This window comes from Marmota flaviventris, chromosome 3 (assembly GCF_047511675.1).
Source record: "Marmota flaviventris isolate mMarFla1 chromosome 3, mMarFla1.hap1, whole genome shotgun sequence".
NCBI lineage: Eukaryota > Metazoa > Chordata > Mammalia > Rodentia > Sciuridae > Marmota > Marmota flaviventris.
The window spans coordinates 101,189,940-101,250,887 of NC_092500.1; the positions used below are offsets into that span (position 1 = coordinate 101,189,940).

General features: G+C 40.4%; 1 protein-coding gene across 2 annotated transcripts; it reads left to right on the plus strand.

Annotated features, from left to right (window-relative positions):
• The first annotated feature begins 33,181 nt into the window (after window positions 1-33,181).
• Plat (plasminogen activator, tissue type) lies at window positions 33,182-60,250 on the plus strand. Of its 2 annotated transcripts, none has more exons than XM_071609216.1 (14): window positions 33,182-33,328; window positions 46,854-46,951; window positions 47,849-47,927; window positions 49,993-50,130; window positions 50,502-50,612; window positions 50,979-51,153; window positions 51,785-51,876; window positions 53,399-53,573; window positions 54,114-54,199; window positions 55,513-55,708; window positions 55,816-55,952; window positions 56,152-56,292; window positions 57,663-57,829; window positions 59,372-60,250. In XM_071609216.1, the coding sequence occupies exons 2-14, from the start codon at window positions 46,859-46,861 to the stop codon at window positions 59,528-59,530; spliced, it is 1,749 nt and encodes a 582-aa protein (XP_071465317.1). In that variant the 5' UTR covers window positions 33,182-33,328; window positions 46,854-46,858; the 3' UTR covers window positions 59,531-60,250. The 2 variants fall into 2 exon arrangements, with proteins under 2 accessions (XP_071465317.1, XP_027795122.2); XM_027939321.2 differs by having other exon boundaries at window positions 47,849-47,891.
• The last annotated feature ends 698 nt before the right edge of the window (window positions 60,251-60,948 follow it).

Genomic DNA, 60,948 nt, shown 5'->3' on the forward strand with positions numbered 1-60,948 from the left:
TTTTATAGTATCTTTTTCAGGTGTAATGAATGGTCCATTTGGGATTTTTTCTTTTCTTTTCTTTTGCATAAGGAATGAAGAGGGAATGTAGCACCGTTGCCTTGCCCCTCAAGAGAATAGTTTATTGTCCCAACCATTTATTTTAAAATCCATCTTGAAATGCTACCTTTATCATAAACTTCATTCTCATTTGTTTCAAATCTATTTTTAAAAATTTATCTCTTCATATTTCTTCTCCAGGAAAAAAAAAACATTTTAAATGATTGTAGTTTCACAATGTTTCCCATATGGAAGGTGATACATGATCTCATTTAATCCTCAAAGTAATTCAGGGGAAAAAAATTCTTTCTCCCATGATTGCAAATGAGGAAATGGAAGACAGGTAAAGCAACTTGTCCCTGGCTTCAGTGAAGTTAGCAGATATGCCGGGATCTGTACCAGTCTCTCCATTTTTCTCCAGGACTTTTTGAATGTATGGTCTTCTAGCAGTGTTTTGCAGGTTCTTGTACATTACCAAGATCCAGAAAGGTCATCAGGTTTCCCCTGGCACAATAGAAGACCTTGCAGTTCATTAATCTTGTTGGTTTTGGACCCAACTTTTTTCTCTATGTAATAGATATTTCTAAAAAGCTGTATTATCCAATTTTTATAACATGAATGCATTTTCAAATGAACAAGAGTCTCAGTTGAAAAGAACTCTCAGAGAAGTTCTAGTAAACAGAATTCTTTTGCAGTGATAAAATTTGCTTATTTGCCCATCTATTTGTGATTCAGATTTTGAGGATATATTTGGGTCATTTTAAAAAAAGAGGCAAGCCCAATTGATTAGAGCCAACTGTATAATGAGAAGTACATATTAAAATCATAGATATTGTGAAAAGAACAATAAGATTGGCCATCATGGGAAAGATCAGTGCCTCTAGGAGAACCTGTGTCTCCCTACTTCACTAGCATTTCATACACACTGACAGCTGCCTGGCAAAGATGACCGGCATGATAAATGATGGTCCCAATCTAAGAAACCAGTTTATCTTGCTTAGACAGCAAACTTGAAATTGCCATGTAGAGACATCCAAAGGGCAAAAAAGATTCTAAGAATCTGTTTTATACTAGTCTCCACACTGAGATTCTGTGGTTTTCTGCAGCAAGTTCAAGAAATTATGTCTTATACTTAGATGTCTACTGAGATTGCTGAGGTAAGATTTACTGAGCAACACTTCATGCCTAAACTGCTCGAGGGGCCTTATGCATCTCTTTGGATCCTTATATGTAAATCTTAGTAGACAAGTCTTTCCCATTTGTATTTGTAAGCCTTTCATAGCTATGACCAAAATGCCCAATAAGAACAACTTACAGGAGGAAAAGTTAATTTTATTTCATGGTTTTCAGAGATTCAGTCCACAGTTGGCCAAGTTTCTCGATTTGAGCCCAGTGTGAGGCAGAATACCGAGGCAGAAGGGCATCATGGAGGGAAGTTGTTCACTTCATGGTAGCTGGGAAAGAAAGTGGGGGTGGAGAGAAACAGAGAGAGGGAGGGAAGAAGAAAGGAGTGGCAGGAAAGATGAACCCTTCCAGCACATACCCCCAGTGATTCACCTCCAGCTACATCACACCTGCCAACAGTTACCATCGAGTAAATCCATTTTAAACTAGGATGGACTGATTAGGTTACAACTCTCAAAATCCAATCCTTTTACCTCTGAATATTTCTGCATTAAACAGGAGTCCCTGGGGAAACCTCATATCTGCTCCTGAACCCCAAAAGCTCATGTCCATGTCACCAAATACATTTAGTCCATTCCAAGAGTCCCCATAGTCTTAACAGTTTCAACACTGCCCAAAAGTCAATTCCAAAGTCTCATCTGAGATTCAAGACAAACCCTTGGCTATAAAGCAAGATCAAAAGCAAGTTACATATACCCAATATACAATGGCACAGAGTAAATATTACATCATTTTAATGCTTTTTTAAAAAATAAAAAACAATATATCTTGGTGGTAAATAGACCAATATGAAAAATATAATAAAGTGAAAACCTCCATAAGGCCGCTCACAGAGATTAACTCTTATGTAATTTTTTCCGCTATGTATTATGTCTTGAAAACATATCTATGTCAGTTCTTATTTTTTTGAACAGCAGGATCATATTCCATTGCGTGGATGTTTCACTTCTTAATTAACAACTTCCTTTTTGATAGTTGTTTCCAATTTTGGCTATTATAATAGTTTTGCAATCAACATCCTTGAACGTTTTATCTTTGCACACATGCCAAGAATTTCCTAGAAATTCCTGGAGGTGGAATTGCTGACTCAAAAAGTATGCAAATGTAAATATTTTAATAGTCATTGCCAAATTGCTCTTGAAATTGTTTATGTTTTATGTACCTTTTCCAGTTTAGGGCAACTGGATCTGATAAATTAAGAACCGTCTTTCCTCTTTGAGCCTGAGAGTACTTGATTTTACTATGAGCAAAGTAAGATGAAACTATGAGTTCTGTATTAGTCAGCTTTCCATTATTGTAAAAAAAAAATACCTGAGATAATCCTATTATAAACAGAAAAGTTTCGTTTTGGCTCACAGATTTGGAGAGTTCACAAATTAGCGCCATTTTGGGGGGCCCGTGGCAAGGCAGCACATCATGGAAGTGACCCATGGTGAAGCAAAACTGCTCACCTTATGATTGAGGAGAGAGAGAGAGAGAGAGGAAGATTGGGGTTCCTCAATCCTCTTTGAGGGCACAACCCCAATGATTTGGAGACCTCCCACTAGATCCTACCTCTTAAAGTTTCTATTCTGTCCCAATAGTATTAAAATGGGCACTAAGCCTCTAACACGTGGGCATTCCAGACCCAAACTATAGCAAGCTCCTAAAGACAAGAGTTTCCCTCTTTCTTTATTTGTTGTCAAATACATGCCAAAGTTACCCATATAAAATCCACGCTGCTCTCTGCTTGCTTGTGATTCTCAATTACCAAGAGGCTTCTCCAGGCCAGAGTTGTGTGGCTCAGGGCACTGCTGACAGATAGCCTGGGACCTGTCAGTGAGTCTGATGGGATGAGGTGTCCCAATACATTTTGTTGCTTTATCAGATGGAAAATTGTAAACTAAGGATGCCATCCAATCACAGCCCTCTTCTTTGTTGTATTGAGGAGAAAGCAGAGGTGTTCCTAACATGTAAGCAGGGACACAGAGCTGAGCTGAAATTCAGGGACAGAGTTGAGGTTCATGGCCTGTTTATTTTATTTTATTTATTTGTTTATTTATTTACTTATTTATTTTGCCTGTTGATTTTATGACATGTTCACTAGATAGTCTGATGATGTGTGCTGTCACAAGCAAAAACTTTCCATGCATCCCACAACTAGTCTTGGGGCACTCCTCCTTTTATATTTGGTGGTTTGATGTAAACTCATGGGCCTGGCTTTTCTGATATGTGATTTATATGCCATGTATCCATGTGCTACTGATTTAATCCAATAAGTTCACAGGTGGTCATTATTTATCAGCATGATGATTTTTTTATATCAGTTTATGCCTTATGGTGTGCTAGGGAGTTGGTGGTGGTATACTTGTATAAACAATGTGCAGAATCATTCTCTCTCAGCTTTTATTCTCAAAATGTAGTAACTCATGGCAAAATACTGCTTTGTAGAATGGAGTATCTCAGGGTTAGGCACAGTCTGAAAACTATTGTTCTATTCAGCATGGAGTAACTGAGAGCAGGGAACAGCCTGCTCTCCACTTGATACTTCTTTAACATTTACTAATAAGTTAAGGGGGAAATAAGTTGAGACGATGGCTGACATCTCATGAAATTTTCATGAGTAATCAAAGCGTATTTTTTCTTTAAAAAATGAATTAAAAAGCTGTAAGTTGGATCACAGTTCATAAGTGAACTTTTCAATAATGATTATGGTTTATTATATGTCTACTTAAAAATAGTTTCCCAAATCTCTAGTAACTCACACTCTTAGACATTGGCTGAATTAAATGATGAAAATTAATTGAATATCTAGATGTTTTCTAAATAAGATAAAATACTGCAATAGTAATTTTTGCTCCTAAGTCTGATTCAAGTTTTAATTATAATTAAAATTTTTTTTATAGCTGGGCATTGTGGTGCATGAATGTAATTGCAATTACTTGGAAAGTTGGGGCAGAAGTATCCCAGTTTGAAGCCAGTCTGGGAAACTGGGTAGCAAGACCTTGTTTCAACATAAAATTTTACAAAGGGCTGGGGATATTCCTTAATGGAAGAATGCTTGCCTAGCATGTGAAAGGACCTGAGTTCAATCTCTAGTTATGAAAAAAATTTTTTTAACCTTTTTGTTGATACTGGGGATTGAACACAGTGTCTAACATGAGAAGTATGCACTCTATCATTGAGATACATTCCCAAACTAATTTTTTTTTGTACTCAGAATTAAATCCAAAGCTGTACACATACTAAGCAATTGTTCTACCATGAACTACATCCCCAGTTCTTTTTTAAAATTTTATTTTGAGATAACATCTCATTAATTTGCCCAGGCAGGCCTTAAACATGTAGTCCCCCTTCCTCAGCCTCCCACATTGCTGGAATTACAGGCATATGCCACCATACCAGGCCCCATCCTAAAATTTTTAATGTAAAAATTTTAAATTTTAATTTTAATTAAAATTTTTAATTTAAAATTTTCACTTCAGCTGGGCACAGTGGTACACATCTATAATCCAAGCAACTTAGGAGGCTGAGCAGAAGAATCATGAATTCAAAGCCAGCCTTAACAATGGCAAGGCACTAAGCAACTCAGTGAGACCCTGTCTCTAAATAAAATAAAAATTGGGATGTGGATGTGGTTGAGTGCCCCTGGATTCAATTCCTGGTACCAAAAAAAAATTTTTTTTTCACTTTAAATTTATCTACTTAAGCTTCTTATTACAGAGGAACTAAAGATAGTTTAAATTGTTAACAAATGTACTATGTCCACACTGCAGCATTGTAATATAAAATACATACTTCTAGAAAATGTGAAAATTACATATTCATAAATTTGCCAATCTATAGAATGCTTGTGTGACAGCTCATAATTGACTGCTTCCTCATTTTTTGGTAAAAATAAAAATTACTAAGAGTTAAAAATTCTAATTCATGTACGTAATGAAGACTACTAGCAATGATAAGGGAAATAATTGTATATAAAGTATTCAAGGCAAGTAAGACATGTTTTGGGTAAGGAAGATTATGCCATATAAGAATGTGCTTTGCTGTTAAGGAAAAGAGTAACTTTTTTCTATTATGATTTAAATATAGTTCCAGAATAAAAAGGGAAAAGGAAGGACAAGAAACTAAGTTGATACAAAGATTGAAAGAGACAGGGGAAGAAAAAGGGAATCTCATGTAGTCAAACTGAATAAAATTAAATCAACTTATTATGAGACTCTAAAAAGTGATCCTCACTATGAAATGTATATTTGGTCTTCTCTGTTAAAATGACATTTTAAAAAATTATTCATCTGCTCTTGATAGAATATTGTTAAGGATGCTTCTTTACCTTCTAAGTAATCTCTTAGGAAACCTAGAATCTGCTTAGAGGAAGAGGGGGAAGAAATTTGTGTCTTTATCAGATCTTTGAATGGTTAAGAAAAGTGAATCTTCTCTATTATAGAAGCTAGGATTCTTTCCTTTGTTTTCACAATTATGTAATTTTCTGTATTTGTATTTGAGTCTTGTCTCTTTGGTTAAATAAATACGTATTGTTTCACAGTGACCTGTGATCCCATTTAACCAAGAGTTTTAAACTACTTAAAAGTTTTGAGAAACTTCTCGAAATCATAATGTAAGTGAAGTCTTTTGATCCCAAACTAACTTCGGGGATTTCCAGACAGATGTTAAAATAATTAGGCTCATTTGATATTATGGGAAGCATCGTCAATTAAGAAGTGATGCTTAATCTTTTTAAAGTTATATTTATGTGGAGATTAAACATAAATGTTCCAGAAATTTATGGTATTCCTAGAGATCAGATATGTCTTGGTTATAATTGTTAGTTATATTTCAGTTATTGTCAGTTATAATTCTTATTGTCTTAAAATATTGTGACAAAAATGTCAAAATTTTCTTGTCAATTGCATTTTAATAAACTCTCATCAAATCTTTAAACATGGCCATTTTAAACCTTTTGACATGTATAGACAAGTAGTTGTTTTACCTTGGTGCTTTTCTAAATTTTTTTCAAGTAACTATAATCTGAGAGTTCTTTGTCTTCAAGGAGATTCATGGAAAGAACTCTGACAAGAATAGGTTTGTGGTAATTTTAAGACCATTCTTTTGGGTTGGGTAAGAAATTCCAGAACTAATAAAGAAACTGATTTTTTTTTTTTTTTTTTTTTGGTACTGGGAATTGAACTCAGGGGCACTTAACCACTGAGCCACATCCCCATCCCAAACTGACAGGTTCTTAAAATTGCTAACCAACATCAAGCAAATAAGAATTGACTACATGGGACTAGAGGAGCTGATGAAGATGATTATAATTTTTATTACTTCTTGTTTGAAACATTGGGTTTTTTTAATATTTTATTTTTCCAGACTTAAGCAAACTTTTTCTTCTTAAGCTAACTATAACTCACAATTTAGTAAATTATACCTTTGTAAATGGAATTGAAATATTTATCTTTTTTTCCCTACCAAACCCTGTAGAATTCTCAAACTCTTTCTTATTAAGTCTTCTTATTTTCATGACAATATATTATTTACATAGTTTCAATGAGAATTGTCCCTTGTAAGAGGATACAATTGGAAACACTGCTTATATTACCAAGACTTTGATGGCTATCAGTTATGTTTGAAAATGATGGACATAAACTCAGATTTGATTAGATAGTTTTAAGGAACTAATTTTGACTTTATGGAGCCAATAAAAACTCTTGGAATAAGAGTTGATCTGACTTGAAAACATGCCTGGCCTTATAGATAAGTTAGGTAGGAATGTCATTTCCTGGCAGGCCTAGGATCCTAGGATTTCATGGGAAACTCAAGAAGAGAGGAATTAGGGGATGGGGGTGTTGCTCAGTGGTACAGCGCATATTTAGCATGCATGAAACCCTGACCAAGAGAAAGAAGAAGAGGAAATCACCAATCCAAATCTATAGGTATTATAATGTGAAGTAGTTATAACATAAAGCAATACTTAATTTGGCTTCCTAGCCTGGAAAAGATTTTAAATGTCTAATAAAAGATTCCTTATTAAAGCGCTAGGGGCATAGCTCAGTGATATAGCACTTGCCCAGCATGCATGAGGCCCTGGATTTGGTCACCAGGACCAAAAAAAAAAAATCTTTAATATTCTAGAAATGCAGACTTTAAAAGAACTTATATGATTAGTCATTATTCTTGCCTGCACTCATGCAAGCCATATTTAATATGACTAGATTAATATTGAAAACAAATCAGTCTAACTTTGACTATCTTTTGTAGAAATGGCATGGATGACTCTAGAAAGAAAATATGTTTCAGTAGAAAATTATAGTGCACTTATTGTCAGATTCTAGTCCTGTTCATTTTCTTTGAAGATTTGTTATTTATTTTGTTATTCAGTCCTACAAATTGGACTGAAACTGAATTCTTTTAGTTTTCTCCCATATTTGTAGATATCTCCCATATTTACAAACTAAATTTTCAAATTTTCATCTTGAAATCACTAAGAACAAAAACTGCCCTTATTCTGAAATCTTGTAAGCTAATGCTCAACAACTTGATGTTCCCTCTGAAGAAATTAGCACAGGAACTCATTGTGTGTGGATGACCTTCACACCTGTCACTCTGTGGACCACTCAGAACAGCCAATGACATCACCAAAGACACTCAAACTGCAAATGACATTTCAAGCCCAATATCTAGAAATCTCTCCTGGTTGCTCTCTGGATTCAGGAACTGGGTTTATAGTCTTCTCCAACTGTTATTATTCTCTGTTTTTCTTTTCTTTCCATAGAAAGAACTTTTATTAAACAACTTATTGCTGCCTATTGAGGTTATATACCTCAATATAGAGAAACATTCATATTGGTGGAAGCCCACCAACTTATAGCTGTTTAACTGGACTGGTCATATTTTGAGGTATCATTATCTAGTCTCCTGTACCAAAATATGTAGGAGACAGGAATATGCTATTTCTCTCTCTCTCTCTCTCTCTCTCTCTCTCTCTCTCTCTCTCTCTCTCTCTCTTCCTTCCTTCCTTCCTGGTACCAGGGATTTTCTTTCTTTTTGGTACCAGAGATGCTTAACCACTTTGCCACATCCCTAGCCCTTCCTTTTATTTTGAGACAGGATATTGCTAAGCTGCTTAAGGTGTCACAAAGTTGCTGAGGCTGGCTTTGAACCTGTGATCCTCTTGCCTCAGCCTCCTGAGCCACTAGGATTATAGGTATACGCCACCACACCCAATGTATATGCCATTTCTAATATGCTTCTATAGAATAAGGATTATTGAGAGACTGTAGTAATAAAGAAGCTCTGAAAACAGAGTAGAAATTATCTCTTTGTAAAGGAAATTTACATCTATAAAGGAATTCTCCATTTGTAAGGATGTCTGACTGCTATGGTTTATCATCTGTCCCCTACAAAGCTCATGTTGAAATGTGTGTGTGTGTGTGTGTGTGTGTGTGTGTGTTTCTGGAGATTGAACTCAGGGCCTCATGCATTCTAGGCAAGAACTCTACCACTAACATATATCCTCAACCCAGCATGTGGAAATTTAATTGCCATTGTGATGCTATTGGGAAGAGGGAACTTTAAGACTTGATGACAACAAAAGCGCTTAGTCCATCCACTTTCATGAATGGATTAATGTCATTATTCAAGAGTGGGTTAGCTAGATTAGAAGTGCCATTGTTATAAAAGCTAGCCCTGTACTACCTTTTACAATGGAACCCTTCCACCTTTAACAGTCTAATTTCATTCTAGGACTAGTAAGAATAAGGTCTGTTTATACTATTCTGAATCCACTACCTCCTAAAGACAAACAGAATAAAACAAAATAAACTCTAACCATATGCTTATGAGCCCAGATCTTACTATTTATAGCAATCTAAGTTCTATGGGAAAAAAAAAACTATATTTTGAAAATTGTCACCTTTTTCAGTGTTCAGTTTACTAGGAGTAATAATAGAACCAGTTGAAGTTAATCAGACTTACTTGAAAAGAAGATATATAGATGGCAAATAAGCAAATAAAAATAAGTTCCACATCATCTGTCAATATGCAAATGAAAATTAAAATAACAGTGAGATACCATTACATGCCTAATTGAATGGCTAAAATATAAAACACTGATAATGCCCAAAGGCTGGCAAATATGGAGAACAACAGGAACTCTCATTCATTGTTGGTGGGCATGCAAAATAGTACAATTTCTTTGGAAGACAATTTGGAAGTTTCCTATACAGCTAAACAAATAGTTACCATATGATTTAGTGATCATGCTCTATGGTATTTACTTAAAGCAACCAAGATACCCTTCAGTAGGTAATGAATAAATTAATTGTAGTGCACCCAGGTGATAGAAATTTATTCAAGAATAAAAAGAAATGAGCTCCATGAAAAGATGTGGAGCAAACTTAGGTGCATATTACTAAGTGAAAGAAACCAATCTGAAAAGGTTAAACATTATATGCTTCTAACTATATGACATTCTGGAAAAGGCAAAACTGTAGAGAGAATGAAAAAGACTGGTGGTTAACTGGGGTTAGAAGGGTGGAGAGATGAATAACTGAAGCACAGAGAATTTTTAGGGTGGTGAAATTATTCTATATGTTACTGTTATGTTGGGTACATTTGTCCAAGCCCATAGGAAGTACACCACCAAGAGTGAACCCTAATATACACGATAGACTTTGTGTGAAATGATGTTCAATATAGGTTTACTGACTATAACAAATGTACTGTGCTGGTGTAGGATGTTGAAAAGGGAGAAGGCTGTCCATGTGTGGGGGAGGAGGAATTTTCAGTACTTTCCTTTCAACTTTGCTTTGAACCTAAAACTGGTCTAAAAATTAAAGTCTATTTAAAAAAAATTTTTTAAGTTGCTTTTCCAATTTTTGGCTGACTCCTAGTAGGAATGTTAATAATGCCATTTGGAATTAATCCAGTTTACTGAAAAATCTTTTACATTTAAACACACATTTTCTTCAAAGCAATTTTATTCATGTGCTTTGGTTCTACTAATCACAGTGTTAATGATGAACAAGACATTGATAACACAGGAGGCCTATGATCCTTTCTTTTTGCTGTGCCACCATTTATCTGATAACCTCCCTTTGGTTGAGTGCATATCTTAATATATTTTTAAAATTTTAAATTATTAAATATTTCACCTTCACGAGAGTAGAAAAATAATATAATATAAATAATATATAAATAATATAAAAGATGATCACATGACCAATACTAATTTTAATATAGATATTAACACTTTCTCATATTTGCTTCATTGGCATTTTCAAAGGACAATTTTCAAAGGACATTTTTATGGGAAACATATCACATACTATTTGTAAGCCTTGTCACCATGCGTTTCATCTCCACTTTCTTTCCTTGATCTGCAAACTCCTGAAAAAATATCAACCATATTGGAGAGGATTCTTCTTAGCACTGGCCCATTGTTCAAAACAGTTTCTAGGCTGAAATATAGACAGCTGGTAGTTGAGTCCTTCTTCAAGATTATGAAATCCAAAATTGCCCTTGATTTCTCTTAAATAAAACATCATGATAATGAATCCATAGCTGATTGGTCTATAGTCACCCAAAACAGAGATTCCATCAGTTAGATATTGCTGTAGTTTAGATCTTGATCATCACTCATAGTCCCATGTATTGAATGAAGCCTTGGTCCTCAGCCTATGGCATTAATGGGAGACAGAGGAACCATTAGGAGATAAGTGCAAGGAAGCTAGGTCTTTGAGGGAGTGTCCTCAAAGTCAATACTGGGACCTCAGCTCTTTCTTCTTCTTCTCATTTTTCCTGGCCACCAGAAGGTAAATAGGCCTTTCCTACCATATGTCTCTACCATGATGTACTATGCTGCCACACACTCAAAGCAACAGAGTCAAATGACCATGGGCTGACACCTCTGAAACTCTGAGCCAAAATAAACCTTAACTTCTTATAAGTTGATTTATCTCAAATATTTTGTCACAGTGATGGAAAGATGACTAAACTAGTTATCTTTTGCTTTATTTGAATGGAACCTGATCACACAGAATAAACTTCATAAATCACAAGGTTACAACTTCATCCAGATCACATAGTACATTATTAATGATGAGGATGCTGTAATCCAGCAATGACAACAGAAAACTCTTGAATAGAGTCTAAGAACTTGCAGAATATAATCTATAAATACTACTTACTAAATGTTTGTTAGACATAAAATAAATTATTATTTTCTCAAAAGTGATGTATAAAATAAATTCTTTTTTCTCATAAAGATATGTACATGGCACAAATGTGGTAGCAATAAACTGAAGTAAATCGAAAATCAAATTAATTTAATTTACTGAGAACCTTCTCACCTCCCTATATTACCCCACCATATTACTTTTATTATCTTGTTAGCCCTCTCAACTAAGATTAGCATATACAATAGCAATAGCTATTATCTCGTACCCAAAGACTAATTATTAAATGTAAATAAAGTCACTAATGTATGCTATAAAATTTTTAAGTTGGATTTACATTTATGTAAATTGCCTGATTTTATGCTTCAGTAGAGAGAGAGCACACAGAAGCTTCCTGAGTTAATTTAGTTTATTAAAACTGGGCAGTGGAAGTACCCAGGGGGCCTTTTATAGGTCCATCTAAAAGCTGAGTCTGGCTTTCTTGTTAGTTGTCAGTAGATTATACATACAGAGCACTAATGAGTAAGGCCTCTACAGCACGGAAAACTAAAAGGCACTAACACAAAGCTTACCATAAGGTGGCTCATCACATCTTGTTTGATCATGTCCCTATGGAATCAGATGTAATTTTTTTTTTTTTTTTTTGAGACAGGGTCTCGCTAAGTTGCTGAGGTTGGTCTAGAACTTGCAATTCTTGTCTCAGCCTCCTGAGCCACTGTGCCTGGTAATTTTTTTTTTTAAAGAGGTAATTTTTTTTAAAGGAAACTTTTTTTTTTTTTTTTTAATGTGGTGCCGGGGATTGAACCCAGTGCCTCACACATGCTAGGCAAGTGCTCTACTAGCAAGCCTCAGAGGTAATTTTTTTTAAATCAAGCAAAAAAATGAGAGTTTGACTAAATAATCCTCAAAATGTCAAATTTCATCCTAGCTACTGAGTTCATATAATTGACTTAAGCCAAATCTCCCCCAAATCTTAGACTTTAGAAGTGAAGTTAAATTTCAACTACATTGTAGATAGCATCATAGCTGAAATAAAAATGAGCATAAAAAGTATTTTATTTTTCCTTTTTTGGTGCTGGGTGGGATGAAGTTTCAAACATGCAGAAAAGTTGAAAGAATGGCACAATAAAAAAATCCATACACTTTTCACCCAGATTAAACAGTTACTGACATTTTGCCATATTTATGTACTCTGTTTCCCTCTTTTCAACCCCAGGGCTACAAATGCCCTAAGCATACTGTTTACAAAACCCAAAGAAAGAACCTGAAGAACTCAATAGAGAGGGCTTGGGTATTTTAGTACTCACATGCTCCTGTGTGGCAGCAGACTGAGATACACTGGAGGGCTGTACCATGACTACAATAGGGGGAATATACGGGTGGGGCTATGTGCCCACTGTGCAGATGGATCTCTTTAGCTGTTCTTTGAGTATGTTCCTTTACTTGATCACTTTGCTTTGATCCTCACCTAACAACTGGAAACAAGGGAAGTGGCCAGTTTCTCCTCTCCATTTCTTTCCTTGTCACATTCTTTAAAGTCCTTATCCTGCTGCCCAGAACAACAAGCTTTCCTAGGCACTGACTAGTGTTTACCCCAACACCCTCTAAATTTCTCTAGATACATAGATAGAAATTTTATGCCTATATTTTGCTGTGTCACTTGGATGTAAGTTGTAGCTTTTGTGACATATGACAGGTCATCCCTAAATATTCCAGCATGAGTCTTCTAAGAATAAGGACAATTCCTCTTATAACTTCAATACTATTTTCAGACCAAAAAGAACTAATCATAATTCCATAGTAGCATCTGCTATATTTTGGACCTGGATGTTCTATTTTGGATCTGGAATGTTCTCCAAAGGCACATATGTTAAAGGCTTGGACCTCGGCTTGGCACTATTTGGAGGTGACAGAACCTTGAAGAGTTGGGGGCCTGGTGGAAAGTCTTTAAGTCACCGGGCATACCCTTGAAAACGATTATGGAACCCCAGATTCTTCCTCCTTTCTTTTGTTTCCTGGGTATAAGATTACTTTTGTTCCACCCACCCCCTCCTGGCCCTGATGTTCTGCCTCGATACAAGCCCAAAAGCAATAGCACCAACCAACCATAAACTGAAACCTCCAAAAATATGAACCAAAATAAAAAATGTTACCTTTGTAAGGTGATTATCTCAGGTATTTATTACAATAACAGAGAGTTGACTAACAAAGCATCTATATAAAATCCATATTAAAAATTTGTAAATAATTTTAAAAAATGTTGTTTATAGCTTTGACTGCCTTGCTATTGCTTATTATGTAGGCTTTGGTCCTTTCAGTCTAGCAATATTTTCTACCCCTTATTTTCCTCTCCACGATCTTGACTTTTTAAGGAAAGATAGTAATCTTGTGGAGTTGAATTTGTCTAGATTTGTCTACCTGGTCTCTTGATATCATTTAACTTTTTTCTTTCCTCCATACTTCTGGGAAACTGGAAGCTAAGTTTATCACCTGGATTAAACTCAAGTTAAACATATGGGACAGGAAATACTTCATGGGTGATATGGTGTGCTTTTTCTATCACAAGAAGAGACACATACAGTCAGGTTGTCCCTCTATTTGTGGGGTTAATTTTTATCCCTTGATTAAAGTGGTAATCACCAAAGTTCTCTATTACAAAAGTAAATTTTCTCTTTGAAATTTATAATTATTATGCAGATTATTCTTTAGCACCATAAAAGTATTATGTTTACTACAGTTTACTACAGCCTTTCACCTACTCGTTTTAACATTTATTGATGATTCTTGACTTGAGTACCTTATTATAATTAGGATTATAAACTGGTGATTTTAAGAAAATGACTATAATATCAGAGAACAGGTAAATTGAGACCCCGAGGAGAATTAGATACTTTGTTATGCTTTATCCTAAACCAACAAAGACAAAATATTTATTTATTTATTTATTTTGCCAAAGAATTGTTAGTAATGGTGCCCATCAACAGATAAATGGATAAAGAAAATGTGATATATATATATATATATATATATATATATATATATATATATATAAAATTCAGCCATAAAGAGGAAGGAATTAAATCCTGTTATTTGCAACAAAATGGGTGGAACTGAAGGACATATGTTAAAGGAAATAAGCCAGACATAGAAAGTCAAGCATCAATGCAAAAAAAAAAGGAGGATGGATTTGATCAGTGAACGCTTTATGCAAATCTAGAAATATACTGAACCCCATTAATTTATACAACTAATATATGTTAATTTAAATATATTTTTAGTAATGGCTTTAAATGCAAATAATGCATAGTGCTTATATTTGACTATATATTCTATAATTGATATTTTCCTATAAGACTCAGCTTTTGGGGCTGGGGATATAGCTCATTTGGCAGAGTTCTTGCCTCGCATGCACATGGCCCTGGGTTCAATCCGTAGCACACACACAAAAAAACAAACCCTCAGCTTATTTACTCACCATATCAACACAGCCTTCGGTAAGTGGAAGAGCAAGTACAAGCATAGTTGTAAAAGTTTTAGGAAATGATGCAATATTTGAATTAAAAATAGGATACATTCAGGTCTTGGTATGTAGCTCAGTGGTAAGATGCTTGCCTAGCATGAACTAGAGCCCTGGGTTCAATCCCCAGTACAAGGGAAAAGAAGGAACATAAAAACCAAAAACTAAGTCTATGTTCTTTCATTTAGAGTATAAAGTTTATGAAAGTCTTCATGAGGATTTAATAATTAATAAAAATAGTCAACAAATCTTTCCTTCTTTCACCTCAATGAAAAATCTGTAATTCATAACTATCTTAATTTTATTGAAACTTATAGAAGAGATGAGACAGAACACAGTAAATAGACTGAAAGATGAATCAAATTATAATTCAATTTAAGCAACCAATTTATTTGAGGTGCTATTGGGGCCACCTGATTATTCTAAACTCACCTTAATCCTTTCCAAGTCTAATTAAACTGTTTAACACTTACTCAAACAGTCATGCTCAATAATTGAAATGGAAAAACACTGGGGATTCAGAAAAAAAATAGTACTATCAGAAAATAACCATCAAGTAATTGTAAAAATTAGCAAAAACTAACACATCTTTTGCATAAAAAGTTAACAAGAAGTTGGTGCAGTGGTGCACGCCTGTCATCCCAGCTACTCGGGAGGCTGAGGCAGGAGAATCACAAATTCTAGGTCAACCTGGGCAACTTTGTGAGACCCTGTATCAAAATAGAAAAAAAAAATTTTAGTTTTATTGATTTTATTTTTTTAAATACACGATAGCAGAATGCATTACAATTAAAATTTTTTAAAAAAATTAAAGGAGCTTGGAATATAGCTCAATGATAGAACACTTGCCTAAAAATGCATGAGGTCCTGAGTTTGTACGTGGGAGAGAAAAGAAGTTAACCAAAATTGTGTACTCAAAGTTTTATCAGTTTAGAATCTCATAAAAATGAACAACTCATGAACGATTAATAGGATGAAGTCATCTATGAGCAAGGAGGGTTTATAGCAAGGAGGGTTTATTTGTGGGCTAGAGATAGTTATCTAAATGGAATTTAAGTTAAACTTTAGCAATAATAACTTTAAGGTCATTTTATGATTTTTTTTTGAACTATTGATTAAACTCAGAGCCTCATGTATGGTACACATGTGCACATCCCCAGTCTCCTTTAAGCTATTTAACAGAAAATAAAAACACCCAAGAGCTGGGGATGTGGCTCAAGTGGTAGCGCGTTCGCCTGGCAAGCGTGAGGCACTGGGTTCAATCTTCAGCACCACATAAAAATAAAATAAAGATGTTGTGTTCACCTAAAACTAAAAAATAAATTAAAAAAAAAAACCCACTCAAATCCCTCGTGGGCATGAGAGAAGGAAACAATTAAGTGGCTTAATTCCTATAATTAACCATCACTCTTAACAACCCATCAGACTAATCTATTAGCTAATCCATATATTTGTAAAAGAAATAATATTTACATAAGCTAGAAATAAGCAAATCAGATTTCCTACCAAACTTTCATTCAAAGAAGAAGTAGACTGGGACTGTGATTTAGAGGAGTGCTAGCCTAGCATGCAGGAGGCCTTGGGTTCCATCCTCAGCATCCCCTTCAAAAGAAGAGGAGATGGAGGAGGAAGGGGAGAGGACAAAGAAGAATGAAGGCTTATGAAAGGGGGATTGAGAGCAAATGTGGGAGACTTTGAATTCTAAGGAATTTCACATTCTCAGCTGGGAGCTGCACGCACGCCTGTAATCCCAGCAACAAGGGAGGTTAAGGTAGGAAGATCTCAAGTTTGAGAACAGCCTCAGCAAGGCCCTAAGTAACTTAGTGAGAACCTGTCTCAAAAAAAAAAAAAAAAAAAATTTTAAAGGTCTGAGGATGTAACTCAGTGGTAGAACATTCCTGGAGTGTTACTCCCACCTGATACTCCCACCGCCCCACCCCCGCCCTGCAAAAAAAAAAATAAAATAAAATTCACATTCTCTCCTGGAAAGCAAAGCGCAATGAATGCTTTGCAGCAAGGCAGCAATGTGAAGGCATTGTTTTGGAACCCAGGGCCTCACAGGTGCAAAGAATGTGCTCTTCCATTGACTCACTTCTCCATCCCCAAGAAAGTTGGGAGCAACTCAGAGTTCATTTTTCTCCTCCCTGCAGTGCTGGAGATAGAATCAGAGCCTTGTTCTTGCTAGGCAATCGCTGTACCACTAAACTACAACCTCCAGCTCTCTCTTAGTTTGGGTTTTTTTGGTTTGTTTGTTTGTTATTGTCAGTAGTGGTGGGTGGGTGGTTTGGGGTTTTTTGTTGTTGTTGTTGTCTTCGTTGTTTTGTTTTGCTTTGCTTTGTTTTGGAAGGTGCCAGGGAATCTAACTTAGGGCCCAACACATGCCCAGCAAGTGCTGTGGCACTAAACTATACCCATAACCTGGGAACAACTCTCTGAGAAACCAGAACTAGTAACCTGTGAGTATCTACTATGTGCCAGACACTGTACAGGCCTAGTGCATACTCTCTTTCTCATCTTCAGAGTCATTCTGCAAGGTGGTTATTGCTCCTGTTTTACAAATAAGGAAGAGACCCAGAAAGCATGTCTTTCACCAAAAGCCACACTATCAGTAAATCATGGGACTAAGATCCAAAGCAGATGTGTTCAGCTCTGAAGTTGGCCATCTTTCATCTACCCATGAAGAAAGCACCTGCCTCAAGCCTGGAAGTGTAGTACCTCTTCAAAGGAGAATGGGGGTCAAGCCAGTGCTGTCTGGTATGAATAGGGATGTGGGGGACCAGGGGGTTGTACTGTCTTTCCAGGGGCAGTGGCACGATGCAGGGATCTTCTAGGTTTAGATGTTCCTCTCCCTCACCCCCACTTTATTAACTGTCCCTTCACCTTTACTCTAAATCTTGAAAGGCTTGGTAAAGGAATGAAGAAGTAGGGCATAGGGTACACATAATCTGTGTAAGATGGGGATTCCAAAGGTGAGGTACTTGGCTCTCACCCTCAATGTGTCATTAAACATTTTTCCACTCTCACTTCCTTCTAACCTATTCAACTATCATTGCACTGGAAAATCTACCTGTCTAACCATGACACTGCTGGTAAAAGCAGGAATGGGGGAGGTACACTCAAGGGAGTTGGAACAGGGAAGAGACCTGTAAGTACTAAACATGTTTTTTGGGTTCATAATATAGCTGGATTCAGAATATGTAAAGAATATCACTTTAGAAATTATCTAAGGAATGGAATTAAGATTAGTGACCATTTCTGGGTAAAATTGCCAAATCACATCTCCAGTGTTTTTCAAAATTTAATTTGTGTATGAACCACCTAAGTATCTTACTATAGTAAAGATTCATATCTATTAAGTCTGGGGATGGGCCTGAGACTCTGCATTTTTTGTTTTTGTTTTCTTTGGGTTTGGTTGGTTGGTTGGTTGGTTTGGTGATGCTGGGGATGGAACCCAGGGCCTCACAGGTGCAAAGCATGTGCTCTGCCACTGACTCACTTCTCCATCCCTAAGACTGCATTTATTTCATTGTGTTGTTTTCTTCATTTTGGGGTGGGGGGTGGCACTGGGGATTGAACCCAGGGGAATTTTACCACTGAGCTACATTCCCAGCCCTCCTTTATTTTGAGACAGGATCTCACTAAGTTGCCCATACTAGGCTTGAACTTGCAATCCTCCTGCCTCAGCCTCCAGAGCAGTTAATACTGCATTTCCAGCAAGCTCCTTTTAGAAGCCAGTGCTGCTGGTCCAAGTCCTCCCTTTGCATAGTAAGGAGCCAGATTTCTGAAAAGGACAAATCTCTGTAAAACGATTTCAGGTCTTGATGTAGAGCAAATGCAAAAAACTAAATAAAAGACATTCATATAGACGATGTCCTTCAACATTAGTTGTTTCATCCAACAAATATTTATTGAGAACTGGCCAAATGCATGGCATATGTGATAGGGGGAAAAGAGACCTATTCTTGCAAAATTGTGCCAATTTTCAGAAGGTGGAGTTAAAGAATCATAATGTTCTGATACTAAGCAACCAAGTAAACTTGGCATGGGGAAGAGATGAGCCAGGGCTGACTCCTCAGCAGGAATCTCTGGAATTCTTCACATTTATGACCTCAGGCATAGAGTAGCCACTGCCTCTTCTCTGGGTTCCAGGTGAGTCTCAGCTGAGGTGAACGTAACAGGACAGGTACTTTGCCGTAAAGGCACTCCTTTCTTCCCCCAAGGGATCCAGGTTTCCCTGGGCCCCAGACAACACAGCAGTGCCCCTGGGGGCTGGCTCCCTCTGGCCTAGGAGGGTGACCAGCCAACATCCTTCCTTCTGGAGATACCCTTTCTGCACCACCCAGGGTTCAACTTTCGTTCTCCTAACCACAAAAGGCCATCCATTATCCAACCCTGGGAAGTCATGAGGTTCTCTAAACCCTTCTCTCTGGCAGGGGCTAACCACTGACACAGAGCAAGGGAGAAGAAGGATCTGCAGGTCTTGAGCGCAGCATGGGGCAAGCAGGGTATCTGGCCTAGAGCAGTTTGGGCTTGAGTCCTGATCTGCCATTTAGGGGAAGAAGTGAATTTTGAGCAAGTGTTGTCATTAGCAAATGGAACTGATAATACCACCCAAATGGTATCTTGTGAGAACAAAAATGAGATCATTTATGTAGACTGTCTAGAAGAGTGACTGGAGCACAATGGCATCCATGTTTATTCCTCTCCCTCCCTCCACCCGACCCCTCAGAATGGCTCAAAGAACTTCCCTGAGCTGGCCACTGCCTGCTTCTCTAGCCAGATCTGGCTGATCATTTAAACCCACTACTTAGTCACACTAGCTACCCAAACACCCATGTGATGCTGTGCTGCATGGTCTTTGCTCTGACATGTGCCTCCCTGTCCAATAATACTGACCCTTCCTTCCCCCAGCCCAGCTGGCAAATTTGTACTTCTCTACTTCATCCCAGTGCCTCTTCCATAAAACATGTTCATTCCTCTTCCCAGCCTTACCATACCAGGTACTTACTCTGTCCTGCACACCTAGATTCTAGTACAGGGATTGGCAACCTATAGTTATGGACAAGTCCAACGCATCACCTGATTGTGCAAAAGCCATATCAGAATGCAGCCAAATTAATTTATTTACATGTTGGCTAAGGCTGCTTTCATGTTAATGGTATATTAGCTTTCTGTTGCTCTGACAAAACACCTGAGATTAAACAATGGAAAAGTTTATTTTAGCTCATGGTTTCAGTCATTCTCACTTGGCCACATTGCTTTGGGGCCTGTGATAACACAGTGGGAATGTGCAGCAGAGGAGGCTGTTCACTCATAGGGTCCTGGAAACAAATAAAAAGGGTGGCGAGGACCAGGGTCCCAATAACCCCTTAGGAGCATGCTCCCAATGACCTCACTTTCTTCTCCTGGGCTCCCCTGGTAAAGGTTGCACTACCTCCTAATAGTGCCACATGCTGGTTAACAAACTGTAGAATATGGGCCTTGGGGGATATTTCAGATCCAAGCCATAACAGATGGCAGAAGTATGCAGTTATGACAAAGACTATACAACCTGTAAAACCTGAACTGTTTACCATGTGGCTCTTAACCAGAAAATTTGCCAACCACTCACTCTAGTATATACTTATTTCCCCTCAAAAGACAGTTGGGTACTTGGGGGCAAGGAGTAAGGTGACTAATCTCTGTTGCACACTGCCTGGCAAGTAGCAAGAATCCAATGAATAAGGAGTTACAAGACTACATAAGTAATTAGGAGCACAGAAATTTTTCCCCTAGCTGGAGTGAGGGCTTGTGTAACTTGAATTTAGAGACATAGGATCTGTTTGAGATAAGGCTTTCTGGATCCCAGCAAGTACGCCAGAATGAAATAGTGAAATAAAGCAGTTATCTGGGTCATGAAAAGCCCAACTGCATACAAGAGATTCACCCTTCTGCAAAATGCTCCTGAGGGTGGCACCTAGGACACCCGCCAAACTACAGGACCGTGGACAAGGGAAAAAAAGGGAACCTGGCAAAGTTGTGTGAACCTACTTCTATTTGGAGAAGAGTTATGTGGTCAGGTGTTGTAAAGAACATATTTTGACAAATGACCAAATAAGTTTGTTATGGAATGATAATGACATCAAATTGGATGAGAGTTTTTATACCTATTTTTGTGGAGGGTAATAACGTTTCTTTAGATGGTCAAGATCTCTGACCCTGTAGCTGCAATGAACTTTGTCTGGTTTGATTTCTTTAAAGCAGTAATGTTTGTTTCACATTGTTCTAGAGAGAGCCTAGAATCTAGTCCTAGTTCCAACACTGACTGGTAGTAGGGGTCTAGAGAAGTGGAAAGGTACAATAGTAAGCTGGACCAGGTGAAAGTTTAGGTATCTTCTAGTTCTACAATTCTGCAAACCTGGTTTCTTTTACTTTTGGCTTTGATAATATGATATTTCCTCCTGTTCATGGGAATGAGGTACAAGGTTCTCAGAGCAGAGAGAAACTGCTCTGTGTTTTCCTGAGGTGGCATTCTTTGTCAATTATTTGTCTTCCTGGTATCCATCTTGCTATAGTTTGAATCTTAAATATCCCCCAAAGACCCATGTGCTAAAAATTTGGTCCCTGAGGTAGAACTATTGGAAAGTGGTAGAACCTATAGTAGGTGGGACCAATTGGGAGTTCTTTTAGGTCATTTAGAGCATGCTCTCAAAGGAATTGGTGTTTCCTGGTCCCTTATGCTTTCTTCTTTGTTTCCCAGTTTGTGATATAAGCAGTTTTGTACACCATGCTCTCCTGAAATGATGTACTGCTTAGCCACAGGCCTAAAGGAATGGATCCAACCAACTGGAAGCTCTAAAACTAAACCTTTTCTCTTTACAGGTTGATTCTCTCAGGTATTTTGCTATAATATTGAAAAGTTGAGTAATATACCTCTCCTGTGCCTTCTGAGAATGAACCCTGATCCTCAAATCATAATGGTAGACACATGACCCAGACTGGGATGATCCTCAGGATATTTCAGTGGTCATAGGCTATAAAATTGGAGACTGGAGCTATAATGTATATGTCTCCATGGCGGAACACCAGACTGAGAGAGCCACTGTCATGCAGAGAGAAGCAGAGAGATGAGGGAGAAAAGACTCAGGGTCTGCTACTCATTAGATCAGTTTACTGGTTTCTCATCCACTCTGCTCTAGGTAGCTCATGTGGCTTCCATCCCAGGCTTTTCCCAGCACATCAGGCAGCTGCCCACTTACAGCCTAGAGTACTGCCCTTTCAATATCCTCTCAGTTCTCTCTGGGAGAATCTTCACTGCAAGCTCAGATCTGTACCAGGTGGTGTTGCATTAAAGTGACACAGGTAGTCTCTGGTTTCAGGCTGGATTAAAGCCTGGTTCCATTTAGTAGCTGTATAACATTGGGCAAGTGACTTCCCCTCTCCGTGCCTATTTTCTCATCTGCAAAATGGGGATAGTCATAGCACCTATCTTATAGGACTGAATGTATTTGAAGTGCCTATGCATAGAAAGTTCTATGTCAGAAGTGGCTATTAATACTCTCTAAGGTAGCCCAGTCCTTCTTTGAATAAAACTATAAAAAAAAACACGTTTTCACTTAGAGTCAGGTCAAGGGAGCCAGTAGTGGGAAAATGTGTGAAATTTTGGCAACAGGAGTGGCAGCATCACTCTGTTGGTTCCTGCAAGAAGCAAGACCCCAGAGGAAGCCCTCCTACTCTGGATCATCTTGTGGGGATACAGGGGAGCCACACAGGATCATAGAACTGTATATTTGCCAGTGACAGCCACTCCCGGGAACACAGCCTCACCCATGGACCTGACACCTCTGGGAAATACAAGTGCAGTTCCTGGGTCCTCGAAATGTCCTCTCTTGTGGGGCGTGCCAGTGTGTGCTGATAGAGAGAGTCACAGTCCTTTGACGTCTCCTGTTGCAATTGAGGAAGTTTGGACCATTGATTGAAACGTTCTCCTTTCAGCATGGGAATGCAGCAACTTGAGCACATTAATAAACAATTGTCGTTCTTTTTTGGCCAACTTCTAGCCGGATAGAACAACTTCAGATGTATTTTTGTTTATGGCTTTACCTTGAATCATTTATAGGAATTCAGTACTCAGTCCACCATTTCCTGTTTGGGGAGGCAGGAGTGCTTCAGGGAAATGGTGCAGTGTACCCTTTTAGCACTTTGTTCCCTGGACTGTCAATCCCCAGTACTGTTAAACCCCCCTAGTACAGCTGGATGACCTCAGAGTGACCCAAACAAAATCTAATTAGTCTGGGTTGCCAGTGGAGTATTCAGAGGTAGCTGAACTTTCTTCCCCAACTTTTCCGCTCCCTACCCTCATTTCTGGTCTGTTCTCTTAATAGGGAATGCTAGTTACTGTTGTTTTAATTATATCTATCTATCTATCTATCTATCTATCTATCTATCTATCTATCTATCTATCTATTTGTTTATTTTACATGGCTAGGGTTTGAACCCAGGGCCTTGTGCATGCTAGGCAAAGGCCACATGCCCAACTAGGGAATAATAATTTGATGTATGCTTACATACCCATTATCATTTGATTCCTCAAAACCCCTCTGAAAATAGATTACATTCTCATTTTACAGATGAAGCTCTGAGAAGTTAGGTGGCTTGTTCAGTGGCCCTCAGCAAATGACCTCAGGAATGGTCTGACTTCTGGATCGTGTCTCTATTAATAGAGGAAGTCAGAACCTTTGGGAAGATGTGTCCCAGAAGTGGGCCTGCTCCTCTTGCCGGCCTCCTCCTGCCTCTCTCAGCTGCAAAGCAGCTTCCTGCACCTGGCCCTGTAGCAGAAGGCAGGGCGGTTCTCCCAATGGAGCACAACTTCCTCCTTCTCTGACATCCTGACAGCTATATGCCAGCCAGCAGGACAGGCCACCACCACTGCAGGGCTCCAGGTACCTGCAGGGACAATTTTAAAGATTCTGATCACGGATGGCTTTTTGGCGTCTCTGGGGATAAAAAGAGTGATCCCAGGCCCAAAAGGGTAGAGCCTTCCTAAAGGCTCTAACTTCCTCTGTTAATAGAGACATGATCCAGAAGTCAGACCATGCCTGAGGTCATTTGCTGAGGGCCACTGAGGTAAAGTGCCACTGCAGCTGCAGCTTCCCGTCGTCAGTGCCCTCTCCACAACAGGAGGCTGTGGCCACTGAGGCCAATGGACCCTGTGGCTAGATGGGGGTTCCTGATTGGGGTGGGTGTGGGAGCAGAGAGATAGGGGCAGGAGGAGGACTCAAGGAAGGAGCCTTCTATTCCATCAGTGAGTGAAGTAAGCAAGAGGAAATACTATTCAAAGTCTCAGGAACATTCTGCAGAGACAAGAACCCACTTGCCTGCTCTGCCTCAAGCATGTGAAGCTGTGGACAGCACAGAGGTGGCGTGAGCTCCAGGAAGCCACTTGGCCTGCAAATCTACCACAACAGAATCCCTTTAGGCCAACACACCGTCAGTATTTCTAATGTGGTGTGGGCTCTGTGGGAGCAAGACAGACAAAACCATAACAAACTCAATTATTGGAGTTGTCTCCTAGGAGAGGCCGATATTGGTCTTTCTATGTGCTCACTGATGGGAGACCAGCAGAAGTGGAGCTCCTTTGCAATATGGTGTCCCAGAAGGAGCCCAGATCTGATTTAGGTTGATCTTTTGGGTTTCCTTTATATCCTGGCAAGTCTTAAGTACTTGGCCATTAACAAGTTAGCTGACCTCTCCAAGGCTCTGTTTCCTGTTCTGTAGATTGAGTATGACACTGTTAAAGCTTGGATGCTGAATGCCCCCAGAGATGCATGTGTTAAAGGTCTGATCCCCTGAATTGTGCTATTGGGATTCCTGTGGACCTATAGGAGGTGAGACCGAGTGGAAAGTTCTTAGGTCATTGAGGTCATACCCTTGGGGAAGGGGATTGTGGGACCTCAACACATCTTCTTTGCTCTTTGCTTCTTTGATCATGAGGTCAGTGGTTTGCTCTGTCACGTATTCCTGCTATAATATGCTACTTTATCAGCAGCCCAAAGCCATGGAGCCACTCAGTCTTGGACTGGAATCTCCAAAACTGAGAGCTACAATAAACCTTTTTTTTTAATTGTTGACGGACCTTTATTTTATTTATTAATTTATTTATATGTGGTGCTGAGAATCAAACCCAGTGCCTCATACTTGTTAAGCAAGCGCTCTACCACTAAGCCACAACCCCAGTCCTAAACCTTTTTTCTTTATAAGTTAGTTACCTTAGGTGCTTTGATATAGTTACAGAAAGTTGACTGATACAGACATGTTCTCTGTACCTCTCCCAGCATATGAGATGTGAAGAACAGATGTGATAGTGTATATGAAAGAGCCTTCTGAAAAACAAAGCACTATAGAGTTTGTCATTAGCAACAACTACATGGAGTCTGTAAAGCATTCAATGTGGGAAGGTTTTTGCTTCTCCTTGTTAGAAGTCTCCTTCTTTGTCTCTTTCTTCTCTCCAAATAGTAATTAAAACCAAGCCTTTATGGATGGGTCACAATCATATACTGAGCATTTAATAAAGGAAGACCTTACAATATCTTTTACAGCTCAGAAGCCTCTCTCAAGGGCCTGAGAGCTATTCTCAAGAGTGTAATCATCAAAAGAAAAGGAAACCTGTCTCTAAGACTTCCTGGGAGGGTAGAAAGCTCACTTTGATAATTACCAGCCCACAAACACAGCTGGCCCAGTCTCATTCCCACTAGCCAGTCCTTTGTACTTTTCACTTCTCTGACTTTGAGCCTTTGTGCTCCCCCTTAGTTATTTGCTTTTAGTTGACTTTAAGCATCTCTAATTCTGGAAGTCACACAGCTTGAGCTATATATTATTACTCTTCCACTAGCTTTAATGTAGGTAAAACCGCTGATGTGTGGGGTTATGATGATTACTGTTGACTTGTTACCTTTCATGGACTTGAAGGCTATTTTTGTTAAATGTACTGACTCTTCATTTGGACCTGTGCAGGTGTCTGATGGGTGGCCTTTTGACATCAGGAGACTGAAAACTCCACTCTCAGCTCAGGCTCATGCTGCCATTTTCTGAATACACATCCCAAGAAGATCCATAAACATTAATGACCCGTGTACAGATAGATCACTGATTACTTCACCTCCAATCACCTTTCCCCATTCCTTAAATTGTCCACCTTCCTTACCCCATAGGTATCCTCAAACCCTATCCTTAGGGAGGTGGATTTGAGACTAGGGTCTTCCACCTCTAGGCTTGGCCACATTGCAAATATAGTCTCTCTTTTGCAAAACTCAACATTTCAGTAATCAGCATACCATAGTCCAGCAAAATTGGCTTGATTCAGTAATATCACCATCCTCTGGGTGTCATAGGGTGGTATAGTGACTTATAGGCCCACGTCATCAAGAATTAGGAAAGATTTTCATCTTCCTTGATAAACCCAGATACCTTTCACTTCCCCTCAGTTGCATCCTTTTCCATCTTCATGGTACCCAGCAGCCTTCCAAGTTCTCCTCTTCCTGTTTCTTGAATCTCCACTGATCTTCAAAGTACCTCCCACCTAATCCCTGTCATGAAGTCCTCTGTCCTCTGCCAACATTGACCCTTTACCACAGTGGCCATAAACATGCTAGAAACCTTGCCTTCCTAGTCTAACTCTAAGGCCCTATTGACACACTCCACTCAGGGCACTCACCTGCTCCCTTAGGTTCATATACTAATTCAGAGCAATCACCTTTCAAATCTTCAGCCATAGCTTCTATGTTGTTAACTTTTCAAGGTAGTATGAATTTTGTCGGGTTTTTGTTCTCGCGACTAAAAGGCTCAGAGGTCATTCCAGGTAAACTGGGCTGCGCAAAATAACCACACAAGAGACACAAATACCTTTTTCTTTGGGGTAGCTGTTACGGCTCCTCTGACCTTAAGGGTCCACAGAAAGAGAGAGAGCGTGCGCGCGCGCACACACATACACACACACACATACACACACAAGTGCGCTGACCTCTTTTATTGAGGAGAAGCTATTCAAATGAGGCAAGGGGTCAGGTTTCAGGGGGCTGAGTCTATCTTCATGATGTCCACTCTCAGCAGGTTGACTGACATCTGAGTAGGCCACACCCAAGGGCACAGTAAGAGAAGGAGACACACACAAGGCACTTCCATGGAAGATTCTATCCTAAACAGGGCAAGGGGTTATATTACAAAGGAACAGGTGAGCAAAGCTTCACCCATGGGGCTGTAGCAAGACACACCCATGCACGAGACACCGTCCCTCCAACCCAGGAAGGGTGGGAAAAGCTCTTCCACATTTCTGTGACTGAGCACCTCAGCACCCAGCGGAGGAGTGTGACTCAGTCACGTGCAAGGCTGGTCTCCCACACATTTTTTAAGGATTGGCATGAAAGTGTTTTATAACTGATTTATCTTTTCACATTGCAAATGAGTTTCTATATCAGCCCCTGTTGCAGTTTGGATCTGGAATGTCTCCTAAAGCCTCATGTGTTGAAGGTTTGGCCCCCAGCTAGTAGACTATGGGCAGGTGGTGGAAACTTCAGGAGGTAGGCCCTACTAGGAAGAGGTGGGTCATGGGGGACATGCCCCAGAAGGGTATGTTGTCCCTAGACACTTTCTCTCTCTTGCTGTACTTCTGGGCTGCCATGAACTCAGCAACTCTGTTCTAATATGCCCCTCTGCCCTGATGTTCTTCCTCACCTCAGGCCCAAAGCAATGAAGTCAACCAACCATGGACTGAAACCTCTGAAACTGAACCAAAATAAATCTTTCCTCCTTCATGTTACTTTTCTCAGGTATTTTGTCACAATGATGAAAAGCTGATTAATACAGTCCTGATACTTAAGTGTGAGTGGGTTTTGTGATGGTCATGCCAGGTAAATGCTGACAAAACATCTTTTCTACATTATAGTTTAGGTAAGATTATTCAGATCCACAAGAGTTCATTCAGTGCTCTGAGCTCTAGTGGCTCCTTAATAATAATAATAATTATTATTATTGTTATTATTCTCCTCCTCCTCCTCCTTGTTCGTGCTAGGGATTAAACCCAGTGCATCACACATGTTAGGCAAGCACTCTACAACTGAGCTATATCCCCAGCCTACTTTCCCTAATTCCTAATAAAAGCTGTGAACTGGCCACTCCTACATACGTAGTGAGATAGATTAAAGAACATTTGACATGTCATCAATCCAGTCTGGACTAAGATCAGACAGGAAGTCCTGTGGCCCACAGATAAAAGAAGACTGGAAGGAAAAATGAGCTCAGGTTTTTTTGGATTAGTGCAAATCCTTCATAGGGGAAAAAGTACAATTTAGCTAGAATGAGGTTAAAAAAAAAAAAAAGCATCTCTACAAATCATGCATCACTTCCCTGGGGTGGAGGAGAGGGAGGCTATGGAAAGGACACAAGCTGTATTCACAGGGCAAAAATGCTTGACTCAGGAAGAAGGGCAGAGCAGGGAGTTCTGTGATGCTGCACAGGGAAGGTGGATCCAGTGTAAACAGTAATGTTCCTGTCACCCTGAACATGTGCAGTCCCCAGGCTGGTGACCAGAACTGATGCAAGAGCCACCCCTGCATAAGTCACCATGGTCACTAGGACTCTGCCTTCCTCTGGAATGAGTTGGGGATGATCTCATGGCTGAGGTGAGAAGGGCTTCGGTAGTTCTCTCCATAGTGCCTGTCCCAGACACAGCAGCCACGTGACACTTTGGGGTCACCATGGAGTCATGTGTTTGGGTTATCTGTGTCCACTTTGGTTTTGGTCGTTGCTATTGTCAATATTTAAAAGGAAGAAAGAGAAAAAAGAGAGAGGGAGGGAGGGAAAGAAAAAAGAAAAGAAGAAGCAAACCAGGAAGGAAACAAAGTACTCCACATCTCCACATTAGACTACAAGTTCTGGCGGCACTAAGCATAGGGCCTAGGTAAGCAGAGGAAACCAGCATCTGACAGTGACTCAAGGTGATCACTTCTCAGTTTCCTCAAATTTAAAATCAAGGATTAGGGCTGGGGGGGTAGCTTGGTAAAGCTCAGTGGTAGAGTGCTTGTCTACCATGCAAGAGGGCCTAGGCTACATACATACCCAGCACCAAAACAAAAACAAAAATAACTTGGTTAGAATACTTGATTTTCCTAAATTTATTGACCACAAACACCTTTAAAGTTATGAGGTAATGATAGAAAACCTATAAATATTCATTAGATACAATATGCTTGGAAATAAGTAGATGGTAGTAAATGGTCCCATTGACCAATTAATCTCAGCAAAATAATTAAATTCTACATATAATCTGTATACATAAATATGACCCTATAGGTACAAATTTATAATATCAGAAATGGTCATAGTTTGCATTTTCAAGTATATTTTTTTAATTAATAGACATTTTTTAATAGAGCAGTTTTAGGCTTACAAAAAAAAACCTTGAGGGACTGGGGCTATAGCTCCATGGCAGCATGCTTTGTCCAGCATGTATTCAATATTTACCACCACATACAAATTAAAAAAAATAAATTAAATGCATTCTGTTCATCTACAGCTACAAAAATTTTTTTTAAAACCTGAGAAGGAAGTAGAGTTCTCATGTACCCTGCTCTTTCCCTCCACCCTCATACCTTGCATTGAGTGAGGTAATATTGCTTTTTGCATTTTTAAAAAATATTTTTTAGTTGTTGATAGACACGATAACTTTATTTATTTATTTTTTTATGTGGCACTGAGGATGGAATCCAGTGCCTCATACATACTAGGCAAGTGCTCTAGGGATTGGGGCTGTAATATATTTTTTTTTTTTAATATTATGAGTCCTGAATTTTTGTTCATGTGTGACACTAATAATGCTTAAAAGACAGTTGGAAGTAATTTGAGAGGCAGAAGCTCTTTAAATTCTCTTTCAGCATCTTTGAGAAATGAGTAAGGGGCTTTCCCTTGCAAAGGGCTTTCCACCTGAAGATAGATATAGGAAAGGGACAAAGGTGAAAAAAATTTCTTTCTTTCTTCCTTCCTTCCTCCCTCCCACTCTCCCACCCGCCCTCTCTCTCAGCACTGGGGATAGAACTCAGAGTCTCATGAATTCTAGGCAAACACTCACTACTGAGCTACACCTCCAGCCTCCCAAAAATGTTTATAAGACAATTTATTAAATAGGTGAAAGCATACATTTGTCTCAAAGCATTTTCTTTCCCATGGTATCCTATTGAGTCAAATAACAATCCTATGAGTGTATTGCTCTGATCTGAAACACAAGGAAGTGAAAGTTAAGCACAAGGCAAGCAGACTTTCCCATAGTCATGCAATTAATGACTGAGAAAAAAAGAGCAAACTTCCTGATATGCAGCTCCAATCTTTCTGGACCTCACAGCTTCACATGGGGGTTGTGTCCAGGTAGAAGAGTGCTTCTTTACTGAGTCCTAGAAGATTGAAACCAGCTCAAATGAGACTTAGGACTAGGGAAAGGAAGTTCTGTTCTAGAGATTCAGGAAAACAACCTAAGAAACTTAATTCCATCCACCAAGGAATTGATGGAAGAAGAGATATATTCAAGAAGAGTTTGATTAAATTTGTGGATAATTCCATAATAAGTGATTAAGGAAAATTCCTATCGTGGCAAGCTCTCATAGCCAACTGTGCCATTTTAGTGCTTTGTGGGGGAAGACCACTGGGCTGGACCCACCAGGACTTGCCTAAACCCAGAATGGAGTCCAAAAGTCTCTTTATCAATAAAGCAATGGAAAAGTATCACTGAAGGAATTGAAAAAATTCACCAATAATTACAGCAGTCCAACACTTAGTTTTATCTTTAAATTTTTATCTATACATCCATATAGGTCTTCCATTGTTTATATTACAGTTTGTATACAAATTTGTTTTTTACTTCTTGTGGGCAAAATAATTTTACATTGATTTTATCTGTCTATATAATTATGTTATTAATCATCATAATGGCTACACAGTATTGCACTATACTGATGTGTCGTTTTGTACTATTCCTCTGTTTTTGGACATTGAAATTATTTTTGGTTTTCAGATCATCAAAACAATGTTTTGGACATATCATTACCTTGTATTCCCATACAAGATAATTTTAAAAATTTTTATTTAATGGAGCTAAATAGTCAAAGGAATTATAGCTCTAAAAGGATAACCCAATTTTCAATAGTTTAGAATAACTTTTTCAAATTGTTGGGATAATTTCAAACTTACCAGAGAGTTACAAGAATAGTGCAAAGACCTTCCCTACAGCCTGGTGAACAATGTTTTGGGAGTGTGCTTGGGATTGAACCCAGGGTCTCTCACTTGCTAGGCCAGCCCTCTACTACTACCGAGCCACATCCCCAGCCCCATGGTGAGCACTTCTTAACAGGAATAACAATTCCTAAGTGCTCCTCTTATGCCTTCAGCTTGTCCTATTTGAAATTTCTCAGTATGTGTGTGGAATTCACACAACCGTTCTAGCAGCGTGTGTCTGGTCTAGATGAAGGCTACAACAACACTGATTTCAAATCCACTGTCACATTTATCCCATTCCTGAAAAACTAGATCACTTCCAAAATCAAAAACTCTTAGTTTAAGCAGAATTTCCATCTTTAGGTTCAGAACTACATTGTCATAAGCTCCCTGTCCACTTCTCTTTTCTCTGGGTTTCCGCAGACGTCACATCATTTCTTAATCAGCTTTTTTGGGGTCTCAATATGGTCTTTGTTCTGGTGCCCCATCCTGCCACCCACTGCTGTGATAAGGGGTCCAAGAAGCCCCTGTTCTCGGCCCCCGCAGGTGACGCACACATTCTGTGGGGGTGGTGCCCCACTGCACAAAGTAGTGCCTGCCTGGGAAAGGCTCTGGGGAATTCTTCCTTCAGTTTCTCTGTGCCACTTTGTCTTGGTGTTATCTGGGCCTAGATTTTTATTTCTTTTTCTTGAAAGCAAAGGGCTTTGATGCAAGTTTCCCAGGATGTGATGTCACCAAGATTTATTTTCATTTTTCTCCCCCCCTACTCCCTGCAGCGATTTCTTGATTAAAATCAAAGTCCCCATTGTCACCATATCAGCCTCCCCACACCCACCTCCTCGAATTCTCAGGCTTCCCTGGAGCCTGCCAGAAGGAAAACAATCTCATTTACAGTGTGAACACAAAAGCCCCAGTTTTTAGATCTGCAGGTATTAGCTGGTCTGAATCATTGGGGTATATTTCAGCAAAGCACAGGGGTCACTCTGCCCCACAAACTCTCAGCTACACATCAATCAAGAATAATAGACGCCAACGCTTGAACCCCTCTCATGTACTTAATACGCATGTTGTCCCCTTCTAAGCCTCACATGACCTACTGATGAAAAGTTCCAGTGCAGCACAGTTAAAAAGCCTGACTGAGATCATATCCCTAATGACTGGTGCAGTCATGTTCAGAACTAAGACTTTCTCCTGTACTAGGCTACATCTCTTTGTTAGTCATCTGAAAAGGCATCAACCCATCAAACAGGTTGTGTTTCTCCAGGAGAATTTCCATTTGCTTGCAAATTCTAGAACACTGAAAGTCTTCTTTCAGCTACCCAAGGGATGGACGGCTCCTGATGAAACTTCAGACTTGGTTGCAAAGGAGGTTTTAGGTAGAGCACCTGCTCAAAGCCCTGCCTTTATTCCACAGCCCTGCTCAGGGACTGCTGGAGCTGAAAACACTTCGGAGACCACCTAGTCCTGATCCTTCACTTTACAAAGAAGTGAAATAATTCTCCAGAAAATTCTAGAGCTGGGGAGTGGTAGGGCAGAAACTCAAACCCAGGGACCTAAGGAAGCCAGATTCCAGGCTGGGGCACTTTCCACTGCAGGTAAGTGGGAGGGGATTGCCCTGCTCTTTCACTTTTATTGCTGAGTTTCCCGCCCTGGTGCTTCCTATGCCTTGAGACAGCTGGTCCATCTGTCCTTGAAACAGCAGATATTGTTTATATTCCAGAAGACACCCCCACTCTCAGCCCCCTGCTGATGTGTTTGTTTAGAATTGTAAATACTTCTTGTTGGGACACAGGAGCTGAGAGCCTGATCTTGAGGGTTTCTTTTAGGCCTTTGAGACCAAGATTCTAAAGGAAGATGATTCTTAAGGTCCTGTCCAACTCCCAAATTCCTGTGATTTGATGACATCAAGACTGTGAATAATCAGGCAGGCACCGAGCCAGGACTGACTGCTGCTTCCACAGCGAACTTCCTCCCCTGCCTTATAAACACAGTCCCGCCCGGTTTGGCTCCCGCACAGCCCTGTCCACTGGGCATCCTCCACCACGGAGAAATCCACCCACCCAGTCCACTGACCCCACCCACTACCCTGAACCTTAAAGGAGGCTGGAGCTGTTCATCGAGATTGGAGCTGAGATCCTGCAAGAGCCCAGAGCCAAAAAAGAAGGCCCGTGAAGAAGAAAAGTCGCAAGAAGTGGCGGTAAGTTGAACTGCTGTGCCCAGCTCCTCCTCTTCTGTCTCTCTGAAGTCTTTCAGGCAAACTGAGCCAGTGAAGGCATGCTTCATTGAAGGGGCTGACTTCTAATTCAGGCATAAAGAGAATCACTCCAAAGGGAAATCTTCTTTCTGCATCTGCAATTGCTCGAGAAAGGCTGGAGTGATTTGGAGGGAGGTGGGGGGTCACAGGAAGGGAGAGAATAGGCAAGATACATTTCTTGCAGAAATGTCTGCTTGCACAGTAAAGGAGAAAATGGAAAGAATTACATAGAAATTCTTAGAATAGACAATGAGCCGACCACATGAGTAATGGGCAGTAAAAGTAAAATCAGCTGCACTCAGGACACGTGGCTGAGAGAGCCGGGAGGGCTGGGGAATGTCCAGAAGTTTGTCTGTCTGGCTGCCTCCCTCCCTCAAGGAGCCCATGAAGAAACTGAGGTTGGGTTGCAGCAGACTCCTGAGCATGATTATTAGGTGAGAAGTGCTGGGAAAGAGAAGCAGGTGACTTCTAGGGATCTCTGACGTTTTCACTTGGGAGTTAGGGTAGAAAAAAATGCCTTTGATCTCCTCTCTCCCATCACCCCGCTATAATCTCCACCAATTTTGTCCCCCGGCCTTTTTCCAAGTAAGCATTAATCAAATGTGCAGTCCTCTTAAAGGACCTTTCAATTACAGAGGGGGAAAATAACATCAATATTTTTTATTCCTAACACTCTCTTCAGGAAGCATAGTAAGTCTCTTTAGGTTCTTGCTGTTATTATCTTTATTTTCTTAACCTCAAAGCTGAGGGAGGGAGGGTGGGAAGGAGGGAAGTGGGAAGATATGCCGAGCTTCCAAGTAACTAAAGGCAAACTCAAGCACAAAGAAGTGCCGTAGCAATGACTTATTTGGTGGCCAACATGGAATAATATAGAGATCTCCTGCAGCTGATTGATGACAGGAGCCAGTGGGGTGGTGGGATATGTGTGTGCAATCCTGTGAAGAAATCCTGCAAATACGACTCTAAGTGGAATTTCCTGAAAGGTGACTTCTTAGCAATTCTGTGGGGGGGCAGGAAGGCTCAAACTGGGATCTAAACCCTGGCTTATCCAGAATCAATATATGCTGACAGGCAGGAGTGCGGGGTACGTTCCTCCTGCCAGGATGAAGGAGTCAGACTGCGGGCACCAGCGGGGGCGCCGTAAATATTGAAACATAAATAGCTCCATCCTACCCATCAATTTATTCTGCCTAAAATGTTCTCAGAGACGCCAGCCTTGAGACTCTGAGTCTTGTCAGGATCGATGAGAGCTGTGCCTTTCCCCAAAGGGCTCAGTCTCTGCCCAGACTTCCCAGAACCATCTCAGTTTATTTTGTGATGCCACCTATCATATTCTCCCAGTGTCTGCACTGTTCTCTGCTGTTTCATCAAGGGCCCAGGAGAGTTCATCAGCCAGGGAGGAACTTAGGAATAGCAATGACCCTGCGGTTCATCTGAAAGCTTATTAAGACAGGGCTTTGGCCTTTGTTTTCCCAGGGCCTAAAGAGTTGACAAGCAGAGCTGGAAAACCAGTGAATTTCCCACTCTTAGACTAGGCAACCCAGGCACACTTTTATACTTTAATTTGAAGTGACCATAGCCATCTATCAATTTTGGGGGTGAGTGAGTAGGAGGATCACAGCACAACTGGGAAAGTTTCCTGTTCAGAGGAGGCCTGTTATTCATCTGCCAACAGGAATTTTTTCAGTCATGGGGTTTTATAGCAGCTTACAGAGGTCTTGGCTGGATTCATCAATTTGGAAGGACTAATTCTAGTTTTAGGACTTCTAAAGCTTCTAGAGTGTGTGTAGGTTATTTTCATTTTGACAGCTGAGGTAACAACCTGGGTCATAGGCAAGGGTAGCAGACTTAACTCCATTCAAAATACAAAATCAGCATGCTTTTCTGGAATACTGAGTATCTGGTAGTGAGGAAGATTTTTGAGTCTTTTGTGAAATTATTCAGTTGTCATTTGATTATTTGGCACTGCACATCTTCAGTCTTAGAATAAAATTTTTCTGGGGGTGATTTTCAGCTCTGTTTTGATAAGATGATTAAGATAGGCAATGAGGTACTGTAATATTCTGTTCATTCCATCTTTGGGACATTTGTTTTGTATATTCAGGAGAAAAGTTCTGTCCACAGTTTCAGACTATAAGCCTCAGCCTAATCAAGCAGCTCACAAAATTCATGTAGCAGGTCTCAAACAAAACCTGGTGTTTTAGTCAGCTTTTTGCTTCTGTGACTAAAAGACCTGACAAAAAACAATTTTAAGCAGGAAAAGTTTATCTGAGAGCTAATGGTTTCATGGCTCTCAATCCATAGACAGCCAGCTCCATCCCTCTGGGCTCAGGTGAGGCTGAACACCATGGCAGAAGAGTGTAGTGGAGGGAAGAGGCTCACTTGATGATCATAAAGCAGAGTGAGAGACTAAGCTCAGCTCACCAAATATATACCCCAAATATATACCTAATGACCCACCTCTTCCAGCCACATCCTACCCTTCAGTTACTACTCAGTTAATCCCTGATAGGGATTAATTCACTGATGGGGTTAAGGCTCTCATAATCCAATCATTTCACCTCTGAATGTTCTTATATTGTTTGACATATGAGCTTTTGGGGTATATCTCACATCCAAACCATAACACTCCACCCATGGCCCCCCAAAACTCATGACCAACTCACCATGCAAAATACATTTATTCCATTTCCAAGAGTCCTCCTAGTCTCAACAGTTCAAGATTGCCCAGAATTTCAAGTCCAAAGTCTCCTCTGAGATTCAGGGCAAGCTCACATTGTAAGCTCTTGTAAAAATCAAAAGCGATTTCCAAGTATTCAATATATAGAGGTACAGAGTAAACATTTCAATTCAGAAAAATAGGGACCAAAGCAAGACTGAAATCCAGCTAGGCAAACAAGTCCTGAAGCTCTATGTCCAGCATCTGGAGCACATGGCATGATGTTCTCTTCAAAGGGCCTGTGTAGCTCTGCCTCTCCGGCCTTGTTGGTGGCAGCGCAAGTGGCCTTTCTGTTAACTTGTCTCAGCTTTCCTGCAGCTTTCCTCGGCAGACCATGGTACTGGCATTTCTTAATCTTGGGGTTTTCCACTGCAGCTTCAGCTTCCCCCTCACATATATATTTATTGCCCTCTTAGGGGCTGCCCACAGGGATCCTTCCCGAGGGCACTTTGCCTGGCCTCCCAGACCTTCCTTTGAAATCTTGGTGGAAGCCTTCATGACTTTATTACTCCAGCATCCTGCAATCCTGCAAAATCAGCACCATGTGGTTGATGCCAAGATCTATCACCATCTTGAGCAGTAACCAAGTCTCCAGGGACCCTGGCTGCAGGAGCCTCTGAGTGCCTGGGTAGCTAGGGCCCCTTGTGCAAGAAGTATGCCCACTGGTCTCTTCTCAGAGAAAGTTTTATTTTCACTCCCTTGATCCTGAAATGGGTATGGTCTTGTCAACTCCTTGAGATGCATTCAAGCCATCTTTCTTTTTGTCTCTGGGCAAAGTCTTTAGCATTTCTTTTGTGGCAATTGAATCTTCCTTAGCCCTCATTTTACTCCCACCCTTCAAGTCCAAGTTTTTCAGATCTTTCTGCTCTGCTTTCTGTGCCTAATTATAACAATAAAATTGTCTAAAAGCCACCAGCAATATCCAGGCCACTGCCTGAATGCCATATTGCTAGAAATTTCTTCTACCAGATTAAGATCCCTGTGGGCACACTTAAGAGAGGGCAATGAGTATATATGTGAGGGGGAAGCTGAAGCTACAGTGGAAAACCCCAAGATTAAGAAATGCCAGTACCATGGAACATCTGCCATTGCTTTTAAAATTAGCCTCACAGAAGGTCTCAGGACGTGGGCAAAATGCAGACAATTTCGCAGCCAGACCATAACACAAATGGCCTCTAGTCCAATTTCTAATAAAATCCTCCTTCTCTGAACTCTCTTGAACCCTGACTTCATTGTCCACTGTCCTGTTGACATTCTGGACTTCTGAGCTCCCATCAGAATTACCCATTAATCTCCATTTACAACAATCTAAAGTTTGTACTACTAAGTATCTCAAAATTCCTCCCACCAATTCTAAAATGTTTCAAAGCTTATGAACCACATGGGCAGGTTAGTCACAGCAATGAACCCCCTTCTTGGTAACAATTTCTGTTTTAGTTAGCCTTTTCACTGCTGTAACTAAAAGACCTGATAAAGACAATTTTAAGCAGGAAAAGTTTATCTGAGGGTTAATGGTTTCAGAGGTCTCAGTCCATAGACAGCCAGCTCCATCCCTCTGGGCTCAGGTGAGGCTGAACACCATGGCAGAAGAGTGTGGTAGAGGGAAGAGGCTCACAAAATGATCAGAAAGCAGAGAAACTAAGCTCAGATCACCAAATATATACCCCAAAGGCACACCTTCAATGACCTACCTCTTCCAGCCACACTCTACCCACCTTCAGTTACTACTCAGTTAATTCCTGATAGGGATTAATCATTGATTGGGTTAAGGCTCTCGTAACCCAATAATTTCACCTCTGAATATTCTTGCATTGTTTCACACATGAGCTTTGGGGGACACCTCTCAGCCAAACCTGGTAAGAGTGAGGAGGACTTAGATTTATAGAAAATCAGCTCTAGGGGGATTTTAAGATAATCCACCCTGATCCAACCCCAATCAAGCCACATGGTCTTCTGATACCAGTTCCTACCTGAGAAACAGACTTCAGTAGAAGGATACAGAAGGAAAAATAAACTCAATTTTTGATTACCCAAAATAGCTCCAGGGTCCGAAGGGAAAATGAAACCAGTGCTGGGCACACAGCATGAATTTCACAAACATATCTGAAGGGACAGCTCAGGAGAACTCTGGTTCTGATCATGATTGCCCAGGGAATGCTAGCCTGCTGCACACCTCCTGCATGGTTGGAGCTCTATAGACATTTGATAGTGAATATATATTGTGAGTAAATCATCACCTGTGAATGCCAGGAAAGTGGAATCTTATCTGAGCTAGGGCTTGAGGTCTCAGTGTATGGTGAGGGGTCCCATAGGCACTGGGTAGATGGGACCCTGGGAGGTTCTTAGGCCCCTTTGTTCCAGCTCTTTAATAAGCAGTTTGATGTCAGCTGGGTTTCATGAAGGCTGAGGACAGAGGGCTGAGTGAGGAAGCTGAGTCCAATAACCCAGTGCACATAATCTAAAAGAAAGTCTACCCAGTCAACTCCATCTCCTCTGGCTATTCACATTGTATTATGCTCACAGCAAAGAGAAAATTGTTTTATTCTGCCCAGTTGTAGCAAGAGCCAGTCTATACCACAAGGGCTGTAAAGAGAAAGAAGGGAGTGTGTGTGTGTGTGTGTGTGCGTGTGTGTGCGTGTGTGTGTTTCTGGGAAGCTCCAGTGTCCTTATTTTTCCTCATAAAATACACCTGGCTTTCAGACATCCATACCCTCTACATCAGGCAGGAATTATCAGTAGAGACACCTGATATCCCATATATCTCAGTTGCTAATTCTGACTTCCTTCAAAATTCCACAGAGTCCCTGGCATGTGTGATGTAAATGGGCTTGGGAAAGACAAATAAAAAAAAAAAACAGATTAAAAATAGGATGTAAGACACCACCCTGTCTGTATTCAGGAAATAATGGTTCCCATTCAAACCTTTCTGTGACCATAAAAACAAAGCATGAAATTTTTTTTTCAATTATAGAGAATTCAATCACAGATTATCAAGAGGTGTCCAGATGAGCTAGGAAACAGGATTTGTTATTAACACTTGAATACATTGAGGACCCCTAGAGCTTGGTATCTCTTCTACGTCTCTAGTTTCAAGCAGTTGTTCCAGGAAGACCCTGTTGATATTGGTGCTCCTATTGCTGAAGGGAGTATAGCTCATGATATTAAATACAGCTAACACCTGTGCATAAGGCATTGTGCAGGGCCTTCACCTGCTACTTCTCTAGTTATCAGAATAATTAAGCAAAATGAAAAATGAGGAGCCTATTGGAAAGACCCAGGAAACAGGCTCAGAGGACCTGTAAGTGGTAGTTGGGGTTCCAGGTTGAAAGTCTAGAGTCCTTCTCCATACCTGATGACATGCTGCTCTAATATCAACTTTGAACTCGTTAAGAATGTCACAAGATGGCAGTATAACTTAGCAGGAGAGCATTTACCTAGCATGATCAAGATCCTGTGTTCAAATCCCTAGCACCACCAAAAATAAAAAAGGAAGAAAAAAAACTTACAAGTGAGGGTGGGAGGAGTGTGGCTCAGTGGTAAAGCACATGGTTAGCATCCAAAAAACCCTGAGTTTGAATCCTAGCACCAAAAAGAAAGACTGTCACAAGCGAGTATCATGGAGACAAGTGAAAAGTGTCAGGTGTGGGCTAGAGAAACTCAGTATCCTGGGTTTGAAAGTCGATGCCACCTCTTACAAGGCTTGTCATCTTAGGGTAAATCCCTTATGCTTTCTTTGAAGTTCAGTTATCTTATTGGTAGAAATAAGTTAAAATTGCCTTAAGTGGTTTAGTAGATATAAAGGAGTTTTGTAAACTCAAATACCTGCTAAGCATTAATCCACACATATTTCTCAAACACTATAATGTTAGTTTCACAAAATGCCAGTAAAATTTGGATAAATTGATATAATGATACAATGAAAGCTTCTGGTCATTATTTTCTGATTCAAGTCTGATAAAATACGGAGATAGATGGAAGAACCACATTACTGCATCTCTAATTACTGTGTAGTGCCGTTTGCTTTAAGAAACAGAAGGAACATGAGAAAGCACCTTCATCGCTTACTTAACAACACCTTCTTTTTGCTTATCATTGAATTTCAGGGTTTGTTTAGATTCAGATTTGGGGGTTAATATTTTATTGCACTAATTGAGTTAGCCTTTGCCAGTTGAACCATGTCTTTATTACTTTTTTTTTTTTTTAAATATGTGTGGTGCTGGGGATTGAACCCAGGCCCTTGTGCATGCAGGGCAAGCACTCTATAAGCTGAGCTATATCCCCGGCCCACAAGAAAGTATTGCTTTTGCTTTTATCATGGGAAGAGGCAAGGAGAGACATCTCTTTTCCTAGACCCACAACTTATACTTTCTTAGCTCCTGCAAATAACCATACTACTTGGCTGAGGGTAAAGGTAGAGGAGATGACACTCAAAGTAATGGTATAGATTTTTCTGAGGTTAATTTCATGTAGCTTAGGCATAGAACATACCTATATTTTGAAGATGCTTTGGAGAGAATTCTTCCCTGATGGGTTGGGGTGGGAGATGCCAGGAGAGAATTCTGCTCTACTCATCCCATTACAATTTATCAAATTATATTAAAAAGCAGACTCCTCTTCTCCCTTCTTGTAAAAGACTTCTTGTTCAAGAAGAGAGAAAAATGAATATTTGGCCTACGGAAAATTACCTATTTGAAAAGTTAAGAATCGATTATATGATGGTAGTTTCTAAAAATAGTTTATGTTCTGAGAGCATGGCCTCTAAAGTGAACAGGACTTGTAGAGGTAGAATTAGAACTGCCAGGCTAAAGGCCCCTGTCCTTTAGATAAGCTGTTGTGGGAAACTTCTACCATTTCTGAGGCCTAATTCTTCCTCCCAGCCTCTCACCACACCTCTCGTCTTTTGCTATTCCAACGAGTTCTGACCATTTCTTTTCTAATTTGTTGGCACCTGTTCTGGGCTGTAGCGGTTGGAGTGGGTAAAGAGTGTGTGTTGTTTTAAAACTAGGAATCATTTTAGGGCATTGGTATTCTTGAAGACTGACTCCCTCTCTCTCACTCAGATTTCCAGAGAAAACTTTTGCAAGGCAATAATAACATAAGGCCCTCCTTTACCAACGAAAAAATAGACCAAATATTGTACATGTTGCAAAACTTGATAGCAGTATCCACTCATTTTTATGTTCCCTAGCTATTTCCATCCTCCTTTAGCTTGCTCACATTTCTGCCTTCTCTTGATGGCAAGAGTACAAACTAGAAATCCTCCAGTTCAATATCATCTCAGGAAATTGCAATGTTTCTACCTAGACTTTGACTGACTGGTTGACTGCTGTTGTATAGTTCCTTTATTGCAAATCATTTTCCTATATAATTGCAGATAGCAGGTTGAGTGTTTAAATAAAAGTACTTATACCCATTTATAAGAGTTTCATTATTTACACAGCATGTGAACACTCACTTTCGATACAATGTAGAAACCACAGCTCTGGAGGAAGACTTAGAGCCTCCAGCTTGCTTGGTTTTATATTGCTAGGAGCACATTTTATGTTTCAAATTATAAAAGCTTCTTGGAGGGGCAGGACATTGACTTTAGTTAATGTTCAGTAATGTCCAGTAATTTCTAACTTGTGTGAGTGAGTCCATCAGTTCCTGAAATATTTTTATGAAGGAAGATGAAGAAGTAGGAGGAAAATAGAGGGGAGACAGGCAATGCAAAGTCACTGAGGACAACACTTGGCTTACTTCTTCTCAGGTCCCTCTGTTTTCTAACTGCCATTTGGCGGTGAGTAAGCTATGCCATTAACATAGACCAAACATGTGTGTGCCTTTCCATAATGTCAGAATTTATTGAATAAAAATAAATTTGAGGATACACCACTTTCATCAATGGCAGTTCTTCAAATACTTGTGGATCACCTGATAGTCATAGGCTGAGCAAATATAAGTTCTTTTATTCCAATCTTAATTTCTAATATCTACAACACTCATGTCACATATCACACTTGACACAAAAATGTGTGTGTGTGTGTGTGTGTGTTATAGAAAGGTTAAGAAAGGGTTAAGGCAGCCACAGGAGTTCACCAGTTAATAATTGATTGATTCTGGATTGGCCAAAGTAATTGAAATATATGGAGAGGACATCATACCCTGATCAAGTTACTCCATAAACCTGAATTACTCTATTTTGTAACAGTAGTTTCTTAATTTCTAGTATCTACAACACTCCTGTCACATAACACACTTGACACAAAAATATGTGTGTGTGTGTGTGTGTGTGTGTGTGTGTGTGTGTGTATGTGTTATAGAAAGGTTAAGAAAAGATTCAGGCAGCCACAGGAGTTCACCATGTGCTTCTGATTAATTTGATAAGTCCACAGAAGTGATTTTTATTAGTATAAAAGAGAGCAAAGACAGAGAGCAGATAGAAAGCGGAGTCACTACAGGTGGTCAGATAAGATCAAGAACCAGTTGAAGGGAACAGAGCTGTCAAAGACCAGGAACTTATTCTAGGCCAAGGTCCAGACAGTCAGTAGTTTCAGAGTGTCATCTTGGAGTGAGCCATGGGTACACGATCATCAAGGGCAGGAGAAACTGTACTCTGCTGAAGCCTGAGGCCAGAAATTCTAAAGTTTGTCACTGTGGTGATTTTCCTGGGCAAGCCTGGTGATAAGGAGTGACAAGGACGGGGTCAGGGTGCCACTGTGTCCAGTCTCAGGTGTTCTTTCTTTTATGAGTCTTGAATGAGGGGTAGCTTCATTTGGTGGTCTGGTATGTTCCATAAGCTCATGGGCCTGGTTTTCCCAATGAGTTTGATAACACCAATGCATCCATGTACTTCTGATCAATTGGATAAGTCCACAGAAGTGATTTTTATTAGTATGATTAATTGATTTCTCAATTTGTGCTTTATAGTTGTGCCTGGCAGATAGTGGCTGTTTACTTGTACAAAGAAGGTGTACAGTCATTCCACCTCAGCACTTAAACTCAAAATGGAGTAACTTACTACTGTTACAAAATAGAGTAACTCAGGTTTATGGAGTAACTCTGATCAGGGCAAATGTCCTCTCCATATATTTCAATGACTTTGGCCAATCCAGAATTAATCAATTATTAACTAGTGCCCATTAATCATTATTCTGCCATGTTACTACTGCACAAATGAATATGTTTCTGGCATTTCTCAAAATGGTACCCATCTTTGGACCTGGGAAACAGTACCTCTCCGAGGAGAATTAGCGTCTAGCCAGCTTTCCTGTCCCTGGTTACCAGACCATCATTCCCTTTCCCCTAGAGTGGTCATCATTTGCAAGTTACTCCAAGGGTCAAGTGAACAGTCACTGTTGCTGCAGCCAAGAGGATGGCATACAGCTTCCAGGCAGGAAGGTCAGAGTTGCTCTGGAGACACACATGCATGTGGGAAGCAGACAAGGCCAGTTGAATGCAGATGTGCCTGCTCACACATCAGTGAAATCTAGGCTGTGGTCTATTTGCTGCACCATGTGGCCCGCGTTTTCTAATTTACAGAGTGTTAACTTGCTTAACTCCTCCCACTAGAGAGGATGCCTCTTGCAAATGTGTAAAAATCAACTTTGTGTGTAGGTTAGGCCTGTTGGGTCTGGGGCTTTGCAGCCTTCCACAGGCCTTACAGCCATTCTACCACTTTTCTCATGCAGTACTCAAGGATTCCAGATTGACTAAAGTCAGGCGTCCTCCTGGTTGACCAGTCTGCCTTCCTCCTTCCCTCTCTTTTTCTCCTTTCCTCCTTTCCTGCAGTCCTTCTTCCTGTTACCTGCTTGCTTGCTTTTTTTCCTTTTAAGTTCATTAATAATACTGGGAAACTCTTAAATACAGCAAAAGGAAAAGAACCAGAAAAAAATAACAATTTTCTTTGAATTTGTAAAACGAGTTTCTGAAAGACTTCTTAGACTTCTTTATCTTGCACCCTGGCCTCCCTAGCACTACTTGTGACTCTCCCTTTGGTGGGAGCAGAGTCATAGTCTGGCCTGGCCTAACCTATTCCCATGGGTGCTGAGTAAGTCCACATTTCTGGTGTTCACTTTGTTCTTTGTTCAGGCACTGCCCCTCAGATCTCTACACCCACATCTGCACCAAAGGAGAAATAAGGACACATTTTTCTTCCCTCTCTCCTTTCTTCCTAGTCTTCAGACTGCACTTTTTTTCTGATGGCAGGATGACTAATTCCTTTGTCATCTTCTTATTCCATACAGCCCATCCAGCTGCTCTGATTGCCTCTGTGTAGTGTGAGGGAGCTGCTGTGTTGCTAATATGAGACATCTACACTGGGCCTGAGGCCAAGAAAGGCCAAAAGCAGCCAAAGAAGATAAGAAACAAGACTAATTTTCCCAAGAGCACAAGACACAAACATTCTCCTGTCCCCTTATGTTGATTCTCTAGTTGTTAAAGGGTTTAACATGATGCAGCTGTTGGAGTCTTCACAGCCAGTCAGGAGATGCTTTTCCCCCCTACTTGGTATTCCCACCCACCCCCACTTGTCCAAGAAGAGAGCAGATCCCTTAAGGAAGGGCAGGGAGTGCAAATATGTTGTTACTCCACTTTTGGTTTTGTAAGTGTTCAACATCTAGAATTGGGTTCCATTTAGAAGGATCTTAAATTCTTGAAATAAAACAGTACCTTGGTTGGCAGGGAAAATAAATAGATAGATAGATAGATAGATGATAGATAGTCAGCCAATCCCCAAGGCTTAGTTGAATGAGTGAATTGAAATGGCTGGTTAGTTTGATCTGCAAGATATAGAAAAGAGGTTTCTTCTGTTGGTGGTTCATTTACTCAGTCATCTAATTCTGGACTTCATTTAGGATTCTTTAAAAAGTTTTGAGTGTGTAGAGCTCTCCCTATCCTCTAGGCTAGTGTAGCATCATAAAAGATAGGACAACCCATAGAGGACCATCAGGAAGAAAGAAGGGGAATCAGTTTAGGAAGATCTGTTTTCCAAAGCCTATAAGTAATGGGATAAAAATTAAGAAACAAAATTTAAGTGAAATTTTGGGAAAAGATTGAGAAAGTGGAAATTCAAGGAAAAGAAAAGCTGAGAAAGATAATCTTGAAAAATTCAAGATTTCACCCTGCACTCCGTTTAGGATGGCCTCAACTGCATGGTTCCTTTCTTCTGGAACTGTCTGAAACCAATGAATTAGTAGCTCAGCTGAGCCCTCTGAATAAGAAAAGGGCCTCCAGAGTGCTCAGTCTACCTTGCCTAGAAGGAGGCTTTGGGTGTGCCAAAGGAAAACAAAGGCCCAGAGAGAGCCCTTCTGTTCCCTTACATTGGGGAATGGGCAGAGGAGGGGAAGCCAGAGACAAGATTCCTTGGGAACCTACATTTTCTCCTTGGAACCACTGTTGCTCGGCTCCTCCTGCCAGGCTTTCTCACCCTCTCCAGCAGCTCTGTGCTCCCTCCTCTGCCTGTTCCCAGCAGCCCAGGGAGAATCAGTCAGGCATGAAGAGACTCCCACCTTACCCTCCCTTTCTATTTTCATCCTGACCCTGTAGGGAACTTGTGGCCATGTGAGGAGGCTGGATGGCACTTTCAGAGAGGAGTTCTTTTCAAAGAAAGAAAGAGCCAGAGCCACAGCCAGGCAAAATGTAAATCCCAGAAGGCTCTGAATTAATAGACCTTGGGGTACTGAGGAAGGGGGAAGGGTGGGAAGAAAAGTTGTTGTGACTGAAGGGAAATGAGTCAGGGGAACAAAGGTCGGTTTTAATTCTTGTGGATAAAGGAGAGGGCTTGCCAGACCACAAAATAACACCCCGACCAACTAACCTACTTTCAGTCACTAAGGGAAAGAAAGATCAGTGGGGAAAAAACTGGGAATTGGGGGTTCAGGAAGATCTGAGTCTAATGACCATAAACCAGATGCCTCTTCTATTTTTGCAAATCTGCATTTTGCCAGATCTGTCATAGTCTATAAAAAAGGAGACAGACATTCCAATGGAGCAGTGCAGCATAGAGGGGGCCTTCTTTTTGGTGAGCTAGACCATGGAACATGGAAGCAGCTCTGTCCATTTTAAGTGTAAGAGCAGAGGCAATCTGAGATGGGTAGACTGGCTCTGAGATGCGTCAGCAATAAAATCCCTACATATTCCTCTGGAAAAATCAGAGAGGAGGGCTGGGGATATAGCTGAATTGTTAGTGCTTTCCCAGCATTGTTTAAGACCCTGAGTTTAATCCCTAGCACCAAAACAAAACAAAACCCAGAGAGGACATTACTGTGGCTTCATTTAGTCAACCCCAGTCAGGAATTCCCCTCCAGGAAACCAAGTAGGGCACTATAGTCTCCTGGAGTCCACTGGCTACCAAGAAGTGCCAGAGATAGTTTTGCCCTTCAACCCTTGGAAATCTCTGGGCAAGATCATCTTCCAGCCACTGAAGTGTCTATCAAAGATGAATGGATAAATGAAATATAGTATATCCAACAATGGAACATCATTTGGCCTTAAAAAGAGAGAAAATTCTGACAGATGCTACAATATGGATAAACCTTTGTGATGTGTGCAAAGTAGTCAGATTCAGAGAGAGAGAGAGAGAGAGAGAGAGAGAGAGAGAGAGAGAGAGAGAGAGAGAGTGAGAGTGTGTGTATGTAATCATCTTCCAGACACTTGTCCATGGGAGCTGTAGCTCGAGGAAGAATCCAGCTATAATACTCAGGTTCTTGAACTTTACTGTACTTTGCCCTCCTGTATCACATGCTTAAGATCTTTTTCTTCTTCTTTCAGAATTTATGAGACACTCTGAAGAAATGATGAATACAATGAAAAAAGGGCTTCTGTGTGTACTGCTGCTTTGTGAAGTAGTCTTCACTTTGCCCCGCCAGGTGAGTGTCCAATCCATCTCGGCATGCCCCTCCTGGAGGCTGCTATACTTGCAGATGCTCCTCAGTACAATCAGGAGTCTGCATCCTCCCAAGGATCCCAGGGGTGAGAAAAATGCCCAAGAATAGGAAGGCTAAGGGACAAAATGTCAGTAAAGCCACAGACATGCATGTGCCCTTTCTTTCTGGATCAGATACTTGGGATTTAAGTCTCTGAAGTGGAACCTAGGCATTTATTCCAACTTGAGCCAAAAGTTCTTAATTTTGCTCCTGGCCTCCGCCTGCCTTCTTTGGAGTTACATTAAGGAATGTGTTTGAATTAATCCACAAAGTATTTATAGAAGACAACACAAGTTCTTTGAGCCATAGAATCAGGTAAATTGCCCTTATGCTGCTCATTACCTGATCAGGATGGAAACTAAACACATACTCTTTGAAAATGATTGGCAACAAAGAATAATAGTAATACTCTGCAGCAGGATCTCAAAGTACAGAGTGCCCCAGACAGCTACTTGGAGGACACAGGGAGCTATGACTCCACTGTTCAGTATTGTAACCACTAACTACATGGAGCTATTTATATTTAAAATTAAAATTAAATGAGATTGAAAATTCAGTTTATGAATCATGCTAGCCATATTTCAAGCTCTCCGTGGCTACAAGGGATCAGTGGCTACCATTTTGGACCACATAAATAGGAAACATTTCCATTGTACATAAAGTTCTTTTGGCTAGTATAAAAGGAGAGGAAGAATTAGACAAGGCAGCCAGAAATGGATATTCCACCTGGGCCAGTTACCCGAGGGAGACCTTCTGAGTAGATGGTTTCTAATTGGCAGACTCATGTGTGGTCATCTCCCAACTTGTGCTGATCTTTACCTACTCATGGTCTCTTTGCAGGAAATCTATACCCGATTCAGAAGAGGAGCCAGATCCTACAGAGGTGAGAAGGAGCTGAGATGGAAGAGGGTCAGTGGAGGTAGGAGGCAGGGTCAGGGCTTAGGGTAGTAGGATATTAGGGTACCTTAGACTTGCTGGGAGATTCACTTCTACCCATGACCTGCTTGCTATGTTAAGGTGAATTTTTCAGGGGGATTCTAAAAGATGCTGCTAATTCACCCTTCACCCAATCTGCTGATGCCAGCCAGACAGATTCTGAGAGGAACAGAGTCAGGATATCAGGGGATCACAAAGCTAGTGAGAGCCTACCAGTTCAAATTCCTTGTTATACAGATGAGAGAACAGAGCCCTGGAGAGACTGAGTTTCTTGCCTAAGGACACCCAAATGCTAACAGCAGAACAAGGACAAGCCATTGCTGTCCAGGTCCTCTGGGGTCTTTCCTGGGCTGTGAACCTTCCAGAGTCCACTCAGCACCTTTGTTAGCATCTCTGTGTTTCCGTTTCTTCCTGTTAATCAGATCAGAATAATAACCTGGGCTATTTCACAGAGGTAGTGAGGAAAGAATTTTTTTTCATAAGTCCATGTCTAGAGTTGACTAGAAAGCAGAGAAACACTTCCATCAGGAATTCAAAAAAGAATAAAAAATGCTAACAGCCTCGTGTCTTTGATTTGAAGAACTCTAGGCCCCACTTCAGGTTGAGAACTACCAACCTAGAGCCCTCATCTTTCCTCCTTCATGACCTGGTTTTTTTCAATACTCCATTTTAAAGTGGAAGTCTCCTCAGACCAAATCACACTTAACTCTTAATAATTTTGTTGTTGGATAGCAAAGCATTTCCTACAAGGATATTCTAGCCTTGACAGAATTTTGAAAGAAGCAAGAACATTATCTTCAGTGAGCATAAGTTACTTCTTTAATTAACTAAAAATACAATAGGGATTTTGTTGCTTTTTTGTTTTTGTGGTGCTGGGGATGAAACTCGGTGCCTTGCACATGCTAGGCACATGCTCAGCTAAACTGAGCTGTAGCCTCAGCCCCATGTTTTCTTTTTTTATTTTTTAAAGTTGGCATTCTGGTTTGAAAACAGAAAAAGATGAAAAGAAAACATTAGTGGGAGTACTTCAACTATTTTAATTATATCAAAAATACTAATGGATCCAGGTGTGATGGAGTACACACATAATCCCAGCTACTCAGGAGGCTGATGCAGGAGGATCGCAAGTTTGAACGAGCCTAGGAAACTTAGTGAGACCCTGTCTTAAAATAAAATAAAAAGGGTTGGGAGTGTAGCTCATTGTTAGAGCTGCTTGTCTAGCCTAGCATGCTTGAGGCCCTTGGTTCAATCCCCAGAACCACACAGAAAGGAAGGTAGGGAGGGAGGGAAAAATTCATGGAAACAGCACTTTCCTGCGCCGCCTAAAATGCCAATTTTCTTTGTATTGGTCCAAAAGTGCATCATTTTCTGTGTGGTAGTACTCATATAGATCAAAAACGGTAGGCAATTATACAATATATTTTTTTGGTGAATTAAAATGAAAAATTGAATATTACTTAATAAGTGTATTTTGATAGATAAATTATTTCAAAAAAAAGGACTCATCAGAGGAAAAACAATAACAGGAATGTTATCTTTAGTGACAAAATATTAGGTATTTGTATTTGTTTTTCACTTGTATTCCTAAGGAATTTACAATAGATTATAGTCATCCCTCTGAGGGGCATTGATTTGTTCAAGTACCTCTCACAAGATACCAAAATCTACACATGCTCAAATACCTTATATAAAAATGACATATTTGTATAGAACCTATGAATGTCTTTAATATATACTTAAATAATCTCAGGATTCCCTATTATATGTAATAAAGCATTAATTATATATTCCATAACATTAATGTAAATACTTGTTATACAGTATTATTTAGGAAATAACAAGAAAGATCTGTACACGTTCAATACAGATACAAGCTTTGTAGGCCTAACTGTATTTTCAACCCTCAGTGAGTGAATCAGTGGATGTAGAACCAGCAGTTACAGTGGGCTGATATTTCTCAGTAGGTCCACAGGTGATAAATCTTTTGTTGTTGTTGTTTTGTTTTACTTGAATCTTATTCTAAGAAGCCAGCCTGTCTTTTCTTATAGTGACGTGCAGGGATGAAAAAACACAGATGATTTACCAGCAACACGAGTCATGGCTGCGCCCCATGCTCAGAAGCAACCGAGTGGAATACTGCTGGTGCAATAGCGGCAGCCCACAGTGCCACTCGGTGCCCATCAAAAGTAAGTATGGACTTCATGTTGAGGCTTCAATTCAGAGGTTCAATTTCATGGGCCCAAACCCTGCCTTTAATGGTTCCCAGCATGTTCAAATCTTCAAAAGGAGATTTTAGGCATGTTCTGTGTTAGGAAAAGTAAAGATACACAACAAAAAGGAGCTACAGTATGTAGCAAATGCCTTCACTTACTGATCCTTACTTTCCTCATATGTAAATTGGGAGAATACCAATATATACTTACTTTATGGTTGTGGGGTTTAGATTTTGCGAACCATGTAGAACAGCAGCTGGCATATAGGAACACTCTTGAATTTTTAATTCATGTTATTCTTGAAGCTGAAGGTAATTAGGGGTTTCCTTGTTTATGCTTGACAGGTTGCAGTGAGCCGAGGTGCTTCAATGGGGGTACATGTTGGCAGGCTATATATTTCTCAGATTTTGTCTGCCAGTGCCCTGAAGGATTTGCTGGGAAACGCTGTGAAATAGGTGAGTGTGTGTGTGTGTGTGTGTGTGTGTGTGTAAAAGAGAGAGGCACAAAAATCCCAGTTCCCAAATCAACCAGGAAAGGCAGGAAAGGAAAGGAAAAGTGTGGTGGAAGGATGAAGGTAGAATCCACTATCAGCTGAGGGTGGCTGAGGAAACCAAAGTGTTGGGTCCAATGGGCAGAGCCTTGAGTGTGAATCTGAGTCCAGCTCAGCCATCATCTGCTGGGTTACCTAGCTCCCAGCTTACTCTGGCAATTCCAGCAGTAGCCTGCCCCAGTGATGAAGGTGACTGAAGAAACCCATGTGAGAGTCCTTTGAACAAAGGGAGATTCACATGTGAAGGGTCACATATCCTGCTCTCAATCAGATTCCAGTGCCACATGCTACAAGGATCAGGGCATCACCTACAGGGGCACGTGGAGCACTGTGGAAAGCGGAGCTGAATGTGTCAACTGGAACAGCAGTGTGTTGGCCCTGAAGTCCTACAATGGGCGGAGACCAGATGCCATCAAGCTGGGCCTTGGGAATCACAACTACTGCAGGTGAGGCGGCCATCTTCCTCAGTAGGTTCTTCTCTGGTGAAAAGCACTACGGTTGGGGAAAAGAACCTACTAGGCCCTGGTACTATCTATACAGAAATAGAAATAAATTGATTTTAGGGAATTGGCTCACAGCTCTGGGGGCTAGTGAGTCTGAAATCTATAGGCAACTCATCAGGCTGGAACCTTAAGAGTTGATGTTGTAGTCTTCTCATATTTTGTTCTTGAGGCCTTCAACGGATTGGATGAGGCCCACCCACAACATCTAGGATAAGGTACTTAAGATCAAGTGATTGCAAGTGCTAATGACATACCTTTGCAGCAATGCCCGGATTAATATTTGATTAAATACCTGGGGACTTTAACCTAGCCATGTTGACACATTAAGACTAACAATTATTGCCCATCCCTTGTCAACTCGGCAACCATATGCATTTCCTTAAACTATACTTAATTTCCAAATAAAAACAATATTATTAAGTCATGTTTCTGCCTAACATAATACAACTATCCAGTATTCAACTATGCAAAAAATGCACTCACCCTTTCCCCAGAAGAGTATGCCAAGTCCTTGGGTATGAGAGGAAAGTTTTCACTTTTAACCTTCCCTGGTCATCCCTGGATGATTTTTCAGGAACCCCGACCGAGACTCAAAGCCTTGGTGCTATGTCTTTAAGGCAGGGAAGTACACCTCAGAGTTCTGCAGCATACCAGTCTGCTCCAAGGGTAAGTGACAGTCACCATACCTTCTGAGTGTCACTAGGGGAGAAACATCTGAAAGAATAGGGCTGATAGTCCCACAACTGAGGAGAGAAAAGAGTGGGTTGGGAGTTAGTCATGGCCACAGAGGGAAGAATCCTGCCCAGACATTGCCTCCAGCTGTTTGACTATAAGTGGACTCCTTCTCCCCTCTGACCATCAGTCTCCCCATCTACAGAGGAAAGAATGGGGATGAATCAGTAGTTTCTAGTCCTTTTTGAGTGAATAGAAATTCTCCCTTTTTGAATTCATGGTCTCTCTTTCTCAAAACTTTTAATATAAAATAACTCTCCAGAGAGGAAAAAAAAACTGTTACAAAAAGGCACTATGAATTCAGTGGTGTTTTCAAAAATAATTATATTAGTAACCACAATAGTATGAAAGATACTTTTAAAGTTCTAAATATATACATGGAAAAACAATGAGCATTTTGTTCACAGGTCTACAGGTAATGCTGGTTTACCTGTGAAAGTGAAAACTCCTTTTACAATAATTCTGAAGTTATCCTCTCTATCCCAAGGATTTTGTCTAAATTAATATTCACAAATATAAATGATCTTACAGATGCCTTCTAATTACAGTATTTATGTGAAGAAGTATACTTCATAAGTTTCAAATGGGGAGAAAAGAGGGTAGGGTGGGGCAAATTGATGAAAATAGGTAGCACTCTTGGGCTCATATGTTCTCTTCTAAGCCCAGCAAAGCCTTCAGAGAACTGGTGGACAAAGTAGGACCTAACATCACAACCCCCTGTTGAAGCACATTGGTTCAATGCAACCATCAAGTAGAAACAAGGAAATCCCTAATTACTTCAAAGCAGCTCTAAGAATAATCACCACTAAGGGAATACAGCACTCTTTTTCATTAAACCTGAACAGACCCTCAGAATCAGCTTCCACTCAGCAATCTAGGAGATCGCATCCAGTTGACGAAAGTGGTACATGAGATGAAATCTGTGTTAGTCAGTTCCATATAACTATAATACCTGAGAAACTCAACTTATAAAGAAAAAGGTCCTTTTGGTTCACAGTTTGAGAGATTTCAGTCCAGATCTATTGGCCCTGTTGCTTTGGGCCTGTGGTGACACATGGTGGGAGCATGTGGAGGAACAAGACTGCTCACTGCATGGCCAGGAAGTGAAAGAGAAAGAGACTGGGTTCTTCCAATTCCCTTTGAGGTCATGCCCTCAAGGACCTGAAGACCTCCCACCAGGCCCCACCTGTTAAGGATTTCACCACTTCCAACAGTGTCATGCTACAGATGAAGCTTTTAACATATGGGCCCTTAGGAGACATTCCCAGTCTAAACTACAGTGAAACCCACTTGCCATTTCTATGTAAAAGGCCTTAAAGAAAAAATGAAAAGTTGGAGATACCACACTCTTCTCCATGCTAGACTAGCCCTCACCTCCACTTTAAACCCCAATTTGCCTGCCTCACCATTTAATTGGTTTTGTTTCAGCTTTGGATTTTTTTTGTTGTTGTTCCAGGAAAAAATGAGGACTGCTACTTTGGAAAAGGGTTAGCATACCGTGGCACCCAAAGCCTCACCATATCTGGTGCCTCCTGCCTTCCATGGAATTCCATGATCCTGATAGGCAAGAGTTATACAGCGTGGAAGACCAACTCCCAGGCTCTCGGCCTGGGAAAACATAATTATTGCCGGTAAGTAGATCAGAACCCAAGGGATTCAGGTTTTGGCAGAGAAGAGTCAAGAGTGTGGGATGGGAGAAGAATTAATGCCGAAAGTTATATGAAAGATCCAAAGTGTGGGAAGGAACTCTGGATATGATCTAGTCCAACCTATTCACTTGATAGAACAACGCTTATTTCTGAAACTCAAGGTATAACAGTTTTCCAACCCAAAACCCAAGTTAGCGGTCTTGTCCCCTCACCTAATTTAAGCCTCATTCATTCCGTTCTCAGTGCTCTTTTATTATAATACTTTTGTAAGAGTTTCTTCTCAAAACATCTCCCAGTTCCTTCCAACATCCCTGTGAGATTAGAATATTATATTACTGAGAGTAAAAAAAATTAAAGGGAAAATTTTCCACTATCATTGGGCCTGCCACTTCGGCAAGTTGAACTTGAGATCTTCCTTTCCAGCTCAGTGTTTTTACCACTGATTTACTTCTTTCCACTCTTATGTGGCCTTTGATATAATTGAAAATGTGACTTAAAATCTTAAACTCCCTTATCATTCAGGAATCCAGATGGAGATGCCAAGCCCTGGTGCCATGTGCTGAAGGACCGCAAGTTGACGTGGGAATACTGTGACATGCCCCAGTGCTGTAAGGGCTGGCCCTCTACTACCTGCCTTTGCCTACTCTTACTTCCCCACTATTTCCTTTGCTTCCCTGTGTGTCCTCACAGCTGCTGGTTCAGACTTCTAGAAGGACTAGGCCTTGGTGGGTAGGAGGCTTCTGTAACTGAAGCAATGGTCTTGGCAGGTGTGCACTTCCCATGCATGGGGGTGATGGGGAGGAACCAAAAGAAAGCAAAGACCACTCTGGTTTCTCTTAGAATTCTAATGTTTCTCTCTGGATGCCTCTATTAATAGTGGTGTTGATAGTAATGGTGAGTATAAGGAAGAAGAGGGGAGCTCATGTTTGTGACTCCTCAGAAAGTAAGGTGCTTCCATTGTGCTCTCCCAACAGTGGTGTTGGGAGAGTCTTCCTCTTAGATGGAGTCTTCCTCTTCCCATTTACTGAGGAGGAAACACTCTCTCAGAAGTCCTATGGCATGCCCTAATTCCCTGGGCTCCCAGTAGTAAAAATAGGGCTTGCTCCCATGTCCTCTGACTCTAAGGCTTATACTGTGAACTCTTCCACGTTACCCACAGAACCCATTTAACATGGGGAAACTGCATTAATGATAAGGGATGAGAGGCAGAGAAAATTCAAATTGGCACATGTTGCTAAGAAAATAAAACTTTATTTTGGAAATTGTCTGAGAATAGATTATAACTCGCCTCCTGTGAATACACAGTTGTACCAGAATGTTCTTCAAGTAATATAGAGTCTAACTAGGAAGGTAAGACATAAACTCTCAGTTAACTCATGACCAAGGGCATTTATGGTGGGTCCTCTGTTAGCCACAGAGCCTTGTCAGCTGGGTGTTGACAAAAGCTCTGAGAGGTCAGCTTTCACTTACCTTGAAGAATGGCTATGGTTGAGTAAAGGAAAGAAATGGGTAGACAGTCCTCAGAAGGAAACTTACAATACATTACTTCTTAAGCCAGGAAATGGATACAATTAGAAGGAATGAAGCATAGCAGAAACATCCCCAGTTTTGGAGTCAAACAGATATGGGTTCTAATCTAGATACCATTGTGAACTTGGGCCAAAATTTTTTAGCCTCCCTGAAACAGGAAGGGATAAAGATAGTGTACACATAATATTTAGCATGTTGGTAATGCACTCAACAGAGGAAAGTTGTGGTTCTTATCACTGTGGGAAAAGTTACATCACCCTCGACCCATCTTTCAAAGAGCAGTCAGCCTATAGCAGTCAGAGATCCAAGAGAAGAAACCTAGATGGGTGCTCCCGGACCTTGCCCCAGCACCTCAGGTCTGATCTCCCTTCTCTCTCCTTTCTTCTCCCAGCCACCTGTGGCCTAAGACAGTACAAGAAGCCTCAGTTTCGCATTAAAGGAGGACTCTTCGCAGACATCACCTCTCATCCTTGGCAGGCTGCCATATTTGCCAAGAACAGGAGGTCACCAGGAGAGAGGTTTTTGTGTGGGGGAGTGCTTATCAGTTCCTGCTGGGTCCTATCTGCTGCTCACTGCTTCCTGGAGAGGTAGGGGCTTAGAAAACCAATAGATTTTTCTACTAAGGTCTTAAAACCAGAATCAATGGAGTAAATTTTACAGTAAAAATAGCATTCTAAAGCTGTTTTTCCATTAGGTTTCCTCCCCACCACCTTAAGGTGGTCTTGGGCAGAACATACCGGGTGGTCCCTGGTGAAGAGGAACAGAAATTTGAAGTAGAAAAATACATCGTCCATAAGGAATTTGATGATGACACTTATGACAATGATATTGGTAAGATGTTATTATTCTCTGCTACAGTTGACAGTCTGGAACACACAGCATACCCCCATACATGTACACCCACACGAATATGTTTACACACACAAATACACACACTTCCTCCTTCCTAAGCCTGGCTCCCTCCTGCTAGTTCCTCCCCTAAAACTGGAAGTGGCTCTCCTTCACACAGGTCTTATTCTCTCCCTTTCAGCATTGCTGCAGCTGAAATCAGACTCATTACAGTGTGCCCAGGACAGCAACTCTGTCCGCACCGTCTGCCTCCCTGACGCCGACCTGCAGCTGGCTGACTGGACGGAATGTGAACTGTCTGGCTATGGCAAGCACGAGGCATGTAAGTGGAAGGAAGTCTCAGCCCCATCCTGTCTGTCTGCAGGACAGCAGGGGATGTGGTAGTTGAGCAGATGGAGGAAAAAGTGGTCAGTAAAGCAGCAGGGTCTAGCCCCAGTTCTGGTACTGCTGCTGACTATATGTGAGAGAGGCCCCTGCCTCCCTGACTGGTGAGACCCATCATCTGATTTCCCTACTTCACAGGGTCACTGTACAGGTGAGGGAAAGTCTGAATAGTGCAAATACTTTGAAGAACTTAAGATTCTAAGAAGGTGCTATGTAGGAAGTCAACGAAGGAGGTAGGTTCTCAGATGCTGGAGTTGTGTAGGCCTGATTTAAAAATCTCAGATCTACATCTTGCTTAGCTTTAGGACCTTTGATGTCTTAGTCAGTTTTCTATTAACGTAGCAAATACTTGGAATAAGTCAACTTAAAAAGAGGAATGGTTTCTCTTGACTGACAATTTCAGAGGTTTTAGTCTATAGTCATGTGGCACATTGCCTGTAGTAAGTAGCACTTTGTGGTGGGACTCACAGCAAAGGCAGCTGCTTGCCTCACGGTGGCCAGGAAACAAAAGGAAAGGCGAGGCTGGGATCCCAATATCCCCTTCTAGGTCTTGCGCCCAATGGCCTAACTTCCTCCACTAGGCCCTACCTCCTAAACATTTTACCTCCCAATAGCACCACTGGCTGAGGACCAAGCCATGGGCCTTCTGGTGACAATTAAGATCTAATCTATAGCACTGGACATAATTTTTTGTTTTGTTTTGAGATGGGGTCTTACCAAATTGTCCAACCTGGCCTTGAACTCACAATAATTTTCCCTCAGCCTCCCAGGTAGCTGGGATTACAGGCTTGTGCTACCATGTCTGGCTACTCCAAATCTGTTTCCTCATGTTAAAGTGGACCTAGATCTAATTCTCTAGTTGGATTAAAAATATTAATTATTCAAGTTAATCTTGATGGTTCTCAACTGGAGTGATTCTGCCACCCAGGAAACATTTTGCAATGTTTGGAGTCATTTCAAGGTCTCAAGCTGAAGGTTGATATTGACAGTGAGTAGAAAGAGAGATGCTACTAAACATGAGTAGAAAGAGAGATGCTACTAAACATCCGTAGTGCACAGGACAGTCCTCTCAGCAGATCTCATCCAAAATGTTAGTAGGGTCACTATCAAGAAATCCTAGATCAAACCCTATAAAACTGCTGCTTTTGTAAGTCAAAATGATAAAATGTTAGTGATATTATAGAATTCAACCTAACATGTATTAATACTTGAGAGATGTTAATTATTGGAAAATTTGGCTTTCTCCTTCCAAAAGGCTTACAAATAAGTTTTCCTAGAATTACAAGACATTTCCTCCCTCTCTTTCAGCTTCTCCTTTCTATTCTGAACGGCTGAAGGAGGCTCATGTCAGATTGTACCCATCCAGCCGCTGTACATCACAATATATGTTTAATAAAACTGTCACAAACAACATGCTGTGTGCTGGAGATACTCGCAGTGGAGGGAACCAAGCAAACCTGCATGATGCTTGCCAGGTAAATATGAATATTGCTCCATTCTTGAGGCCCACCCAAGGACAAAAATGCTCCTTGGCCAACAAGTTCTTAACTAAGGGGAAAAGTTATAGCCAGAATGGAGTGGTTTCATCTCTGTGAGGCCCTAGGGATTCTAGATAGAGGCCTCCAGGAATAAAGCAATTGGAGAAAGATCAAAGTTACCTAAACTTAAGAAATCGAAAACTGTAGGAAATTTCCCCATGTTTTCACAGGAAACTCCACCTGGTACAGGATTTCCTGTAAGCCAAAGCAATTAATTGACTATTGAAGTGATGGGTAAAGCAACATAAGTAAGAAATCCTTAATTTCTATAGGTGCTAGAGAACCAGAATCTATTTTGTAGAAGGGCCAGGAGGAAAGGAAATAGGATGAATTGTGAGAAAGGAGTTTTAAAAACTCATATTCAGCCCTAATATCCTAGAATACAGGCTAATTTAGGTTCTGTGTTAGAATCCCTATCAGAATATTTATATTTCATGATTAACAAGATACTGGGGCATGGGGGACAGACAAACTGCTGGTATTAAGACTAAAATATAGCCAAGGAATTGTTATTGCTCAGACATTTCAGTTGTCTACAGTATACCAGGCTCTCCATTAGGGGATGGAAGTTAGGACACAAAGAAGTCAAATGAGGCTCTTGTGTTGAAGACTTTGCAGACATTGTTCTTATAATCATAAAAGCAGTTCCCCGGGCCTGGTTTCTTGAGCATTTGGTCTCCTTCTGAATGGTTTCTTCAGAAAGCTCATATGTACCACCTAGTCACAGTCAAAACAAGGGTGTATACAAAGTGAAACTATGATCTATCTATATGCTTAAAGTTATGCTTAAAAAACATTATTTTGATCCAATATGACAATAATTAGTACTGAGTTTTACTAAATGCCATATTGTTCTCAGCTGCTTTTTGTGTACCCTCCCAATCAATTTCCATAACAACCTCATGAGATACACAGCATCTTCTCTATTTTATAGTTAAGAAAACTAAAGGGGCCGGCGTTGTGGCTCAGTAGTAGAGTGCTTGCCTAGCATGCGTGAGGCACTGGGTTCAATCCCCAGCACCACATAAAAATAAAAACAAATAAAATAAAGGTATTGTGTCCATCTACATTAAAAAATTAAAAAGAAAAAAAAAAAAAAAAACAACTAAAGGACAATTATCCTGAATCCACAAAGCTAGTAAGTGGTTGAGTTCAAACCAGGTGTTTTTGGAGGCCTGAAATGGCTAAGCAATTATCTTTGTCTGTCTGTGTCTGTATGTTTGTGTGTGTGGTGTGGTGCTGAGGATAGAGGCCAGGCCTTGACAAGTGCTCCACCACTGAGCTACCATAATCCTGAGCAATTGTATCAATTCACTTTATCAGAATAGATACAACCTAATCATCTAGAGGATCAAGAAAATTGAGATAATTTGCCCTCTCTGAACTAAGTACTTTAAAGAATATATCATAGTACTATAGTAATTCTAATTTTCTCCCAGAAATTGTGCCATGTTTGCAAACCTGTTCTGTCTTTTGCAGGGTGACTCAGGAGGCCCTTTGGTGTGTGTAAAGGACAAACGCATGACTTTGGTTGGCATCATCAGTTGGGGTCTTGGTTGTGGGCAGAAGGACGTTCCAGGTATATACACCAAGGTCACGAATTACCTAGACTGGATTCAAGAAAATATGCTACCATGACCAAGAAAACTCAGCTCCTTAAAATCAAAGGAGATCCTGACTTCTTCCTCTTCAGAAGACATACTGTCAAGTCCATGTGCTTCTCTATGCTGATTTCTCCATGAGCCACCACATGGTAGCAGGGGAGAAGAATCAGTAGGAGAGGACAAAGTGTTTTAGTTGGGTACTTTACATTTTGGACATTTTACAGGAGTTAAAGGCTGATTTCAGAATGTATTCTGTCAGATAAGAAGACAGCTAAATAAATGCCAACCCCTCCTGGAATTCTACTGTCTAGAGCAGAAGAGATGTAGAACGAAAGTTCAGACTCCTAATCACTGGTTGTGAGAAAATCTGGAAATGGGGACACAAAGATAAAAGTATGTCTCAATAACAAACAATAACTAGATCCTGAAAGAGAAAAGTATTGCATTAGAAAAAGAATGTGTATTTATAGTCACAAGAGCCCAACAGGGCCTCCAAATAAGGGATGGGCTGGCTGGACAGATCATTTTTCCCAAAACGATCCCTTAAATCAAGTATTCTTCTTCTGCCTTTCCACTCCACTTGGAAAATATTCCTTTTGTGTATAGTGTAAATCTTTTTTCTTTATAAACTTTTTAGTTAACTGAGAGATTATATCATTTTCGTAATAGATGAGCTAGGATTTAGACTATTTATATCAATCCACTGTAATTTTCATGTTCTGTTGCCATGACCCTGTATTATACTGTCTTTAAATAATAAATTCACATATATTTTTCACATTTTTCTCCAGAGTAGAATGGTTTTGTTACATATGCAGTATCCCACAGCTTACTCAGTTATTCATAATTCACATTTTTTTGAATCATTTGAAATATTTCCTTTCATTCATTCAACATAAACAGTGCCCACAAATAAATATGCTAGGTGCTGTGGACAGTAAAAGGGGGAAGAAAGGACAGTTTGGTATGACAGGAACAGAAGATATTTAGAAATAAGGTAGAATGGAGATGGGCCATAGAAGGGCAGAAACTTTTATTGGAATTCAGCTGCAGGAGGGATTAGGGAACCTGAAGGAAAAAAAATTAGGGAGGGTTTTCTCAGATTGGGTGAGATCTGGATTGGTACACAGGTGCAGTAAAAGCAATCTTGAGATGAAAAAATTCAGTACCTGAAAATACGAAGATCTGGAGGTAAAAGAGAGAAGTATAAAAAGAAATTAGTAGTTTGTCTACGGTGAACTTTATGAAGGGGACTGTAGATTGGAATTCAGATTATGGGGGCTGTGAATGCCAAACTGAGTTTAGATTTAATTTAATAAGGAGCTATTTTGAGTATTTTGCTCAGGCAAGTGGGAGTATGTCAGGAAGATGAACTATGTGGTAATGGGAGAGTAACAAGACAGGTAGTAAGACTCTTTTTGACAGTAACTACAGTTACATAAAAAACAAATG

Bases quoted from the DNA above. Each gene is read 5' to 3' on its own strand.
- Plat (XM_071609216.1), top strand. From the start codon at position 46,859: ATGAGACACTCTGAAGAAATGATGAATACAATGAAAAAAGGGCTTCTG. The intron at 55,953-56,151 runs GTAAGATGTTAT...TCTCCCTTTCAG, and splicing joins CACTTATGACAATGATATTG to CATTGCTGCAGCTGAAATCA. The intron at 56,293-57,662 runs GTAAGTGGAAGG...CCTCTCTTTCAG, and splicing joins CTATGGCAAGCACGAGGCAT to CTTCTCCTTTCTATTCTGAA.